Source organism: Nicotiana tabacum, chromosome 20 (genome assembly GCF_000715075.1).
Source record: "Nicotiana tabacum cultivar K326 chromosome 20, ASM71507v2, whole genome shotgun sequence".
Lineage (NCBI taxonomy): Eukaryota > Viridiplantae > Streptophyta > Magnoliopsida > Solanales > Solanaceae > Nicotiana > Nicotiana tabacum.
In genome coordinates this window covers 155,263,053-155,335,141 of record NC_134099.1, presented here as the reverse complement: position 1 = coordinate 155,335,141, position 72,089 = coordinate 155,263,053, and the positions used below count along the sequence as shown (strand labels likewise).

The window sequence follows — 72,089 nt, the reverse complement described above, 5'->3', positions numbered from 1 at the left end:
ATTAAAAGACAATTACAAGAAAAAAAACAAGGAGACAAGTCAATTTTGGGAAATAAAAGAAATTATAAATGCTGGAAAATAAGCAATTAAACCCAAGTAAGGGGGAGGGGTGTATATGTGTTAACAGAAATAAGCATGCTTAAGACTAATTCACAAAAATAAGTTCTTTGTGGTAAGAGCCTAAAAATATCCCCAGTGGAGTCGCCATGCTGTCGTGCTCCCATTTTCCTTTTAGAATTCGGGTTTCGACATTCATTGGGAACAACTCATTTCCTTTTAGGAATTGGGTATGGAATTTGAAGAGTCACCACCTAATGGATTTAAGGTGTGTTAGGGAACCTAAAACAAGTAACTCATAAAAACCGGTTTGCATTACCAGAGATTCGGTAAGGACTCGAAATAACCTTGAGGGGAAGGTGTTAGGCACCCCTCTCCGTCCACAACGGTGGGTCTCGGCCAAACTCAAATTATGTGAATTAGTCATTTAACAGATAGGTAGTCTAAGCACACATATAAGATAAAGGAAATTTAACAGATAAGCGGTTTAAGCACACATATGTAAGATGAGGGAAGTCTTGGGTTTGTTAGCCTATTGGATCACATCTATACAATACCCGGTAAGCTCTTCCTCAACTAGAGGGGTTACACATGGCATTAGTGCATAGGTCATCATATCCTTTACTATCCAATTACCCTCCCCTTGGTCATAGCCTAAAGCGTTCTAGCAACCTTAAGATGTATCCTATGTGTGCACTACTCCTCCCTTTACTAATATAGTCCCGGAGGTATTTAAGACTTCTAGTTAAGGTGGATCTAGACTCTCCTACAGTAATTAAAAAGAGAAAACTCTAGGCGACAAACAAAACACGTTGGACTGGACCAATGATAGAACAGTTAAAAGGCTCACATTTTACCTCCACAAATAGAGCAAGCAAGTGCACGTCTCAAACAGCAGATTTCAGATACTTCAGAGAGGTCCTAGAACAGAATATCTAGGTGAGCAAATAGAACATTTCAGCACTATTAAAGTGAGGCAAAAATGACCTAATCAGTTTGCCTACTGATTTTAGGGCTCACTGAATCTGGGCAGTCACAAATAAGCAAAGCATAGTTCCACAGTTTTATTAGACCTTGATTACCTATAGGCTTTCCTAGGCGTAGTTTTGTAATACCCTATAAACATGTTGTCTAAATGCAATCAGAATTCTGGGAATCAGTTTAAAACGGTTTGAGTTTATTAAGTCCTATAGGCATGTTGCCTGGATGTAATAACTGATTTTAAACTTATAGATACTGGCAGCTAAATGAAGAAATTGGTTTTAAAAATCCTATAGGCATGGCGTCTAAATGCAGCAATTAGTTTTAAAACATGCATTTAAACCTTGTTAGTATGCAAAAGCTGATTCTTTTCAAACTTATAGGCAGGACAGATTAAATTTAAAACCCCATATAGGCATGGTATCTAAATAAACAATATTGTAACAACCTATAGGCATGGTATCTAAGCAAACATCGCAGCAAACTTACAGGCATGTTATCTAGAATACAGGGTCGATTTTTGAATCCTATTGGCATGATGTCTAAATGAACAAACATTGTAACAACTTATAGGCATGGTATCTGAATAAACAAATATTGTAGCAACCTATAGGGATGGTATCTACCCTTTCCCAACAGGATATGTATAAGAATCCCTCCCTTTTACTAATGTCTCCAATATCTGTTTACAAGGAATTATTATTACAGACCAACATTAATAATGAATTATAGAAGTGAAATTGCTACAACTATAAGGAGCCTGAATATAGGCCCAAAGGATAAACCTGGCTGACCAGGCCTTCAACCAGTCCAAAAATGCCATAACCTCATAGTGCATCCAATAGTATCCTGGTGTGTCAAAGTTCCCAAGAGCCTCAGGAACCCCGGGCAATGCTCACACCAGAAAACTTTCAAAGAGAAGTAGTTATTTGTGCAATGTGGAGAGGTCAGCCCCAGTGTGCTAGAGTTCGGAGGAATATCATGGATTCCTAGGTAGTACACACATTGGAGGGGCATGATCCTAAGTATTCTAAGAATAAGAGTGAGAGATAGTGCTTGAAAGAGTAGAAGACACTTTTGAGAAACAGTTCAGAAGTAAAACAATTCAGAGGTGAGCATAGTTTAACAAGGGAAAACATTTAGGAGTGAAAATAATTTTGAAAGTGAAGGAAATGTTAGAAGTGTGAAACAATTTAGAGTTAAGGACATATCAGGAGTGAAACATAGTTTAGGAAACATTCTAAACAAAGGTTCAGCAAACCAAAAAAAACACACAGAACATAGTCATAAAACATCAAAGCAAAGACTCTCATTCATCTTAGTTTATTAACTGTTACTTGATGAGCCTACAGTCACATGCAAAGGGATAGAAGGGCTTAGGAGCAGTGCTGGTCAGAGGTGAACATAATATAGAAGGGACATGCTAGTGAAGAAGATATAAGCATGTGTCTGATTCATATGTAAACACAGAAGTCTAGCTAAAGTAGGAATCAACCTATTGAGAGCAGGACACACATGGGTTCAATCAGACAGAAGTAAACATATTATTGCAATCAACATAGAAGTAAACATGTTATTGAAGTAGACACATAGGTTCGACTAAGACAGAAATAGGCATGCTAACTATAATGAAGCTTATAGTTTAAGTTGAATAGCATGAAGCATGTAGTCTAATTGAATGACAGTACATATGCTGACTAGGAATAATGAGCATGAATCACATAGGTCTAGTAAAATATAGGCAGGCTAATATAGAGATACTACTGGTTTAATGACAGGAAAGTGAAAATGCTGATGACAGGGCACATAGTTGAATTAAAATAGTATTAGACATGCTGAGCAGGAAAACATACAAGTTCAGAAGAAGGCATAATGATTGTAAGATAAACACATATGTTTAATTGAATGGAAATAGTGAGAGCATACTAGTTAAGGACGCAGAAGTAGAAAGCAAAGTAGGAAGGATTCAACAGTCTAGTCTTGGTTTTCAGCCGACTAGACAAGCAATGAACACAAGTAGCAGAGAGATATGAGAGCAGAGTTTGTGTGTGAGTGTGTTTGTGAACTGTTATTTGTCTTTGAGAGGTAAAACAAGAGTGTATATGTAGCACTTAGGGAGTATAGCAAATAAGGTAAAGAGAATCAGAAGTCAGCCAATAAGGGGGCAATCAAATAATCATAGAATCAATTCATGTAAGGGGGTCTGGAATAGACCTCTTAATTAGAGGTAATCACTTAACGGTCACAGCGCAAATTGGGGGTTGATTAGGGTAAGGAATCCAAATCATACCAAATAGGAAATTAGTAATAATCCTAAAACCATACGGATAACTTATTAAGGCAAGTGTGATCACAAATAAGGTAACAAATAAGATCTGTGCACACAGATTTTAACAAGGCAAAATAATAGGAAATAGTCAGTAAAATCTTCAAAAGAATATTGATTTTTGGGAAAGAACTCCTCAGATTCCATAAATAGAAATTAAATAAGTAAAGCTTCACAGAATTACAGAATTCAACAAGAAAGCAGGTTTGAACCACAAATAGAGATTAATTAGGGAAAAATCCCAAAGAAATACTGAATTTTAACAAGGAAAAAGTTTAAGCCCAAAAACGGAGTAAACTAATACGATTGGTATCACAGAAATAACAAAGTATTGAAACAAAATCGAAGAAACCAGTATATCGCATAGAATCAACTAGGGTTTGAATATTCATGCGGAAATCAATTAAGATGATGAATTAACAATTAACTAAACACTGAGAACTTAGAAAAATCGTTAAAGAATAGTTTGAGATGAACCTTAGTTTAGAAAGAGTAACTAAAAATCAAAATAATCAATTAAAACAAGAGATTTTTTTAGGGAAAACGCTTAATAATACTCGAATCATCTCAGTTCTATAAAGATCTGAGAAGAATCGATAGTAATAACTAGTGTTTTTTCAGAAAATAATAGAGATTGAGAGATTTTGTCAAAAGACCCATGGATTCGTAATAGAAACAAGTGGAAATCCTCACTTACAAACGAAAATGGCCTGAGACAGGCAAGTTTCAAACCATAACCCATTGGGTTTCCTTGAGATCTAAGGACCCATGAAATCAAAGAGCCATGGAGTGTAGGAGACCAAGGGTGGTCGAAGAATACACATGAGCAACATAGGAGGGAGGCTTACGTCGGTGACGTCGACTAGGGTTAGGGTTAGGTTGTGAGAGCGTTGAGAGATGAGGGAACGAAGGATGGCGAAGTGAAAGAAATGAAAAGGTTTAGGGGTCGTTTGGGATTAATATAGTAAGTTTAATTATGGACCGTTGATCTAAAAGATCAACGGCCACGACTAAACAGGGTTACTGGGTGGGGTAGGTTTAATTGGGATAGGGTTATTTTAAATTAGGCTTGGGTTTAATAAATTGGAATGGGGGGAGGTCCGATTTTGGGTGTAAATTAGAGGTTGTTATTTAAATACCCATTTTACTAATTAAAATCATTTTAAAAATAGCTAAAAAAATGATTAAAAAATGGTTTTCAAGCATGAAGGTGATTTAAAATAATTATTCAATATTATAAAAATTTAAAAAGTCAATTTCTGTATAGATAATGTAGTTATGCCTATGTAGGGGTTATATTTGCAAAATATGCAATTATAGTCTTAACCATGCAAATGTAATTATAAAAAATACAATTAAAATATTTGAACACTCATACGAACATAAATGATGAATTTAGATGATTAAATCATCATAAATAATATAAGGGATAGTTTTGAACATTTATGTAATTAAAAATGCAGAAATAAATGAATTTATGGCCTTTAAAAATTGTAAAAAAATTATAAAATACTTGTGCATGTTTGCAAATGCAGTACAATATATTTAAAGTGTGTTTGCATATTTTAAAAATATATGAGGGAAAAATTGGGTATCAACACACATGTTGCCCGTATGGAGACGATTCGTTTGCTGATCTCGTTGGCGGCGCAAATGAAGTGGAAGATCCATCAACTAGATGTCAAGTCAGCCTTCTTGAATGGCTATCTTGAAGAAGAAGTCTATGTTGAACAACCATTGGGCTTCGTGGTCAAAAACCTTGAAGATAAAGTGTTGAAGTTGAACAAAGCTTTATATAGATTGAAGCAAGCCCCGCGAGCATGGAATAGTTGCATCGACAAGTATTTTCAAGAAAATGGGTTTACTCGTTGTCTCCATGAATATGCTCTTTACCTTAAAGTTCATACTAATGGAGATATCTTGTTTATTTGTCTTTATGTTGATGATCTTATTTCACGGGTAATAACCCAAGTTTGTTTGAAGTTTTAAGAAAGATATGTCTCGTCAGTTTGAGATGATGGACGTAGGACTCATGTCATACTACTTGGGCCTAGAAGTGAAGCAGATGGAAGATGGAATTTTCATCTCTCAAGAAAGCTATACAAAAGAGATATTGAAGAAGTTCAACATGTTCGATTGCAACCCCGTGAACACATTGATGGAGAGTGGGACAAAATTGTCCAAGTTTGATGGAGAAAAAGTGGATCCCACATTTTTCAAAAGTCTTGTGGGAAGTTTGAGGTACTTGAATTGTACCAGGCCAGATATACTCTTTGCGGTTGGAGTAATAAGCCGCTTCATGGAAGCTCCTACCTCCACTCATTTGAAAGTCGCTAGAAGAATTCTTCGGTACCTAAAAGGTATGATTGACTTTAGGCTATTTTATTCTTCTTCTAGTGATTTCAACCTTATGGGATTTTGTGATAGTGATTATGCGGGAGATATTGATGATAAAAAGCACAACTGGTTTGTGTTTTTCTTGGGTGATTCTGTTATTTCTTGGAGTTCAAAGAAACAATCCATTATTACTCTCTCGACTTATGAAGCCGAATATGTAGCAGCAACATCATGTATCTGTCATGCTATTTGGCTAAGAAGATTATTGAAGGAGCTCAATTTTTCACAAATTGAAGCTATAGAGATTTGTATTGACAACAAATTCGCACAAGCACTCGCGAAGAATCTCGTGTATCATGATCGAAGCAAGCATATAGACACAAGGTATCACTTCATCAGAGAATGAATTGCCAAGAAGGAAGTCGAGCTCAAGTATGTGAAGTCTCATGATCAAGTTGCATATATCTTTACAAAGCCTCTCAAGTTTGAAGATTTTCATAAATTGAGATCAAGACTTGGAATGAAAAAAGATAAATCAAAATTAAGGGAGAGATTTGTGGGGTCCTTATTAAAATAAACAAATAACTAAAATAAGAAAAACAAAAGGATAAGGAAAAGAGAAATAAACAAAGTAAGAAGTTTGGTTATAACAAGTTACAAAAAGTAACTTGGGCGGTGGAACAACTTATTAACCAATTTGCAATCTAAGTAGGCGGCAGAATCAATTTTGATTGGTTTTGTTAAGCATCCATTCAGCTATAAATGGGGACGATGTATCCACATTTTATGTACACCAAAAACGAGAGAGAAGCAGAAAGCGGAGAGTAGCCCACCGATTATAGTCCGTAAGATAAATAGTGAATGTAAATAATATTATACTCCCTTTGTTCCATGAACCTATTTCCTTTTTGGTCTGTTTCAAAAAAAATGACATATTTTTAAATTTGGTAATAATTTAGTTTAAACTTACAATTCTACCTTTAATGAGAAGCTTTTATAATCACACAAATACTCTGGTTCCCTTTTTGACTTGTTTAGGACCACAAATTTCAAAAGTTTTTATTTTTTCTTAAACTCCGTGCCCAGTCAAACAGGTTCACATAAATTGGAACAGAGGGAGTAGTGAGTAATCTAAAATAAAGAGTGTAATTTCTTTTGAAGATGTAGTAGTCTCTTGACACTACTAAATTGTAATATTATAGTGGTAATATTGATCCACTCGGGTATTGTATTTTACCTTGTTACAAAATTTGGTATCGTTGTTACTCTCTTGTATTATTGTTATTTATCGTGGATATTATTCATGAGCGAGATATTATTTTATCCCAACACTTCCGAGTATTAGGAGAAGATATGATAAATGCAATTTTTTGGTAAGTTAATTTTAGTTTGACGAAATGGAAGTAACTTCTGTATAGAACTTCAATTTCCCATTGTTTTGAAGGAAGTATATTACATCCTTGTTGCCTACACTTTTAAATCTAGGAGGATGCCCCCCTCCTCATTCATGTATTTTGGTGTTTTTTTTTTTTGCTGGAATGGAAAGGGTTTAGCCTGACCCAACACTGAAGGCACTACGCCTGAAGTGAAGGCAAGCTAATTAGAAAAATCGGATTGGTATAAACATTCGATATGGGCAAGTTTTTAACCTCATATATTATCAACTAATAAACGATAAAGGATCTTTCCTGTCCCTCTACTACTAACAATTATTTAAAAATGTTCTCGTTATATTATTTGGCCATTAAAGTCTCTACCATTATACTATTACACAAATATACACATAATTTTAATGGAGTGCTACGTGGCAACTCAGGAACAAAAGGACCCACCCTCTGTTTTAATAGCAGGATCCAATTAAAATCAACCCCTAATTTTTTACCCATGCATTACCCGACCCAATCTGCTCAACTTTGGGTTTCTTTTTAAAAAAAAATCAAAAGAACAAATCCATACATAGCCTTAACGATTTGGCTTCTAAATTTATCATGCAACAACAATAGATTGAAATCAGTTCTTTAATTGATTTGCAGCTTCACGACTCAAACAACACCAAATTTCCAACAAATAAATCAGATAAAAATTTCAGATTTAATGATTCAATATCCAAAAGAGCTTCAATGGTGTGTTTAATTTTTGCTCTTCAAATTTAATAGCGATCTTCCATTTTAAGCTCAACAAATATTGCCCTTCAGATTTGAATTTGTCAACTATCACTTCTTCAAAATCGCAAAGTTAATTTTCATACCCATCTCACATGTACTGGTGCTCCAAATCGTCCGATACACTCGGTTTCCTCACCAACTTTCCTTGAATCCCTAGTCCGTTAGATGGATTATCAACAATAATAAATGGATGAGATTTGGAACAGCAACCAAAGCAGCCTCCGTTTTGTTCAAATTCAGGTTTATTTGCAAATCGAAAGCTTTGAAGCTTGTTCTTTCATGGTGGGCTTCAATTATTTTTTTTATCACCAATAACTTCTTTTGCTCAAATCAGATTTATGCCTCACGTCTCCCTTAAAAAAACACTATCACAAATTTATATTTCCAAAGCAAATGGGTTTTTAATATTTTTTTTTTTTAACAATTATACCCGACCATTGTGAAGAACCGATTGTAGTTATGCTTTCTGATCTTTCTTTCTTCTCTTGATGACATTTGTCGAAAACCTTGATTGAAAAAATATGGAATCTCACAAACCTAATTTCTAACCATGAGATATTATTTTTCCATTTTGATTGGAGTGAGAAATATTGAAGAAATTTCCTTTTCTTTGAAAAACAAGGAAAATAAAGATGGTCTAGAGCATGGAATTACTTCTTTTTCCTGATTGTTGAATCGATCAAGTGGTGAAACATAAAGTTTAATGGTAAAAGCACCATGAAGAAGATGAAAATGGTAGTATTAAGCCAATTTGTCGTGAATTGTGGACTGAATTTGATGCACATGGGTCGGGTGATAGGCAAAAATTTAGGGGTGGATTTTAATTGAATTTGGCTATTGAAACAGAAGGTGAATCCTTTTGTTCCTGAGCTGCCACATGACACTCTGTTAAAATTTGGGGTATATTTGTGTGATAGTATAACGATGAGGACTTAAACAGCCAAATAATATAAAGGACATTTTTAAACAATAGTTAATAGTAGAGAGACATGTCATACTCTTTACCGATTAATAAATATGTTTCAAGTTCTACTTTCTCATTTATTTATTCTTGGTTTCAATATACAGATTGGTTCTCAACTAATGAAAGCCAGCTGGTAAAACTTATGAATATATAATATAACAACTAAGTTGAACCTTGCTAAATACTATAATCTTGTCGTAGTTTAGCAAAAATTTTTGCTAGAAATATTCAAATAAAACTTGATAAAATATTGAATGTTGACACGTTCCATTAACAAGTATGCACATATCTTTTCTTGTTCTCTCCTACTGATTGTTTATCATCTATTAAAACTCCTATCCTTCATCATGGCAGTCACCTTTCACACTCCATCCCATATCTTCTCTCTTATAAATCTAAGTATACCACACATATATAGTGATGTAATACTAGCTTTCGTTCCTCGATCGTACCTGTATTGGGAAAAATTGAATTTACATATTAAAGTGGAATAAAGATGACGTGTCAAGACACGTAGACTAGTCAAAGAGTTACAGCTGACAAAGAGACACGAGTTGCAACAGATACGAGCAAAGGCAAAGGAATAGGCACGGGCAGATATTCAAAGGACTCGGCGCCCGTACCTATTTAAGTCATTTAGGCCCAGGAATCAAGGAGAATGAATCTGACAATATATGAGAGTACAGATAAAGTATTTAATGAGCATTAAATACTGAATATGTTAGAGAATCTGTATTAAATACAATGATTGTGTAACGTAGCATTCAATGTCTTTAATTACTCATAATAGCCTAATTATGACAAGGGCAAAACGCATATCTCCCAAATAGCTATAAAAGGGAGATAACTGACCAATTGTAGAGACACAAAATACTATCTGAATACATTGATTTACTTGTTTTTCTTCTGATTATATTTTTGCTAGTAAAATTACTTTCTTTCATATATTCTTTGATTATCAGTAACCCGAGTTCTTCTAAATTAAAGCTTTGACCGAAATCTCATTTTTTGGTTAAACAAATTGGTTCCGTTACCGGGAATCTGATAATCTATTCTCTTTTGACTTAACTTTCCTTGTTGCATCAATCATGTCGAACAATAATGACAACATCCAAGGAAATCAAGGAAACCAACAACTTCAGGGAGATCCACAGGGTACTCACACACCGGTCCCTTCTCCACGAGGCTCTCCTCGGCGGTCTCGTGAAGTCACTCCTGACGGATCTCATACAAATGGAAACGCTCAATTTGAAAATGTTGAAGCTATCGATGAAGCTTTGCAAAAAACTAATTGTTGCTCAGGTCAATAAAGCTCTTGAAGCTTTTGCTAGCCAGTTACCTACTGCACCAACCATCCCCACTCCAAATAACAACACTTTGGAGAACCATCCGTCCGGGCTTGTTAATTCAGGTAGTGGTGGAACCCCCAGCGAATCACAGGAGGGAGAACCAGGTAACTTAGTCAATTCTAATTTACAAAATTTAGTACTAACATTGTAGAAACAATTCAAGGAGCAAAGTGATCGCATAGAACAAATACCCGGGGTGCCTCCCGTAATCAAAGGGATAGACATGGATAAATATTCACGGCAACCCAGGAAGCCAAGTGTTGCTCCTCTCCCGATTCCAAAGAAATTCAAAATGCCTGATATTCCAAATTATGATGGAACAACAGACCCACGAGACCACGTGACTGCATTCACAACAGGCGTAAAAGGCAACGATTTGACTAAGCAGGAGATTAAATCAGTATTAGTCAAAAAATTCGGTGAAACACTCACCAAGGGAGCATTAACATGGTATTCTCTTTTATCAGAAAATTCTATAAATTCTTTTGCTGAGCTTGCAGATTCTTTTATCAAAGCACACTCGGGAGCTCAAAAAGTCGAAAAAAGAATGGAAGATATTTTCAAGATCAAGCAAGGGGACTCAAAATTGCTTAGAGAATTTGTGGATAGATTCCAACGTGAAAGAATGATATTACCACGTGTACCAGATAATTGGGCAGCTATAGCTTTTACAAGCAATTTGAATGAAAAAAGCTCAGAAGCTACGAGGCGACTCAAAGAAAGCCTTTGTGAATTCTCAGCTATAACGTGGAATGACGTTTACAACAGGTATATCACGAAGCTGAGGATACAAGAAGATACTGTTCCACGACTTCAAAAAGAAGAAAAGGTAAGTTTGAGATGTGCGGAGACCAAAAAAAAATCCAGTAAAAATAGGTACGAGCCATACATGGGACCTGCGGGAAAAGACTCACGATCAAAGCAGGACAATCAAAGGTATGATCACAGATCAAGGAATAGAGAGTCGGGTTCTTCATCAAGATTTAGAAATGATCGAAATATCTATGAGTCACAAGATGATGAGAGAAATTTGAAGGCGAGATTTGGCGGTTATAGTTTCAACGTGAGCACTTACGAGCTCGTAGCTATTTTGAGAAGCATGGGAGATAAGGTACGATGGCCAAAAGAGATGAGATCGAATCCAAACAGGCGCAACCCTGATCATTGGTGCGAGTTTCCTAATGACCATGGGCATAAAACGGCAGATTGTAGGTTTTTACAAAGTGAAGTTGATCATTTATTAAAACAAGGATATCTCACTAAGTTGTTCAGTGAGAAAGGTAAGCAAGCTTACATGAAGAATAGGCAGGAGCCTCTGAAGCCACCTTCTCCCAAAAGAACCATCAACGTTATAAGCGGAGGTGAAGACATCAATGGCATATCATACACTGCAGCTAACAAAATTTCCAAAGTTAGAATTACCCAAGGGAAACGGGTGCGGCATGTCATAGAGGAAGAAAGCATTACATTTGATGATGCAGATGCAGATGGTGTATTAACCCTTCATAACGATGCACTGGTAATATCTCTAATTGTACATGATACTAATGTAAAACGAGTTGTGATTGATCCAGGTAGTTCTATGAACATAATTTTGCTAAAAGTATTACGTGAGATGTAGCAGAAGATAGAATAGTACCAAAGGCGCATACTCTATCTGGATCTGACAATTCTAGTGTTGTGACGAAAGGAGAGGTAACACTCGCCACATTCACAGAAGGAGCCGTCAAAGATACAAAGTTTCAAGTAGCAGATATAGAAATGGCTTACAATATGATCCTTGGGAGACCATGGATCCATGAAATGGATGTTGTTCCTTCAACCTTGCATCAAGTCATTAAATTTCCATCACCCTGGGGAGTATGTCAAATTCGTGGAGATCAACATACATCTAGGAGCATCAATTTTGTAGCAAATTCAAGTACGAAAAATGAAAGAAAATAGCAATTACAGAAGACAGTTGAGGGCACCACAACACAAGCCTCAACTGAACAGGGACAAATAGATGTGGATTCAAGGCCTGACACCATTCAAAAACCATAAGAAAACGAAAATATCAAAACAACAATTGAGAAATTGGAGCCTGTTGTGTTATTCGCTCAATGGCCTGATAAGAAAGTCTATGTAGGGGCCAATCTTAGCCAAGGCATGAGAGGTAAGTTAATTGAATTTTTAAAAACTAATGTAGACTGTTTTGCTTAGTCCTACTCTGACATGACAAGGATACCACCGGAGGTGATGACTCACAAATTAAATGAAGACCCATCATACCCTCCTGTTAAGCAAAAGAAAAGAAAACAAGGAACTTTCAAGAATCAGGTGATTCAAGAAGAGATTCAAAAATTGCTAAAGACTGGATCCATCCGCGAGGTAAAGTATCCTAACTGGTTAGTCAGTACTGTCGTAGTTCTAAAGAAAAATGGTAAGTGGCGAGTTTGTGTAGAATACACAGACCTTAATAAAGCTTTCCCTAAAGATTCATTCCCCTACCACATATAGATCAGCTGATTGATGCAACTGCAGGGCATGAACTATTAAGCTTTTTAGATGCATATTCAGGTTATAATCAGATCAAAATGGATCCGAGAGATGAAGAAAAAACTTCATTTATAACATACAGAAGGACTTACTGCTATAAAGTAATGCCTTTTGGTCTCAAAAATGTTGGTGCAACATATCAGAGGCTGGTTACTAAAATGTTTCAAGAACATTTGGGAAAAGGTTTATATAGATGATATGCTCGTTAAAACTCAGCATTCGAGAGATCACATATCACACTTGTCTGATACTTTTCAAATTCTGTGCAAAGTTAATATGAAGTTAAATCTCGAGAAATGTGCATTTGGTGTTGCATTAGGTAAGTTTGTAGGTTTTCTTGTTTCTAACCGTGGTATTGAAGTGAATCCCACACAGATTAAGGCCATTGAATAAATCCCTGATATGCTTTCAAGTAAAAAAGAAGTTCAGAGATTAACTAGAAGAATTGCAGCCTTGGGAAGATTCATTTCCAAATCATCAGAAAAGTGCTTTAAATTCTTTTCAGCTCTTAAAAAGCATGATCATTTTGAATGGAATGAGGAATGTCGTCAAGCACTCAAAAATTTGAAAATGTACTTATCAAATCCACCATTGCTGGCAAAACCAAAGGCTGAGGAAAAACTTCTCATTTACCTTGTTGTTTCTGAAGTAGCGGTAAGTGATGTTTTAGTCCGAGAAGACCAAGGTAAACAATCTCTGATCTATTATGTTAGTAAATCTTTATTAGATGCAGAGACACGATATCCTCAATTAGAAAAGCTTGCACTTGCATTAATCATGACATCTAGGAAATTAAGACCTTACTTTCAATGTCACCCTATTGATGTAGTAACTGCTTATCCCTTACGTAATATATTGCATAAGTATGAGTTATCAGGTAGATTGGCTAAGTGGGCTATAGAATTGAGTGAATACGAAATCACATGCCAACCTAGAACTGCTATAAAATCTCAAGTGTTAGCTGATTTCGTGGCTGATTTTAGCCAAGGGATGCAATTAGAAGCAGAAAAAGAATTAAAGGTGTTCAATGGAGCTAACCCAGGAACTTGGACGTTATTCACTAATGGTTCATCTAATGTAAAAGGTGCAGGTTTAGGGATCGTATTGGTACCACCTACAGGTGAAACCATTCAACAAGCTATCAAATGTCATTCTATAACTAACAATGAGGCAGAATATGAGGCTATGATTGCAAGTTTAGAACTGGCACGACAACTTGGCATAAATCAGATTATAATCAAGAGTGATTCACAACTCGTAGTTAATCAAATGCTGGGGACTTATACAGCCAGAGAAGCAAGGATGCAACAGTACTTGGAAAAGGTACGGGATTTGATAAAACAATTTCAAAATTGGAAAGTTACACAAATACCAAGGGACGAAAATGTTGAAGCAGACGCCCTAGCTAATCTCGCATCTGTGGCTGACGTGGCAAGTGATGCAAACGCTTCAGTTATTTATTTGTTTCATTCAGTTCTCGACCCCGACAAGAATGAGGTAAATTTTAATAACTTAACGTGGGATTGAAGGAATGAGATTGTTGCTTTTTTGCAGTATGGTACCGTCCCTGATGATAAGAATAAAGCTCATGCACTTCGAAAAAAGGCTGCTCAGTATTGCTTAAAGCAAGACAATCTTTATCGAAAAATGTTCGGTGGTCCCTTAGCAAGATGCCTCGGACCATCTCAAATGGAGTACGTAATGAGGGAAATACACGAGGGGCATTGTGGGAATCACGCAGGAGGAAGATCATTAGTAAGAACCCTAATTAGGGCAGGGTATTATTGGCCTAAAATGGAAGAAGAAGCAGAGAGTTTCGTGGCTAAATGCGATAAATGTCAAAGGTACGGTAACAATATGCATAGACCTACGAAGTTACTACATCCGGTCATTGTACCGTGGCCATTTATGAAATGGGGAATGGATATCGTGGGTCCATTACTATAAGCAAAAGGACATGTAAAATTTTTGCTTGTATTCACTGATTATTTTACTAAATAGGTAAAAGCAGGAGCATTCAAACAGGTGCGAGAAAAGGAAGTGAAAGATTTCATTTGGCGGAATATCATATGCCGATTCAGTGTACCAAAGGAGATCGTGTGCGATAATGGCCCTTAGTTTATAGGTGCTCAAATCACGGAATTCTTTCAAAGTTGGCAGATTAAAAGGATTACGTCTACGCCTTATCATCCGGTGGGTAATGGGAAAACAGAATCAACAAATAAAGTCATTATCAACAATTTGAAGAAGCGTTTAGAGGAATCAAAAGGTAATTGGCTAGAAGTGTTACCTGGTGTTTTATGGGCATATCGCACAACCGTAAAAATAAGTACAGGAGAAACACCAGTTTTGTTAGTTTATGGAGCAGAAACTTTAATTCCCGTTGAGATAGGAGAGCAAAGTACGAGGTTTACACAGACAACAGAAGAGTCTAATGACGAAGAAGTGTGTGTAAATCTTGATTCACTTGAAGGAAGACGGGAAGCTGCATTAATAAGAATGGCAGCACAAAAGCAAGTCATAGAACGGTACTACAACCGAAGAGCACGCCTCAGATTCTTCAAAATTGGGGACTTCGAGCTCAAAAAGGCTTTCCAATCTACGAAGGCAGATAATGCAGGTAAATTAAGTCCAACATGGGAGGGACCCTATAGAATTCACGATATTGCAGGTAAAGGAGCATACGAACTGGAAACAATGGATGGCAAAATACTACCTTCACATTGGAATGTTGTTCATCTGAAGAGATACTACTTCTAAGGAATAACCACGGTCAGGTATCTATGTTTTAAAATTCTATTTTCGAATTGCTCAAATTTTACTAACAATTTTAGATGATAGGCAAAAAGCTATCCCGTACTAAATGATGAGCCACGACCTGCAAGGCACGTGAAATACATTAAACTTCCCGGCCCATGATTACAAATATTCTGATAGAAATTCAAAACGGATTAAGCAGTCTTCATTTATAATCGTACCTCCGAGTCCCGTATATTTTTCATTTTTCAAAGAAAGGATCAAATGAGAGGAATAATCAAGTGCTCGAGGCTTCATACTTCAACACTCAAACACTTGGGGGACTACATAATATACACAGGAATGTGTATAAAGAAGGCAAAGAAGATTGAGAAAAATCAAAGTTCAAGCCTGAAAAAGTCAAGTGCAGAGTAAAAGTCACGAAGTCATGAACTAAGGCCAAAGAAAACCTTACTATAGTTAGGGTAAAGGCTATGTACTGAAACGGGTTATAAATAAAAACCTCGTATTTATTATTTTTACTTTTTTAAATCTGTTACAAGAAAAACAGTTACGAGAAAGTTATAGATGTAATTCAAATACATGTAAAGAGTTATTCAAAACTAGACAAGGTTCAAATAAAGACTTGTCAAAGTTATTTCAAAGAAACATGTGTGTTCCTATTTCTTTTATCGTATGTTAAACACCATTATGAAGTTGAGACGTCTTTTTCATTAAGTGTCGAATATAAAAGGGCCCTCTTTTATAAAACTCATGTTTAAATTAATTAGTCATGAGGTTAACAGAAGCATTTTTGAAGAATAAAAATGCAAATTATTTTGTAAGTCCTTAGAAATAAAGGCAAGAATAAAGTAAACAGAAGTTCAAGATAATAACACGAAAACGTCTTAATATTTTAAAAAAACTTAAGACTAAGTACGAAATTAGTTGTAAAGCTACGAATTATTTATACAAATTGCCCCATGAAAAGGTCTGGGGACTTGCGTTTCCAAAATAAACCCTCAAATGAAACCAAGGGTTTGATCACAATTTTCCGAATAAAACAAAAACAAAGATATTCAAACAACTAAAGCTGGTCACTGAGAAGTTGAAGGTACTGAAGCAGGAGCATCAACAGCAACGGGCTCAACTTGGGCAGGAGTATCAACAGTTGCGGGCTCAACTTGACTTGCAGCAACAGGCTCGACTGGGCTTGAAGTAGTTGGGATACCCATATCGACTTCAACATTCACGGAAGCTTCGGCCACGGGAGAAGGAAAATCTTTAGTTTGCTGAGCTTTCTCAATAGTTTCATTGATTTTAGCCAACTCAGATTTCAAGTTGAAATTTTCTTGGCTAGCTTCATTTAGGGTATCACGACGTGAATTCAAAAACGCCCAACTTACTTCAATAGTAGATTTATCTTCAAGGATCTCATAATCCTTTCCCAGTCAGCAATCTCGTTCGTTAACTTCTCATTTTTAGCCAAGGCAGATGTGTAAAAAGTCTAGAGAGAGGCATGGGAGCTTTCTAAAGCACGCACCTTATTAGAAGAAGCTTGAAGGTTTTCTTGTGCCTGAGTCAAATTCTGTACGAGCTCCCCAGCGTAAGCTTCTTTTTTACTCAAAAGAGCTTTCAACTCTCTGATTTCTTCACTAGCCTTGGACAGCTGCTCTGAGAAGGAAGTTTCAAGGCGAGTTTTTTCTTTATCTGCTTGGCTTGAGGAAGCCTTTTCAACTGCCAACTTCGAAGTCAAAGCTCGTACCTGCTACTCCAAGGTATTCTTACTTTCTTCTAAGTACTCCATATCAATCTAAAGGCTTTCATACTGTTCCTTCCAATCACACGCCTCTAATTGAGAATCACGCGCTAATTGCTCTGATAGGGCAACCCTTTTCATCATCTCCGTGCCGATAAGATTGGCCTATAAAAAAAGGGAAGAAAAATAAGAATCTCAAAGATAGGAAAATTTTAAAGCACATCAAAGGAGAAAAGAAAAGGAGAATACTTTTAAAGAAGCGTGCACAATATCATTCATCATAGTCAAAGAGCTATGACTCTCTAGCTTGGCTCTTTCAATTGGTCCAATTAAAGGCTTCAACCACACATCTGCTTGACCCGATTTCCTTAAGAGATTGCCCTCAGCGGGGACTTCAATGATCACTTGCTTCATAACACCACTCCTACTTGAGGAGCCAACTTCAGCATGGTGAATGATTAGGGGAGGAATTGTTGAAGGAGGAACAGTAGAAGTAGTAAAGACAGTCTGGGGAGGAACGGAAACAGCCAAGATCGTCAAAGAAGGAGTCACAGACACGGGTGTATAAAAAGAAGCTAGAGGTGCTTCATCCAAAACTGGGCCTAAGCCTTCACCACCAAACCTGCTGATAAAAGGCTGCTCAACAGAGTCATGAGCAGCAGCGGGAGCAACATCATCATCAAGAATCACTACCGGGGCTTCAATAGACTCGGTAAGAAGAATAGAATGGCGGGGGGATGCTTCTTCTTCATCATCAAAAATGATGCATCTCCGAGCCCATGGCCTTGTTATCAAAGAGCCCCCGTCTTCCTCTTCTTCAGAGCCTTGGTCATTAACAACTTTTCTTTTCGATGAAGAACCCAAGATTATTTCTTGGGCCCTTTCCAAAGAGATACAAGAAGTTGTGACCGCCTCAGCAGTAACTCCTCGAATAGCAAATCCTTATAAAAAGAAGGATTGAAATTAGTTTAGAAAAATAAAAAATATATATGTAAGGTAAAAGCTCTTACCATGAGTTTTTACTTTCCAACCAAATCATTGGGAAATAGTCTTCCAAGATCTACCATCCATTGGCGCAATCTTCAATAGCTTGTCTACCCAATTATGGAAATTGGGAACATCTTCTACAACTCCTATGGTTGCTGAAAAAACAAGGCAAAATTAGAAGAATCAACAAAATTGAAGAAAAAGGTATGAGAAAGTTAGAAGACTCACGTGTAAAATTCCACTTCTCAGGGAAGGGAACATTATCATCACCCACTAAACCAACAGTGGGGGCAGCAACAAACCTGGCATACCAGCCACGGTCTTTGTCATCCTCAGGGCTCACCAAAACTCTCTTACTCCTGGCTACTAGTGTGAAAACACCATTGCGAAAGAGTCTAGGGGAGTAAAGGTGAATCAAATGAGGCAAAGTAAAGGGAACACTGGTTGTGTTGGTCAAATACCTCAAACAGGCAACAGCCCTCCATATGATTGGGCCAATTTGACCCAAACAAACATCCAAAAAATGACAGAACTCAAGAATAACAGGGTCAATAGATGGTCTAAACCCTAAGGTGAAAGGGTATGTATAAACAAAAGAAACCCCTATCATGTAAGAGGTGATTCTTTGATTTGGATTAGGGATAATAATAGGGAAATCATTACCCAATGATAGTCTCTACGAACTACAGAAATCAAACCTCATATGATTTGAGTGGGATAAATATCAGCACGATCTAAACCAGAGACTTGGTTCCTAAGAGATTCTCTGTCATGATAAAAAGATAGTTCCGTAGGAACTATCTCCTCTACTGTAGGCTCACGAAGAGGTTCAAAAGGTTCTTTACCTCTTGAAGATATTTGTGAAAGTGAACCCCTAGTTCTAGAAAAAGGGCCAGAACTAGGTAAAGGAGTGGAAGAACCGCGAACAGATCCTAAATTACGAAGCCTACCTCCTCTTCTGCTTCTAATGGAGGCATTAGGGAAGGTATCAACTATGGGAACCCTTCTAGGGTTAGAATTTGAAGAAGACATGATGAAGGAGGATGATACGATGAAGAAGCAAACAGGGATTTGAGAGATTGAATATTCAGTAAACTTTATGTGGAAAAAACAAAGAAAGAAATTATATTTATACTGATAAGCAACCACCGAAGGAAAAAGTGTAACGATGAAAGTACCACAATAATGATACCTGACACTTCGTGAATAGTGGAGCCGTGAAAAAGCCTTAAAAGGGGCTGCAAAACTGCAGAACTAATGAAAAGGTGACATGTGTGAAGAGCATTAAATGGAAGTGACAATTAAAGTGCCAATTTTGTCATAGCATTTATGGTGACAAAAATTCTCGTTTTAATGAAATTCACTTCCCAAATATTCAAATAAAACTTGATAAAATATTGAATGTTGACACGTTCCATTAACAAGTATGCACATGTCTTTTCTTGTTCTCTCCTACTGATTGTTTATCATCTATTAAAACTCCTATCCTTCATCATGGCAGTCACCTTTCACACTCCATCCCATATCTTCTCTCTTATAAATCTAAGTATACCACACATATATAGTGATGTAATACTAGCTTTCGTTCCTCGATCGTACCTGTATTGGGAAAAAATTGAATTTACATATTAAAGTGGAATAAAAATGACGTGTCAAGACACGTAGACTAGTCAAAGAGTTACAGCTGGCAAAGAGACACGAATTGCAACAGATACGAGCAAAGGCAAAGGAAGAGGCACGAACAGATATTCAAAGGACTCAGCGCCCGTACCTATTTAAGTCATTTAGGTCCAGGAATCAAGAGGAATGAATCTGACAATATATAAGAGTACAGATACAGTATTTATGCTCATTAAATTCATTCCTCTTGATTCTAGGACTTGAGATGTGGACTTTCTCCGGATCGTATGTAAACGCGAAATATTTTATAGACGGTTCTTTTTTTATTTAAATTTTGGAACTTCAAATATACTTTTTAAGACAGAGGAAATAGTCAAAATACAGCCTCATTAATACAACGCGCAATGCACACAAACACATGCAAGAAGTACAATGATATAGCTTGGATGAGACGATTGGTACCTTAAAAAAAAGGAAATTTTTGCAAATTATTAAGATCACGTGGGAAAATTTTATTTTGTGTCTCATACAACTGACACTAATTGTATGAGGCAACTTTTTTGTCTCACAGTTTTGTGGACCCAGATTTCTCCAGAAATGTAAGATTGTGGTCCACAAATTTGTAAGACAAAAAGAAGCCTCATACAACTAGTGTCAGTTGTATGAGACACAAAATAAAACTTCTCATATCACTTGTACTGTCAAGCAAGTTTTTTAGACTTGGGTGCATTTTGTATAACGAAAATCATTTTTTAAGAAAAACATTTATTGGAAAAGTCATTCTTTAGTGTTTAGTTACAAGAAATAATATTAAAATTTGAATATTTATTAAAATTTAAAAGTAGGAAAATGACGTTTCACTTATGGACGAAAAATATAATTTTTACAACTATCTTAATTTTTAACTTCATGTTACTTATGCCAACTAATACTTCAAAACTAGTCATATCTTTTATTAGTACTCAAAATCTAATAAAAGTGTTCTCTAATTTGCTACTATATATCATTATTAATTTTTAAATATATTTCTTTGCGAAACTCACCAATCAAAACATATTTTCCATCACACTAAACACACACTATTAGATGTTTATCCTTTTATTCCTTCCATTTTTTGTACAAAAATTCAATGTTAGACTGATGGTTGTGTCCCACCACAGGAAAACAAGACCGAAGTTGACACCGTTTACAATTTTTCTAATTTTCTTGTGTTCTATTTTCGGGTAAGCAATCAGCAATTCACTTAATTTCCACCCTATTTTCCCTTTGTTTCACATGGTTAATATTTTTTTAATCAAATTACAGTAAAGAAAAACTCTGATAAGTTCTATATATAATTTGTATATGCAATACTTGCAGGGTAACAGCAATGCAAATGACGTTACTTATCGGATTAAAGAATTCCGCTGCAACTATTGCAACAGCCATGTCTAACTTAGTCCCAGCAAATACATTCCTTCTAGCCGTCCTTCGCGGGTAATATTTTTGATTTTATATTTTTATGCACTACGAATGTAAAAATAGTTAAAAGTACAATAATAACTACGTACGTCTTAATCATAAAAAAGTCGAGGTTGGCTCTATAACTCCCCGCTAATATATTATTATGAGCTTCATCATAAATTGATAATATTTTATGTTGGCTGTCAATCTACCATAACTGTATTCCTGTATTTGGGTTTTGGACTTACGATGAGAGCAACTCACACAGGATTATACTAGTTAAAAATAATTGTTTATAATAAGTATTGATTGATAATTTGAGAAAGCTTGTAAGTGATATTCTAATATATAACATGTCAAGTTACAGATGCTGCCAATATTTATTTATTTATTTTATTTTATTGCGATAAATGTATATAATTTAAATTCATTCTTTCTAATCCTTTGAGAAAATATGTAAATTTATCAAAATATATATGTCTAATTTAGAAGGCTTATTTTTATAATACGAATTAAGGCTTGAAAAAGTAGGGCTGAGAAGTAAAGCAGGGCAAGCCAAAGTGTTGGGACAATAATATGCATTGGTGGAGCTATGTTGCTCTCATTATATCAAGGGAAAGTGGTAATTGGCAAATTGGGTATTCATTGGAAATTTTCAGAACGTACAACCAAAAATAATGAAGCTAACAGACATGGCGATTTCTTCACTGGGCCATTTCTAGTCATAATCAGCACTATCGTTTATTCTATATGGTTAATCATACAAGTAATATTACCGTTTCAATCTTTCTCTCCTAATAAAGTATTCATATTCCTATTTTAGTTCAGAATTTAAGTTATATGCACCGTCAGTATAAAATTCTTTTTATTTTATTTTATACTATCAAGCAGGGGCGGCTCAACATAATATGGGGCCTAAGGCGAAAATAATAAGTGAGGCTTTAATTTTATTTTTTTTTCTCTTATAATTCATCGAAATCTAAAAAAATTATAATCGGTTTTAGTTATTGCCAATATCTAACCAATTTGTTTAATCTCTCTTGTGTTATCATGTTGAGCTTTGTTGATTTAGTATTGAAAAAGTTTTCAATTGAGGAAACTGATATAGAAATTGTTAACGGTAATTGAATTAACACTTTTTACGTGATTGAGTTTGCCAATTAGAGTATTCTTCTACTTATAATATTTCTCTTAGCACTTTTAATTCTAAATATAAGTTGAAACAAATAATACTGTAGTAACTACAATGTTTCAAGAGTCATGCAGTATTAATGACGTATTAAGTTTAAGAAGATCGATTTAAGTTGGGACAAATTAAAGCCAGGAAACAACTAGTAAATACAATTTAAGATGTGTAAATTTTTTAGTTATAAATATTTTAACCAAATGATTTAAAAATTCTATCAATAGTGCATAATTATTAAAGATTATATATATTATTTATAAATTTTGGAGGCTTAAGGCCATTGCCTTAGTGGGCTTAGGCTGCCGCCGGCCCTGCTATCAAGTTATCGAGATGATTTCTATAGTAAAAAGTGAGATTTCTAATCTTTAAAATTATATTAGATAGTTACCTACTACAATAGATAATAGGTATAAGTGATATACAAAATTTTTACATTGATGGTGTATGTAATTTAAACTCATTAAAATAATTTTCTGATATCAGCCCCTTTATTTATTTTTATGTATTAGCCGAGAGTGAATGAGAGATATGCAGCTCCATATTCAAGCACAATTTTGATGTTCTTAATGGCAGGCTTGGAATGTGTAATTATTGCCATTTGTGTTAATCATGACAATTCTGCCTGGTCTTTGAACCCCATCAGAGCTATTTCAGGTCTTTACAATGTAAGTACATATAAGTTTTCACTTTTTTATATTCATAACATTTCAAGAAAAGAAAAAATAAAAGATTTTATACCGCTGAAAGTCTAGAATTGTCACGACCCTAAACCCGAATCCCATCGTGATGACGTCTCTCATGAAGATAAGGCCAACCGACACTTTCCCATTTTAATTTTTAAGCAATTAAACAATAATAATTTAAGTCTAAAACATAATAAATAATCCCAAAGTAAGCAGTGTACATTACAGTTTACGGAAATAAAACTCAACACAGCCCGATATCGGGATGTCACCAGTCATGAGCATCTATCAATATACTACAAGTCTGAAATGTCTACCAAGCTATTACAGAATAACTGAAAAGGAGAAAGAAATGAGATAAAGGGGGAGAGGCACGGGGCTGCGAACGCCGAGCAGCTACCTCGTGAACTCCGAAACTATCGAGAGCTCTCAACTCTTGCGAGCAGGATCAGCATCGCCTGAATCTGCACACGGAGTGCAAGGAGTAAAGTGAGTACTCCAACTTAGTGAGTAATAATCATAAATAAAGACTAAGAAGTAAGAAATCACGTAAGGCACATTACATGCTATAATGAAGCAATAAAAGCCAGTAAAAGTAAGGAAACAATGAAAATGTGCAAAATTCACTTTAGTTCAGTTTAAGCTTCATAAAATGCCCTTTTCAACAATTAAGCAAGTAAATGACAGGCAATTAGGAAAGATAAACCATAAAGGATCGCCCCTAGGGCACAGTGTCACAAATCCGCCCCTCGGGCAATATCTCAGAAATAATACGAGCCCCTCAGGCTATATCTCACATCACAATGGGTAATCGCACTCAGTGGGGGTGTGCAGACTCCTAGAGGGGCCCCTTACAGCCCAAGCGCAATATCAAGCCATCTCATGGCATCATCACTAGGCTCTCGGTCTCATATCAACAAACCACCTCATGGCGTACAAATCTTAGGCCCTCGGCCTCATAATCATAATCAGTGTTTCCTCACAACATAGTCCTTCGGCCTTACTCAGTCAGAATCTCACAGCCACTCGGGCAACAGTAAAACATGATGATCAACCCAAAATATCATTTAAAAATATCATTGAAGTGTTAAAGCAGAGTAAGCATGACTGAGTATGAAAACAGTAGAATATAGCATGGCTGAGTTCAAGTATAAAGTCAAAATAATGAGGAAATATCAGCAAAAATCCCCTAAGGGTTCAAATAGTTGGCAAGAGGCCCAAATATGGCATTCAACCCCAAATCATGATGATAACAAATAGTTTTCAGTCAAATACGCAGTAAAACAGTCATTCGGGATGGACTAAGTCACAATCCCCAACAGTGCACGACCTCACGCTCGTCATCTAGCGTGTGTGTCACCTCAATATAGCACAACAATGTGCAGTCCGGGGTTTCATACACTCAGGACATCCATTACTATCATTACTCACCTCAATCTGGTCCAAACTCTAGCTCGTGACGCCTTTGCCCCTCGAATCGGCCTCCACTCACGTCGAATCTATCCAAAATCAGAATCATAACGTCAAAATATGCTAAGGGAACGAAGCCCAAGCGAAAATAACCAATTTGCAAAATAAATTCTGAAATTAGCAAAACCCGACCCCGAGCCCATGTCTCAGAATTCGATAAAATTCACATCAATAGATTCCTCATCTCCCCATGAGTTCATACATATCAAAAGTAATAAAACACGACCACAAATGGTCCCTCAAATCCTCAAGTCTAGGTCTCCAATACCAAGCCATAGTTTCCCCAATTTTAACCCTTAAATTCCATTAATTATAGCTCTAATCCGTAAAATAATACCATAGGAACGAGTTTTAGGTCCAAAATCCTTACCTCAATGAAGTCCCCTAATCCTTTTTTAAAATCGTCCAAAAAGCTCCAAAGCCGACTTAGAAATGGTGGAATAGCTCAAAAATTACGAGGGAAAGAATTTATACCTTTTGGCCCAGGGATTTTACATCTGCGGCCAAAATCCCGCTTCTGCGATACCGCATTTGTGGTCCTTGAACCGCTTCTGCGGTTTTCACTTAAGTCACCCAAAATCGCATCTGCGATGCAATATCCGCACTTGCGCCATCGTAGGTGCGACTCCTTGACTGCTACTGCGGTTTCTGCTCTCCTAGCCCTTTTCTGCTTCTTCGATCACCATATCGCTTCTACGAGACCGCACCTGCGGTCCCCTAGCTGCATGTGCGATTATGACAGCAATTGGAAACTTCAACTGTCACAACCAACTCCAAATCTTTCCGCCAACCATCCTAAATCACTCCGAGGCCCCCGGGACCTCAACCAAAAGCACAAACATATCCCATAACCTTAGTCAAACTTATACCAATCTTCAAAACAACTCAAACAACATCGGATCAACCAAAACACATCGGATTCAAGCCTAAGTTTTCAAAATCTTCCAAATTACGCTTTTGATCAAAACCCAACCAAATCACGTCCGAATAACCTAACATTTTGCACACACATCCCAAAGGACACAAGGAACTACTGCAACTCTCAGAATTCTATTCCGACCCCTATATCAAAATCTCACCTATCAATCGGAATTGCCAAAATACCAACTTCGCCAATTGAAGACCAAATCTACTCCGAACCTCCAAAACGCATTCCGATAACGCTTCTAAGTCCCAAATCACCTCCCGAAGCTATCTGAATCATCAGAACTCACATTCGAGCCCTCTAACACATAAGTCAATATCCGGTTGACTTTTCCAACTTAAGCTTCCTCAAAAGAGACTACGTGTCTCAAACCTTCTCAAAACCTTTCCGAACCCGAGCCAACCAACCCAATCACATATAGAACCGATAGACAAATCAATAAGATGCAGAAATGCGCGGTAACTCATGAGACGCCCGACCGGGTCATCATATCCTCCCCCTCTTAAACAAACGTTCATCCTCGAACGAGTCAAGAAACTTACCTGAACCTCAAACATGTGAGGATATCTGCTCCGCATCTCCCGCTAGGTCTCCCAGGTAGATTGCTCCACGAGCCTACTTCTCCACTGCACTTTCACTGAAGCTATATCCTTTGACCTCAACTTTCGAACCTGACGACCTAAAATAGCTACTGGCTCTACATAATAGGGCAAATCATTATCTACTGAACCGTGCTAAAATCCAAAACATAAGATGAAACCCCAATATACTTCCGGAGCATAGAAACATGAAATATCGGATGCACATTTGACGAGCTGGGTGGCAAAGCAAGCTCATAAGCCACCTCCCCAAATCCTCCAATGCACCTCAAAAGGTCCAAGGAACCGAGGACTCAATTTACCCCTCTTCCCAAATCTCATAACACCCTTCATGGGTGAAATCTTCAACAAAACCTTTTTGCCAACCATGTAGGACACATCCCGAACCTTCTTGTCAGCATAACTCTTTTGCCTCGACTGCGCTATATGAAGCCTCTCTTGAATTACCTTCACCTTTTCTAAAGCATCCTGTACCATGTCTGTCCCCAATAGCCTAGCCTCACCCGGCTCGAACCAACCAACTGGAGATCTGCACCACCTTCCATACAAAGCCTCATATGGAGCCTTCTGAATACTCGACTGGTAGCTGTTGTTATAAGAAAACTCTGCAAGCAGTAGAAACTGATCCCATGACCCCCCGAAATCAATGACACAAGCATGCAACATGTCCTCCAATATCTGAATAGTGTGCTCGGACTGCTATCCATCTGAGGGTGAAAATCTGTGCTCAACTCAACCTGAGTACCCAACTCTCACTGCACGGACCTCCAAAACTACGAAGTAAACTGAGTGCCCCTATCTAAAATGATAGAAACTGGGACACCATGCACACTAACAATCTCCTGGATATATATCTCTGCCAACCGCTCTGAAGAATAGGTAGTACACACAAGAATGAAGTGTGCGAATTTGGTCAGCCGATCTACAATCACCCAAATAGCATCGAACTTCTTCAAAGTCTGTGGAAATACAACTACAAAGTCCATAGTGATCCTCTCCCACTTCTACTCTAGAATATCTATCTACTGAAGCAAACTACCCGGTCTCTGATGCTCATATTTCACCTGCTGACAATTGAGACACCGAGCTACAAATCCCACAATATCCTTCTTCATTCTTTTCCACCAATAATGTTGTCTCAAATCCTAATACATCTTCGCAGCACCCAGATGAATGGAATACCGCGAGCTATGAGACTCCTCCAGAATAAACTCCCGAAGCCAATCCACATTGGGCGCACAAATTCGGCCCTACATCATCAACACCCCATCATTACCAATAGTCACATCTCTGGCATCATCGTGCTGAACTCTGTCCTTAAGGACAAGCAAATGTGAATCTTTATACTGGTGCTCTGTGATGCGATCATATAAGAAAGATCGAGAAACTACACAAGCCAATACCCGATTGGGCTCCGAAATATTTAACCTCACGAACCGATTGGCCAAGGCCTGAACATCAACTGCAAGAGGTCTCTCCCCAACTGGAATATATGCCAAACTCTCTATACTCACCGCCTTTCAGCTCAAAGCATCGGCCACCATATTAGCCTTCCCCAGATGGTACAATATAGTGATATTATAATCCTTTAGCAACTACAACCATCTCCGTTGTGTCAAATTAAGATCCTTCTTCTTGAACAAGTGTTGGAGGCTACGATGATCAGTAAACACCTCACAAAACACACCATATAGATAGTGCCTCCAAATCTTCAATGCGTGAACTATGGCAGCCAACTCCAAATCATGAATGAGGTAGTTCTTCTCATGGGGCTTCAACTGACGATAAGCATATGCAATAACTCTACCCTCTTGCATCGAAACACAACCAATACCCACTCTCGAAGCATCATAATACACGATATATGAACCTGAAGGTGATGGCAAAACTAACACTGGAGTTGTGGTCAAGGCTGTCTTGAGCTTATGAAAGCTCTCCTCACACTTGCCCGACCATAAAAATGAAGCACCCTTTTGAGTCAATTTGCTCAAGGGCGATGTGATAGATGAGAATCCCTGAACAAACCAGTGATAATAACTCGCCAAACCAAGAAAGATGTGAATCTCTATTGTTGAGGATGGTCTGGGCCAACTTTGAACCGCCTCTATCTTCTTCGGATCAACCTGAATACCCTCGCTGGACACCACGTGCCCCAAGAAAGCTATTGAACTGAGCCAAAACTTGCACTTGGAGAATTTTTCATAAAGCTTCTCCTCCCTCAATCTTTGTAACACAACTCTCAAATGCTCCACATGCTCCTCCTGACTACGTGAATACACCAGTATGTCATCAATGAAGACTATGACAAACGAGTCGAGATAAGGCCAAAACACACTGTTCATCAAATGCATGAACATTGCTAGGGCATTGGTCAGCCCAAAAGACATCACCAAGAACTCATAATGACCACATTGGGTATTGAAAGTTGTCTTAAGAATATTCGAGTCCCTGATCATCAACTGGTGATAACCTGAACGGAGATCAATCTTGGAGAACACTCTCGCTCACTGAAGCTGGTCGAATAAATCATCAATGCGAGGCAAAGGATACTTGTTCTTAACTGTTACTTTGTTCAATTACCTATAATCAATGCACATTCTCATAGTGCTATACTTCTTCTTCACAAATAGAACTATGGCACCTCAAGGTGACACACTAGGCCAAATGAACCCCTTATCAAGGAGTTCCTGAAGCTGCTCCTTTAACTCCTTCAACTCCGCTGGTGCCATACGATACGACGAAATAGAAATAGGTTGAGTTCCCGACGCTAGGTCAATACCAAAATTAATATCCCTATCTAGTGGCATGCCCGACAGGTTTGCAAGAAACACATCAGGAAAATACCTCACAATTGGAACAAAGTCAATACTGGGAGTCTCTGCACCGACATACCTCATAAAGGCTAGATACAAAAGACAACCCTTCCCAACCATACGCTGGGCCTTCAAGAATGATATCACTCTACTGGGAACATAATCAGTCAAACCTCGCCACTCAATTCGTGGCACACCCGGTATAGCCAATGTGACTATCTTAGCATGACAATCCAGAATAGCACGATACAGAGATAACCAATCCATGCCCAAAATGACATCGAAATCCACCATACACAATAATAAAAGATCCACTTGGGTCTCTATACCCCCAATAGTCACCATACACGATTAGTACACACGGTCTACAACAACAGTATCGCCCACCAGGGCAAATACATGAACATATGAAGCAAGAGACTCATGGGGCGTACCCAAATAACGAGCAAAGTATGATGATACATAAGAAAAGGTGGAACCGGGATCAAATAATATAGAGGCATCTTTATGGAAGACTTAAACAATACCTGTGATAACAGCATCGGAAGCAATATCATCAGGTCTAGCTAGAAGTGCATAGAAACGGGTCTGGCCTCCACCTGATCGACCTCCCCCTCTAGGGCGACCCTACTTGACTGACCTCCACCCCTAGTTGGGTGGGTGGGTAGTTGTGAAGTAACTAGTGCTGAAATCGATGGCTGGCTCCTCTACTGAGATGAACTCGCAAGAAGACAAGGACACTGCCTCCACGTATGACCTATCTCTCCACACTCATAACAACTCCCCGGTGCTAGAGCATGGGACTTAAGGGAACCCCTCGCACCGGAATGACTAGCAGATGCACCTGGTATAGAAGAGCCCTAAACTGATGGAGCACGAGGCAAACTCTGAGTTGGAAGGGCACTAAGTGATGACTGTCCCTAATGAGAACTGTGAGAACCATGACCCGATGATGCCCCACGATAACTTGGGCGAGCTAGATGAGCATGCCTAAATGGACGGCCTCTGCCGTGCTGAAACTGACCTCTCAAAGGAGCACCACTATAACTACCAGATCTTCGATGCCTGTTGGCCTCCCTCTCCCCTCGCTCCTGGCGATAAACAGACTCAATCTCCCGAGCAATGTCTACAACCACCTCAAAGGTAGCACCAGTCACCCTCTTCCTGGTCATGAGAATACGAAGATGATAAGTGAGGCTATCAACAAACCTTCTAATCCTCTCTCTATCTATCGGAACCAACCAAATAGGATGACGAGCTAACTCGGAGAACCTCATCTCATATTGCGTCACAATTGTAAGCACGTGATTTTTGCTTCACGAACAATCACTCTAAAAGGAATCAAAATAATTGCAAATGGCCTCGCCGTACAAATTTTCAATTTTTATGTGACATGTGCTGGTAGTCCTTAGTGTTTATATCCATTTTTTCATTGAATGTTATCAAACAAAAATACAATAAGTATGCCGTGTGTAATCGGGCCGTAATTCGGTTTTTAAAAGGAAATTCACAAAAATATGCAGCTTTTACTCCAGGCTGTGATTTAACCATTTTTTAAATTCTAATATGTGTGTGTTAATTGTTGTAGGTGTCACCCAATATGTGTGTAAGTTTATTTTAATTTTTGCATTGTTTTAGGAATTTTTATTTAATTTGTTGAATTAAAAAAGGAAAAGAAAATATGATTGGGCCCCAAAACGAGGCCCAAAACCAAAACACTGATCCAGTCCAAGACGAGCCTGCCCAAGCACGGACTCAAACGACGCCGTATCGGCGTCCCTATTGAAGTCGTTGATCTGATTCAAACGAACGGTCCAGATCAGGCTGTTCAACTCACCTCAACGACGCCGTTTCAGGCAAGTTGATCTGAGCCGTCCAACCCCATTGATCCAACGGTCCCTAGCTTCCCTCATGACCCGACCTATTTAGCCGGTTCAACCCAATCCATCACTTAAACCCAAACGACACCGTTTTAATACCAAACGGCTCCGTCTCACCCCTCACCATCAGATCCAAGCCGTTGAGATCATCTGATCCAACGGCTCAGATCTAAACCCCTAGACCATATATAAGCCTTCCCTCACACCCCACGCCCCTATCTAAACCCCCCTTCACTCGTCTCCTTCCCCTAGCTTGAACCCCCAAACCCTAGCAAGCCGCCCTGATATCCCTTTCACCAGAACCCGGCGGCATGAACGCCGATGACCACCCCCTTCACACCCCTGAAGCATCCAACCACCCTGAACACGAATCCACTAACCATGTACCTCGAATCACCTCCTATCGTCTCGAATCTGGATTTGAAGATTCGAGACAAAACTCGATCTATACCAAACCTCACCATCTTTGTATCAGACACTCCCCTGACCCTCCTCGTGACCAAACCGAGTTTGGTTTGGTCCGAATCTACCCACAACTCCCAAAAACTCAAAATCTGAGAATCTGAACCTTAGAACACAAGAGCCTGAGGAATCTGACCTGCTTCATAGAGGGTTTGAGGTCTAATAGACCTTAACCAAGGTGTTCTCGGCTGAGAACACCCTGGTTAGAGTTTGTTTGGCCTCAAATGGTCAAATCTAATTCGGACTGGGGTCGGCCTGCTTTGAACATTTTCTAGTAAGTTTTCCTTTTCTGTTTTTGTGTGGATGAGTCTGTTAGCATGTTCTGTTGTGTTTGTTCGGTATTTTCTGATACTTTTCTTAATTTCTTCCGTCCTTGTAAAGACCTTTTATTTGGTCGATTGTCTTCTGTGTATGTTTTGAACGTATCCTATGATAAGCATGTCTGATTAGGATAGTCGTCGCATGAATAATTTGTATAGGTTCCCAGTGATTGACCAAAGTTGTCCGAAGCCCTTTAGGTCCATGTACGTATTGTTTATATGAGCGACTGATTGTTACCTGTTATAATTAGTATAGTCGACTTGATGAATGTCGTCGATTAACTTCCTACGACTAAATGTTCAAATACTCTAATACGTACAACCTCACTTGACTGAATGGACCTGTATTGTGATTTGAATGTTGGACATTATCTATGAATGCTAGTTTGTAACTGCATTGTAAACAATTAAAAGGACCAGGCTAGGGCAGTTCTGAAATGGAACTTTCAGAAGTTCAAAATGTCCTGAGGCTGCAGTGATGCAGGACAGTAATAATCAAGGGCTAACAGGGGTAGTCTGGGGTTTGAAAAGAACAAAAATGATTAGTTTAAATGAGCTGACAAATATGGTACTAATTTGGGATTAAACTAATACCAATGGGGAACAAGACACAAGAGTATGGGGTTTAAAATGAATACTTAAATGAACCCATAACTCTTGATTAAAGAAAAGCCAGGCGTGGGGAACAAAAAGGGCAGGCATCAAAAGATGCTTAAGCATGGGTTTAAAGGGTATGGGCAGTCTGCAAGTAAGGGGATCCAGGCAGCTTAGCTGCACTGGGTCGTTTGGCTTATAAATAGGCCATTTCATAACTTAAAGAGGGGCTGGAATTTTAGTCTTGAGAAAAAAAATAGAAAGAGATTTCAGAATACTGTGAATGAGTATCATTTGAAAATAGTGTAAGAGTTCAAGTTGTTCAAGCTGTCTTTGCTGATTGTTGTTGGCTGTTGGCTCAGCTTTTGTGGTTATTGATTTTCTGCTGTTACTGCATTGAACATTCTGGGTTTTCTTGGCTGTATCTCATTACTCTTTTCTGGGATCACTTGTTTGGTGCTCGACCATCTGTTGGTTTTTCTTTGTTCTGGAAATTGTTGCTGGTTGTCTGTGGACTGTGGAAAACACTTGTGGTTGTTGGTTTGTTGCTGTGTGGTTGCTGTGTATCTGCTGTTGCCGTGTATATTGCATACTGCCCAGCTGATCATTCCTTTCTTCTTTGTCCTCTATACCAGGTACACAACCAATGCACTGTCAAATGTAATTGAAAAATTGAGCATGAATACAAATGAAAAGACCTGAAGAATGTCTTTTATACATAGATTGTTACATTAAATATTCATGTAATGTATAATGGTTTACATTCTTGTTTTGGATGCTGGAGATAGTCTTCATGCCTAATAAATGTCAATGTATGGTAGTTGAATGTTAGACTGTGTATATAGGTTGGTGATAAGAGTATGCCCAAGGCAGTAGGTTGTATCTCAGATTTAGTTCAATGGTGTAGTATAAGTCTGTAATGTATGCCAAGCATGAAAATCGTACACTACCAGTTAAGTTCTTTCCTTTCCGATAAACTGCCATATATAACTGTTAAACCATGTTTTAAGACAAAGAACACAGGGCTTGCAATCTCAACCCCACGAAGGTTGAGCCCAGGTCAAAACAGACCAAGCAGGCCTGCACCGGACAAACAATGGCCCAGGTCTGGCCCATCAAGCACGGGCTGGATTTGGGCCTTTAATTTTTGCTCGGCTGACTGTGTACGTGGCCGTGCTTCTGATTTTGCGCAAGCACTCGGAATTCTGTTATAGATAACTTGCAAGCATGTAATTAATTAGGACTATCTATTGTTTTCAATTAGTAGAGACAAACGTGACAAGAAACGTAGTTGCTATAGGATATCCCTTTAAAATAAGAACGAGATGAGCCTCGACAAAATATAAACAAAAACGCGCAGGCTGCGGGGCCCTCGTTAAATGTATATTATCGAAGCATTCAGTTTCCAGGATGGGTCGTTTAGCAAATCTCACGGCCCTCCCAGAATAATAACGCGATAGTCTCTTTAAGCGCGTACTTAATAATGTTATCTCCTTAAACTCGGGTGCACATTTATGTGACCCGAATCCAAATCTCAACGGAATCGAAATGTGTCTCTAACCACGGGCACATTGATTGTGGCGTGATCTGAGATGCATTTCCATGACGTTGCAAATTCTTTTCATAAGGAATGAGACGAGCCTCGACAAACAAAGATGTACAAAGTGCGGGGCCCTCTAAATGTATATGTATAAAAATACTTAGAATTCGGGACATGCCGTTTAGCGAATTTCATGGCTTTTCCCAAAATAACAATACGCTAGTTGCTTTAAGCGCGCCTTTAATAATTTATTTTCCGTAACTCGGGTGCACATTTATGTGACCCAAATCCAAATCTCAACCGAGTCGAGATATGTCAACAATCACGTGTGCATTGATGTAACGTGGTTCGAGATATATTTTCACGACGTTGCAATTCTCGTAAAATATAATAATGAAAGCAATAAAAATTTAAAATTTGCACATAAGTTCATATTTGTATAAAATCAGATAATCAAGCCGAATATAACAGTTGAGCGACCGTGCTAGAACCACGGAACTCGGGAATGCCTAACACCTTCTCCCGGGTTAATAGAATTCCTTACCCGGATTTCTGGTACGCAGACTGTAACATGGGGTCATTCTTTTCCTCGATTCGGGATCAAAATTGGTGACTTGGGACACCCTAAACCTCCCAAGTGGCGACTCTGAAATAAATAAACAAATCCCGTTTCGGTTGTCCTTTAATTGGAAAAAACTCCCTTGCGCCCTAGCGGGTGCGTAAAATGGAGGTGTGACAGCACGTCCTCTGCCGTGCTAAAACTGACCTCTCAAAGGAGCACCACTATAACTACCAGATCTTCGATGCATGTTGGCCTCCCTCTCCCCTCGCTCCTGGCGATAAACAGACTCAATCTCCCGAGCAATGTCTACAACCACCTCAAAGGTAGCACCAGTCACCCTCTTCCTGGTCATGAGAAAACGAAGATGATAAGTGAGGCTATCAACAAACCTTCTAATCCTCTCTCTATCTATCGGAACCAACCAAATAGGATGACGAGCTAACTCGGAGAACCTCATCTCATATTGCGTCACAATCATCTCTCCCTGACGCAACCACTCAAACTGCCTGTGCAGCTCCTCTCTGCGAGACTGTGACATATACTTCTCCAAGAAGAGAATAGAGAACTGATGCCAGGTAAAGGGTGCTGCACCAACAGGCCTACGCCTCTCAAATGCCTCCCACCAAGTGAAGACAGCTCTAGAAAACTGATAAGTAGTGAAAGCGACCCCGCTAGTCTCTAGAATACCTGTTGTACGAAGCATCCTCTGACACTTATCCAAGAAACCCTAAGCATCCTCTCCCTCTGCACCACTGAAGGTCGGAGGCTGAAGTCTACTAAACCTCTCCAACCTACTCTACTTGTCTTCTGGCATGGCAGGAACTACATAGTCCTGAGCAGCTACAACAGGCTGGGCTGGACGCGCCCCCGGTGTCTGAAGTCCCTGCACGACCTACTCAGGTGTGCGACCGGCGGGAGTCTGAGTGCCTCCCCCGGCCTGAGAAGTAGCTGCAGCTGTAGTGACTGAAACTGCTTGACCTAGGCCAGTGCAAACTGATAGAATCTGAGCCAAGGCCTCCTGAAGACCCGAAATCACAATGGGCACAACTGGTGCCTGAGCTGGTGCTGTTGGAGAGTCCACAACTGGGACATGATCCTAAACTGGGGCGGCTGGTGGATCTGCAGGTGCTGCCCATACCCCTGCCCCTACCGCGACCACGACTATGTCCTCGACCTCTAGTGGCCACAGCTGGTGGCACTGGTGATCGTCCATCCTGACTGGTAGTGCGTGTCCTCACCATCTGTGAGAGAATAGAATAACAGAAGTTTAGTACTCGGATCAACAAATTCGCACGACAAGAATTTCAAGAATATGAAGTTTTCCTAAAGGTTCTGCAGCCTCTCGAGGATAAATATAGACGTCTCCGTACCGATCCGCGAGACTCTACTAAACCTGCTCATGACTCGTGAGACCTATGCAACCTAGGCTCTGATACCAACTTGTCACGACCTTAAACCCGGACCCGGTTGTAATGACGCCTCTCATGAAGACAAGCCCAACCGACACTTTCCCATTTCAATTTTTAAGCAATTAAACAATAAGAATTTAAGTCTAAATCGTAATAAATAATCCCAAAGTAAGCAGTGTACCTTACATTTTGCAGAAATAAAACCCAACATAGCCCGATACCGGGATGTCACCAGTCATGAGCATTTATCAATACACTACAAGTCTAAAATGTCTACCAAGTTATTACAGAATAACTAAAAAACAGAAAGAAATGAGATAAAGGGGGAGAGGCACGGGGCTGCGAATGCCAAACAACTACCTCGTGGACTCCGAAATCTGCCGGGAGCTCTCAACTCTCGCGAGCAGGATCAGCAGTGCCTGAATCTGCACACGGGGTGCAGGGAGTAAAGTGAGTACTCCAACTTAGTGAGTAATAATCATAAATAAAGACTAAGAAGTAAGAAATCTCGTAAGGCACATTACAGGCTATAATGAAGTAGTATAAGCCAGTAAAAGTAAGGAAACAATAAAAATATGCAAAATTCACGTTAGTTCAGTTTAAGCTTCATAAAATGCTCGTTTCAACAATTAAGCAAGTAAATGGCAGGCAATTAGGAAAGATAAACACATAAAGGATCGCCCCTCGGGCACAATGTCACAAATCCGCCCCTCGAGCAATATCTTAGAAACAATACCATCCCCTCGGGCTATATCTCACATCATAATGGGTACCCACGCTCACTGGTGGTGTGCAGACTTCTGGAGGGGCCCCTTACGGCTCAAGCACAATATCAATCCATCTCGTGGCATCATCACTAGGATCTCAGTTTCATATCAACAAGTCACCTCGTGGCGTACAAATCTCAGTACCTCGGCCTCATAATCATAATCAGTGTTTCCTCTCAACATAGGCCCTCGGCCTTACTCAGTCAGAACCTCACAGCCACTCGAGCAACAGTAAAACATGATGATCAACCTAAAATATCATTTAAGTGTTAAACCAGAGTAAGCATGGTTGAGTTATGAAAACAATAGAATATAGCATGACTGAGTTCAAGTATAAAATCAAAACAGTGAGGAAATATTAGTAAAAATACCCTATGGGTTGAAATAGTTGGCACGAGGCCCAAATATGGCATTCAGCCCCAAATCATGATGACAACAAATAGTTTTTAGTCAAATACACAGTAAAACAGTCATTCAGGATGGACTAGGTCACAATCCCCAACAGTGCACGACCCCATGCTCGTCATTTAGCGTGTGTGTCACCTCAATATAGCACAACAATGTGCAATCTGGGGTTTCATACCCTCAAGACATCCTTTACAATCATTACTCACCTCAATCTGGGGTTTCATACGCTACCTTTGGTGCTCAAAATAGAATGTTAAAAAGTTGAGCACCAGGGTCAGCGCCCCACGCTGCCCTGGACGCTCAAAATGTGAACATGTTCTATTTCGATCAGGACCTGATTATTTCGACCCAAGATGCCCCCAACTCATATAGAAGCCAACCTAAACCTAATTTGAGGGGAGAACATTTTTGAGAGTAACTTTTGCAAAAGGGAGAGCACAGAGCCGACGTGGAGGTCGCATTTCATCTTTTCTTCCACCAAACATAGTAATTTTTTATGTTTCTTTGTATGATTTGTCATTTTGCTACCATGTCTATGTGGAGCTAAACTTCACATTCTAGGGTTGTGGTTCTTTCATGACTATTGTTATTCGAATATTGATTTTGATTTCTTGATTTATCATATTGGTTTATTTATTCAATATTGCGCTTAATTATTTAATTGCTTGATCACCAATTGAATACTATCTACAAATCTAGAATTGAACTCGAAAGTGGGAATTCTAGATTGCACATAGGATTGAGTAGAGCAAGTTCTTGAATCTAGGCATCAAAGAACGGATTCGTAGTTAGGATAGACATATACCTAATTGCCTTCTTGGTTGATGTAGGGGAATTAAATGTATTCTTGTTAGTTCTAATTCCATAGACATATAGGCGTTAGATTACCTTGAATAGACGAGTAAGAACTCGACAGATTCTTATGATCAATATTAACCATGTCAACCAATAAACTAGATAAATTAGTTAGTCAATTCAATTGAAGAATACAATAGGATTGTTAGATAACCCATAACCTTAGATCGTTTTTATCGCATTGATAACATAAAAATCTGTTATTCCTTTGTTCATAGTTCATTATTTGTTTCCTTTTATTTTAATTATATTAGAGTCAAATACTTATAGGTTTAATTATTGTTTAAATAAGTAGGATAATCTAATTTAGTTAATAGTTAATCACAAGTCCTTGTGGGTTCGACATCCAACTTTTAGTCACTTTATTACTTGATGATCGCATATACTTGCATGTGTGTTTGCTGATAACTAGGAATTATGACGCATTTTAGACTCCTTCATGCTCAAGTTTTGATTAGAAATGTGTACAAAATAGTCCCAAAGTCTCACAAGTTGTGCTTGATTGCAGGTTTGATCAACAAGGTGACAAGATGTCAAAGATCAGCTCAAAAATGAGTGAAACTTGCACAAGTACCAAGACAAGGCAAAGCTCAGTCAAATAGGGCCAGTGCGGCCACACACCATTCTGTGCGGTCCGCACAAGTGAAGTTCAGAGATTGTGCATCTCAGGCCAAAAGGCAATGCAACCGCAAAGGATTTTCTGCGGTCCGCATTGGATTCACTACGGCCGCACTCGATTTAGTGCGATCCGCAGAGCCAAGGTTCAGAGAATTGCCAGTTTGAAGATTGAAGCCCAATGTGATACGCGCTCCATTTCATACAGACCGCACTAAAAGCCACCACGGCCGTACTAGATTCTGTGCAATCCGCATTGCCAAAGTTCAGAGAGCTGGATATTCAAGTCAAGAGCCTTAGTGTAGCCGCACTTAATTTTGTGCGGTCCGTACTAACCCCCGCAAGGATATTTTTATCCAGAATAGTCGGATTAGTATAAATAGCTTATTTTCCCATTTTTAGGTCATCAGATAGTTTTTCCTCAGAGCTGCGCTTGTAACTTAGCTTCTTTTATCTGTTTTGAGTAATTTTAGCTTCATTACAACATTGAATCTTCAAGTTTAATTTAGCAATTAATTAATATGAGTTTTTTTTCATCTATTTCTTTATTTTCTTCTCTAATTATGAGTAGCTAGACCCATAAGCTAGGGTTGTGGTTCAACCCTAGTGTGGGTAATTGATGGGTCTTGTGTTTTGATGCTTGATTGTCTATGTGTGTTTGATATTTGGACTAATTTCATGTTTAATTGCTGAATTAGTGGTTGCAAACACTAGTTTGTGTTTAGTTGACTTTGGCTCTTCTTGAGAAAGAGAACCTAAGTCTTTGAAATTGGTCCAACAAGGAATTGGGGTGTACTCAAGAGATTAATAGCCCCAATTAAAGGGTTAAACCTAGAGATAGTAATACCCGACTTGAACCTTGATTGCTTGTGCAAATTTGCATACCCAATTGGTCTTGAGAAAGTCAATTCGGGCAAAATCATTCGAACTACCGAGAGGTATATAGTGAGTAGAATCGTGCAATGGTTATATCATACTCCCTAAATATGACAATCTAGCTTTAGACTCAAGAATCCGTCAATTGACCACCTAGGCGAAAGTCACTACCCTAGTGCCTTTTTAATCATTTGAACAACTCGCAATAGTTTAACCTTAGCTTATTTTAGTTTAATTAAGCATTGTAATTTTCTAGAATTAGAATCATAATAAAAACCAAAAATGTGTAGAAGTGCAATTTGGAGCAAATACTCAACTTCACTTTAGATAGACACCCGACTCCAATATCTAACTCTCTGTGGAAATCGATCCCGACCTTAATCGGGTAAAAGTTGCTTTGACCTCTATCGCTACTCAATAGTAGTGCAGGGTTGGCCTCGATCACCTTTTTGGCGCCATTGCCAGGGAGTTAACAGTTTTGTCTATCTATCTAAATAGTTTTGTGTATTGTTCTTCTTTCCTTTTGTGTTATTAATTTGTTTGCTTCACAACTTCAGGTACAAAATGGCAGCAAACTTAAACAATGCACCTCTTAGAGACCTTCCGCCGGGGGAGGAAGTAGATGATAATGTTGAAGATGAGGTCCCTAATGTGCCTCGAGGACAAATTAGGGCCGCTAGGCCAATGATAATATTCCAGACCCTCCCCCGCCACTTCCAAGAGTGGCTCCTCGAGTACTTCCAAACCAAGGCTATGCAAGTGCAATTATCCCACCCCAGATTCGGGCAGGCAATTTTCAAATAACCAATGTGATGTTGACTTTGCTGGAGCAGCATGGGTATTTTACGGGAGCTGCGAATCAAAATGCTTACAAACATCTCAAGGGGTTCGTGGATACCTGTTGGGAGAGCAAGTAAACTGATGTGTCCAAGGATGCATTGCGGTTGAGACTCTTCCCAATTTCACTTAGAGGGAAAGCACTTGATTGGCTTGAGTGACTTCCCAACCATTCCATCACAACCTGGGATGAGTTGGCAGATAAGTTCATTGCAAAAATTTTCTCACCGGGGCATATGGAAGCATTGAGAGATGAGATCTTGGCTCTCAAACAGGAGCCAACTGAACCTTTGCATGAGATTTGAGAGCGTTATAGAACAATGGTGAAGGAATGCCCCAACAATGATATGACCGAGGCAATGATCCAACAGAATTTTTACCGGGGCATTAACACAACAAACCAATGCATATTGAACCAACTTGCTGGGGGCAACTTTATGAAGCTGTCTTACAATGAGGCTTGTGACATACTTGACGAGATGGCTGACGCTTCTTCTGCGTGGCAAAGTAGAGCCAATGTGCCACAGGGTGACCCCACAATCACTTATTTGCACAAGGATTTACATGATCATGGGCAGGCTATAGCTGAGTTGACAACTACTATGAACCAATTAGCAAAGGCACAGTTGCAAGAAGTTCAAAATCCTTGCCAAGTGAATGCCATGAAGGGTGTTAACATGCTTGTCAACAAAAGAAGACAAAGAGGTCAATAGAACCAAGGGAATTCGGAGCAATTTGACAATGATTGTGATGGATTCCAAAATGATGGTTATGATAAACAAAATGAAGAGGTGCAATATGTGAATAATTATCAAGGCCAAAGGTGCAATTCTTCCAATCAAAAACAATGGAGACCTCAAGGCAATTTGGTCAATCAACAACAACAAGGCAATGGTAATAGGGGAACAACAACCAAAACTTCAACTGGGGCAATCAGAACAACAACCAAAACTCCAACTGGGGCAATCAGAACAACAATCAAAACAATCAAGGAAATTTGAATGGTAACAACAATTGGGGTGGTAACAACAATCAAGGTGGATGGAACAATGAAAACCAAGGAAATTGGGGTCAAGGCTTTCAAAGGCCCCCAATGTACTAACAACCGACAAATCCACCCCCATTTCCATATCAAGGTCCCATTTCTTCTAGCAATGATATGAGGAGAATTGAAATGATGTTCGAACAGATGATGAAAAAGAGTGTGGATTCTGATGCTCAGTTGTCTTCCCACAATACCTCGATTCAGAATTTGGAGGTTCAGTTGGGCCAAATCTCATAGTCCTTGAATACTCGCACTAAGGGTGCTCTACCAAGTGATACGGTAGTGAACCCGAAAGGTGGGAACAATCATGTTATGGCGGTAACTACAAGGAGTGGACGAGGCGGTGATGTGAATGCCTCCAAGCAAAAGCAAATTTTGAGTGATGATGTTGAGTTGCAAGAAGATGAAGTTCCTTTGGTGGTTGAAAATGTGATTGATCACAGGTGAATGAAGAAGTGAAGATTGATATTCCAGATGCCGAGGTGGAAACTCAAGATGATGTGAACCTGTCTAGGGAACACATAATAGACATACCAGAGTCGGTTGTGCCTAAAGCCAAGGCTCCTTTGCCAAGGCCACCTGCACCGTATCCTCAAAGACTCGCGAAGCAGAAAATGAGAATCAGTTTAAAAAGTTCATTGACATGATGAATAGCTTATCCATTAATGTGCCTTTGGTGGAGGCTATTGAACAAATGTCGGGCTATGCTAAATTCATAAATGACTTGGTGACAAAGAAGCGGTCTATGGATTGTGAAACTATAAAGATGAATCACCAAGTTAGTGCAATAGTGCATTCAATGGCCCCGGAGCTTGAAGATTCTGGTGCTTTCACCATTCCTTGCACCATTAGGAGTGCGGATTTTGCTAAGGCTCTATGTGATTTGGGGGATAATATCAATTTGATGCCCTACTCAGTTTTTAAGACTTTGGGTATTAGGCAATCGAGACCGACTTCCATGACATTATAAATGGCGGATAGAATGATGAAGAGACCATTGGGTATTATTGATGATGTGCTTGTCCGGGTGGACAAATTTATCTTGCCAGCTGACTTTGTGATCTTGTACTGTGAGGTGGATTATGAAGTTTCTATCATATTGGGGAGACCTTTCCTTGCTACGGGGAAGGCCTTATTTGATGTGAAAGCAGGGGAACTCACCTTCCGGGTAGGTGATGAAAAAGTGGTCTTTCATGTGTGCAAGTCAATGAAGCAGCCCAATAGTACTGAGGTGTGCTCTTTTGTGGACCTTGTCACCACAGTGATAGTTGATGACACCAGTGCAATGATCAATGTGGAGGACCCCTTGGAGGTCGTATTGCTGAATCTTGATCTCAATGATGATGAGGGCCGAGTGGAGTGTGTGAATGCTTTACATGGAATGGGCTCGTACTATTATGAGCCTAGAAAACTCTCTTTGGATCTTGAGAATAGGAAGACTCTACCAACAAAACCTTTAATTGAGGAGCCTCCGGTGTTGGAGTTGAAACCACTACCTTCACACCGCAGGTATGGGTTCTTAGGCCTTAGTTATACTTTTCCAGTTATTCTTTCCTCTTGTCTTACTAACATACAGGTTGATGCCATATTGGCGGTGCTTCAAAAGTGGAAAAAGGCAATTGAATGGACTCTAGCTGATATTTGGGGGGATAATCCACGCATTCTGCATGCACAAGATTATTCTGGAAGATGATGCAAAGCCCTCTTTGGAACATCAAAAGAGGTTGAACGAGGCAATGCAAGAAGTTGTGAAAAAGGAGGTGATCAAGTGGTTGGATGCCGGGGTTGTTTACCCCATCTCTGATAGCTTTTGGACTTCACTGGTGTAATATATACCGAAGAAGGGTGGTATGACCGTGGTTGCAAATTCACAAAATGAGTTGATTTCTACCAGAATCGTCACCGGTTGGAGGGTATGCATGGACTACCGCAAGTTGAATAAAGTGACCCGCAAGGATCACTTTCCTTTGCCTTTTCTTGATCAGATGTTAGACCGACTTGCTGGGCGTGCCTTCTACTATTTCTTGGATGGGTATTCTGGGTACAACCAAATCTTGATTGCTCCGGAAGATCAGGAGAAGACCACATTCACTTGTCCATATGGCACCTTTGCCTTTTCTAGGATGCCTTTTGGGTTGTGTAACGCACCGGCTACATTTCAGCGGTGTATGATGGTCATTTTCACTGATATGATGGAAAACATTTTGGAGGTGTTCATGGACGACTTTAGTGTTGTGGGAGATTCAATTGATGAGTGCTTGAAGAATCTTGATAGAGTTTTGGCCCGTTGTGAAGAAACCAATCTTGTTTTCAATTGGGAGAAATACCACTTTATGGTGGAAGAGGGCATAGTTCTTAGGCATAAAATTTCGAAACATGGTATTGAGGTAGATAAAAAAATTGATGTTATTTCAAGGCTCCCTCCCCCCTACATCCGTCAAGGGAGTTCGAAATTTTCTTGGGCATGCGGGGTTCTACCGGAGATTTATCAAAGACTTTTTGAAGGTAGTGAATCCTTTGTGCAAGTTGTTGGAAAAAGATGCCAAGTTCATGTTTGATGACAAATGTATGAATGACTTTGAACTTCTCAAGCATAAGTTAACAACCACTCCTATCATCATCGCACCTAATTGGAGCTTACCCTTTAAGCTCATATGTGATGCGAGTGATGTTGCGGTTGGGGCGGTTTTGGGTCAAAGAGTGAATAAAATTTTTTATCCGGTGTACTATGCGAGCAGGACGATGAATGATGCTCAAGTGAATTACATGGTGACCGAGAAAAAACTTTTGGCTATTGTGTTCGCAATGGAAAATTTTCGGCCGTATCTCATGGGTGCCAAGGTAATAATCCATACTGACCATGCCGCACTCCGTTACTTGATGACGAAGAAGGATTCCAAAGCTAGACTGATGCGATGGGTCTTGTTACTTCAAGAGTTTGATTTAGAGATTGTGGATCGGAAGGGTAGTGAGAACCAAGTGGCGGACCACTTGTCCCGCTTGGAGGAGAAGGTGAGGCCTCGTGATGTCCTAGAGATCAATGATTCATTTCCCGACAAACAACTCCTTTTGGTGTCGATGAATAGTATGACATGGTTTGCGGATGTTGCTAATTTCCTTGTGACTGGTATAATCTCGTGTGAGCTCTCTTCTAATCAAAGGAAGAAGCTCAAGCGGGATAGTTTGGATTTCTATTAGGATGAGCCATACTTGTTCAAGATTTGCGCGGATGGTGTTATCCGAAGGTGTGTCCCATAGGAAGAGCAGTTGAGTATCTTGGAGGCTTGTCATTCCTCTCCCTATGGTGGCTATCATGGAAGGGAGAGGACGGCTTCCAAAGCTCTTAGTTGTGGGTTTTATTAGCCAACTTTGTACAAAGATGCAAGTGAACTTGTAAAGAGGTGTGACGAATGTCAAATAACGGTTGGAATTTTGAAGAAAGATGAGATGCCTCTCAATACCATCCTCGAGGTTGATACTTTTGATGTATGGGGCATTGATTTTATGGGCCCGTTTGTTAGCTCATGTGGGAACACATATATTCTTGTGGAGGTGGACTATGTTTCAAAGTGGGTTGAAGCCATGGCTTTGCCCAACAATGGGCCCGGAGTGTTGTTGCATTTATCAAGAAGAGCATTTTTACAAGGTTTGGTACTCATCGTGCAATCATAAGTGATGAGGGTCTCATTGTTGTTATAGAGCTTTTGACACTTTGCTTGCAAAGTATGGTGTCAATCACAAAGTTTCTACTCTCTATCATCCTCAAGCGAGTGGCCAAGTTGAAGTCTTCAATAGTAAAATCAAGAGCATATTGTCAAAGACGGTCAATGCAAATAGGACCGATTGGTCAAAGAAGTTGGATGATGCTCTATGGGCTTATAGCACTACTTACAAGACTCTGATTGGTATGTCTCCGTATCGGTTGGTGTTTGGGAAATCTTGCCATCTACCGGTTGAGTTAGAGCACAAGGCCATGTGGGATTTGAGGAAGCTAAATCTTGAATGGGATGTGACAACAAATCTTCGTGTAGAGTAGCTTAATGAACTTGATGAATTCAGATTCCATGCCTACTCCAGTTCGTCCTTGTACAAGGACAAGATGAAGTACCTTCATGATAAATATGCTTGTAGCAAGGAGTTCAAAGTGGGTGATTTGGTTCTCTTGTTCAACTCTCGGTTACGTCTGTTTCCGAGAAAGCTTAAGTCAAAATGGAGTGGACCCTTTGAAGTGGTGTGTGTGACCCCGTTTGGTGCACTTGATTTAAAGAACAAAAATAGGGAAGTTTCAGAGTAAATGAGCATAGGGTCAAACACTACTTGGGAAAAATTGATGACAGCCACGTGGTGACACTTCTTCATCTCAAATGATTTGATGGTAACCTGCGTCGTGCCACGACGTTAAATCAGGCACTCTTTGGGAGGCAACCCATGTGTTCTTCTTCCTATTTTTTTCTTTAATTTTCATTGTAGTATAGTATTTATTTTTGAACTAACTAGTTGTGAGATGTTACAGGTTTGTGTTGATGCAATGCAGGACAAAGTGAAAAAAAATTGTTAAGTCTCTGAAGTTTGCAATGCGGACCACACTACATTTTGTGCGGCCGCAAGGAACTTAGTTCTAGGGCACAAAAATCAATGTGGACCGCACTGATGAGGGATGAAGCAACCAGCTCTCTGTAGTTTTCCACTGCGGCCGCATTACATTTTGTGCAGTCCGCGGTGGACCACTGCGGCCGCAATGGTATTTTGTGCGGACCGCAGTGGTTGCCTTCTCAAACTTGCATAACACTGTGTAGTGCGGACCACACTACATTGTGCGGTACGCATTGGGTTGGTAAGCTGGGCCCCAGGACCTTTTCTATAAATAGGGCCTGAGGCCCTCCTTTTACACTTTTCGAACTTTTCACTCTCAGAACTCTAAATTTCACTGTTCGCCTTCCTTCTTGCTCGTAATTCATCTGCCTAGGCTCGATTAATCTTCAGTACTTCTCACATATGGTAACTTTAACTTCTTTTTAATTGTTTGATTTAGTTATTTTCTTCTAATTTTGGTTTTTCTTGTTTCTTCTTCTTGCCCTACCCGTATATCTTTCAGTAAAAGACAAAAAGAATGTTCAATGTAGAAATGAATAAAAGGGATTCAAGAAAAGCAAAGAATGAAAGGTGTGAAAAATTGAGAAAGGAGAAAAGATTTGAAATAAACAAGAAAGAGCGACAGTATGTCTCTCTAACCCCTTAGAAAGAAGTGAAATGACTTAAAAAGTCAAGTAAATGTGTGACAAAATGAAACAAAAGAAGTGCTTAAGGGAAGATAGAACCTACTTAGACCAAACATTTCCTACCCTGAACCAAAAGTCTTCCCTATGTCTCCACAAAAGCCCTATATGATCTTGAGTTGAATGAAGCTTACATTAGTGGTGACTCACATAAGGGGCAAGTATATAGTACTTAGAGCCAAACTTGTGACTTTTCCTTAAGAGAGATGAGTGTGTTTCCATTAACCTCGTTCTGAGTGCCACTATCTTAAAGGTGAGGTTGGCTTAGGGAGAGTTGAGGATATGTGAGTTTGGGTTCCACAATGGCCGAAGTAATAGAAAGAGTTTCTTTGATGTGTTGAGTCAACTTTTGATGCTCTTGTGTCGCACTTAATCAATGGTGTTTAAAAGGGTAAATGTTGTTAATGATTTATTTGTATTGAGGGCAATTGTTAGTCCCAATTGATGCTAGATGAGGTCACTTTAGGACAACTGAATCTTCTTGGATGTTCTCTTAAGGGGTGGGTCTTATTTTGTTTGCTTGAGGACAAACAAAAGATTAAGTTTGGGGGAGTTAATAACTAAGAATTATGACGCATTTTACACTCTCATGCTCAAGTTTTGATTAGAAATGTGTACAAAATAGTTCCAAAGGCTCACAAGTTGTGTTTGATGGCAGGTTTGATCAACAAGGTGACAAGATGTCAAAGATCAGCTCAAAAAGGAGTGAAACTTGCACAAGTACTAAGACAAAGCAAAGCTCAGTCAAATAGGGCCAGTGCGGCCGCACACCATTTTGTGCGGTCTGCACAAGTGAAGTTCAGAGAGTGTACATCTCAGGCCAAAAGGCAATGTGGCCGCAAAGGATTTTTTGCGGTCCGCATTGGATTCACTGTGGCCACACTCGATTTAGTGCGGTCCGCAGAGCCAAGGTTCAGAGAATTGCCAGTTTGAAGATCTAAGCCCAATGCGGTCCGCGCTCCATTTCATGCGGACCGCACTAGAAGCCACCGCTCGGCCGCACTCGATTCTGTGCGGTCCGCATTGTCCAAGTTCAGAGAGCTGGATATTCAAGTTAAGAGCCTTACTGCGGCCGCACTTGATTTTGTGCGGTCCGCACTAGCCCCGCAGGGGTATTTTTGTCCAGAATTGTCAGCTTAGTATAAATAGCTTCTTTTCCCATTTTTAGGTCATCAGATAGTTTTTCCTCAGAGCTGCGCGCGTGACTTAGCTTCTTTTATCTGTTTTGAGTAATTTTAGCTTCATTTCAATGTTAATCTTCAAGTTTAATTTAGAAATTAATTAATATGAGTTTTTCTTCATCTATTTCTTTGTTTTCTTCTCTAATTATGAGTAGCTAGACCCATACGCTAAGGTTCTGGCTCAACCCTAGTGTGGGTAATTGACGGGTCTTGTATTTTTATGCTTGATTGTCTATGGGTGTTTGATATTTGGACTAATTTCATGTTTAATTGCTGAATTAGTGGTTGCAAACACTAGTTTGTGTTTAGTTGACTTTGTCTCTTCTTAAGAAAGAGAGCCTAAGTCTCTGAAATTGGTCCAACAAGGAATTGGGGCGTACTCAAGAGATTGATAGCCCCAATTAAAGGGTTAAACCTAGAGATAGTAATACCCGACTTGAACCTTGATTGTTTGTGCAAATTTGCATACCCAATTGGTTTTGAGAAAGTCAATTTGAGCAAAATCACTCGAACTACCGAGAGGTATAGAGTGAGTAGAATCGTGCAATGGTTATATCATACTCCCCAAATGTGACAATCTAGCTTTAGACTCAAGAATCCGTCAATTGACCACCTAGGCAAAAGTCACTACCCTAGTGCCTTTTTAATCATTTGAACAAGTCGCAATAGTTTAACCTTAGCTTATTTTAGTTTAATTGAACATTGTAGTTTTCTAAAATTAGAATCATAATCAAAACTAAAAATGTGTAGAAGTGCAATTTGGAGCAAATACACAACTCCACTTTAGATAGACACCCGACTCTAATATCTAGCTCCCTGTGGAAATCGATCCCGACCTTAATCGGGTAAAAGCTGTTTTGACCTCTCTCGCTTCTCAATAGTAATGTAGGGTTGGCCTCGATCATCTGCTGCAACACATATTTGGCGCCGTTGTCGGGGACTTAGAATTAGCTACTTCTCTAGATTAGACTTTTATGTCTATCTTTATAAGTTTTTTTTTTGTAAATATTTTTTTTTTATTTATAATAATTTGATTTTTCTCTTAGCATGTTTCTAGTTCTGTCAACATGAAATCTGGGGATGAAATATTCGGATATAAGGTTATTGATGAAGACGCTTAGTTGACGGAACACTTTCACGACCCGTCTTTTTGGGCTTGTCATGACCTGGACTCTAGGATGTTTGAATTTGAATATGGAAGTAAGGGTTGGTATTGGAACGGATATTCTCGATTAGGCGAATATGCGAAACAGCGTTATCTTCTAACAACATTGGTGAATGATTGGTCTAATGAGATAGTTGAGCTTGCACATAAAATTGACAATTTTAGCTTGGCTATGCATAACTTGGATGCAAATTTGAGTGCAAAGATTGATGCGTGCAATGCCCAACAATCTAATAATGAGTTGTGTGAAGCTTAAAAAAATCTTCTAGATCAAATTGAGAAGCTAAAACGAGAATTCCAATCATTAGACCATGTTTTTCTTGATGATGCCAATATTGAGAAGGGTGCTCTAGAATCATATGAGAGAGTAGATAACATAACTTTGGGATACTCGAGTGTGCGTATATATGAGGATATAAATAGTAATACAATTTCAGAGTTGGGGCGTGTTGGTCCTTATTCTAAATGTTTTTCGACATTGTGTTTGGATGATGACATGGAAATCGAGTCATCTGAGCCTTTGGAGGAGTCAATAGAAGAGGAACAAACTGCTTACATTCTTGGATTTGTCGTGATAAAGAGAAAAAATACATTTCTCATTTAAAGGCAGAGAAGTACAGAGTGAAAAATTTATTACTTGGTCTGGTTATCTTTGTAGCCCTACCAAAAGAGCATAGCAGAATAATTGAAGCCAAATTAGGGGTTCAATTCATAAGTTCAAGGTGGCAGAAAAAGTAGTTCACGCCGTGCCGCGACGTTAAATTAGGCGCTTGTTGGGAGGCAGCCTAGCTTTACTGCTTTCTTTAAGTTTTGATTAATTTTTTTTCTTACTGTATTATTTTTGTAGTGTTATTTTATTTTGTAGGTTTTTGAGCATATGGAGAAAAACCATAGGAAGTGTGCAAAAGTGAGCCAGATTGTTGGAACTAAGTGTGGGGTGCCGCCACAAATGATCAATGCCTTGGAGAAGTCTGAGTACCCCGTGAGCTGCTATTGCTTCGGCCTTTGGCCTCTCAGGGAGTTTCATGTCCGCCCTTGTTGTTTTTGCTTTATTTGTGCATTGGGGACACTACACTCTTTTAAGTGTGGGGTGAAAGATTCTTTGTGATTTGTATAGTATAATATTAGTATATTGTTAGTTTTTATCTTTTTATTGTTAGCTAGTTTATTTTTTTATTTTTTTTATTTTCTTTTTGCATAGTTAGGAAATTAATGGTGTAGTATCATAGTAGTAGCTTTAGTAGCTTAATTTAAAAAAAAAATAAGAAAAAATAGAAATTTTAATTTTTTTTATAAAAAAAATTGGACGTTTCCCGACGACGGACCTCCTAGGCAGTTTTCTTGAGGGATTAAAGTATAAAAAAATTCCAAAAATATGTCTTTTAGCTTTCTTTAGGTAGTAATAATCCCCTGTGGGGGTTTTTGTGCCTCGGTTCTTTTCTATGGGATGTAGTTTGAACCGGGTAGTATTTTTTGAATTTTAGAGTAGATTAGACTTTAGGAAATAAATGGAGGAAGAATGATGAAAATTTGTAGGTGCCTTTGACTTGATTGATTCTAGCATATTTAGGCTTTGACATGTGTAGAATCTACCCTATGTGTTGAAATCGTTCATGTTGCCTTGTTTATTTGGATTGCATGTCTTGTGACGCCTATGTTTCACTTTCTTGACTTGTGTTCACTTTGTGCTTAATGCTTAATATCTTATGGCTTCGTGAATACTTGCATTGTTTGAGAGTCGGAATGAGACTGTCCTTAGTTAGTCATGTGCCATGTGTGATGAGGTTTTTGTGTAGTCCATGTTTTTGTGATTGTATCAAGAACTTGCCCGGTATGTGATTTGAAGAGAAAATTTGAGGTGACGCTCGATTTGAAAAATAATTTTAGGCTCTCTTTGATCTTTTTGAGCTTAATTGCTTATCATAAATAAAATTATCCGTAGTTATCTCTTTTGAGCCTATAGACTTTTATTTGGCACCCACATTACAAGCCTATACCCTTTTTGTTCTTAATGATATTTTTTATTCTTTTACCTCTTAAACACTTTAATTGTGAAATGAGCACTAAAAGAAGTAAGAAGGGACTAAGTGTAGGGTGGCTTTGGAGTGGAACCAATGAAAGAAAGAAGGGTACATTTGTTTTGTAAAATAATACACCACTACCGGAAATTGAAAAGGAAAAAAATGGTTGAAGAAAAAAGAAAATAAAAATATAGATTAATAAATTGTTGTCTTGTTCTTGCTAGTGGGTATAAATTAAAGTAGTGCTTAGAGAAGAAGGGAACATTTTTTGGGTAATATTATTTTTGAAATTGAAGTGGTGTTGAAGAAAATACGCTTAAAGTAATTTTGTGATGTGTTAAAGTGCTTAGAAAGGTGAGTCACTATTCCTAAAAATATATCCTACCCATCCTTTAGCCCACAATACAACCATGAAAAGTCCTAATTGATTTTAGATCAAGCGATCCTACAGTAGTAGAAATTTACATTAAGGGAAAGTATATGGTAGCTTTTGCATGCATGTGACTTCTTTGTGGGAGTGAGCGACTTTCTTTGATATATGTGAGTCTTTAAAATATATGTGAGCATGAGATTCGAATGTGTGGATTATTTTTACTCTCCTTGCTTTTGTTGTGAGGGCACATAGTTTCACGACGGATAGGTAACATTATTAGACTTCTCTAGGATGTTGGGTGTTCAAGTCATGAGTGCATTGTGACATTGAGTCGGTTTTTGAGGCTAGGATTATTATGCGCATATTTTCTTTGTTTGAATATTTTTGATGACACAAGTTAAAGAGAAATGTGTGGTGATTGCATATGCTAGAGTTTAATTGTTGTTATCAACCATGGTCATCGGAATAGAGTGCTCAAAGATAGAGTTATTTATTGGTTGACTCGAGGACGAACAATGTTTAAGAGTGGGGTGTTGATGTTTGGCTTAAAGTATGTATATTTTTACATATATTGCCTCACATTGTGCTCAAGTCTTGTAGATTTCGGATGTATAATATAATGATTTGTGCTAATTTATGGTATTTCTATGTGTAGGAATTATTTGGATGTAATTTGGAACGAAAGCGAGTGAATTGGAGCAAAAATGGGAAGAAAAGGCAAAAGTGCACATTTGAGGGCCACAGGCAGTGTGGGCCAGGGCCAGCGCTGAAAACATAATGCCAAAAAGTTGTGCGCCAGCGCCCCACATTGCCCTGAATGCTCAAAATATGAACATGTCCTATTTCGATCGGGACTCGGTTATTTCGATCCCAAGACGTCCCCAACTCATATAAAAGCCAACCTAAACCTAATTTGAGAGGGGAGAATGTTTTTGAGAGTAACTTTTGCGAAAAGGAGAGCACAAAGTCGTCGCGGAGGTCGAGTTTCATCTTTTCTTCCACCAAACTTCGTAATTTTTATGTTTCTTCGTATGATTTGTTGTTTGGCTACCATGTCTATGTGGAGCTAAACTTCACGTTCTAGGGTTGTGGTTCTTTCATGACTATTATTATACGAATATTGATTTTAATTTCTTGATTTATCATATTAGTTTATTTATTCAATCTTGCACTTAGTTATTTGATTTCTTGATTACCAATTGAATACTATCTACGAATCTAGAATTGAACTCGAAAGGGGGAATTCTAGATTGCAAATAGGATTGAGTAGAGAAAGTTCTTGAACCTGGGCATGGGGGAACAATTCACAGTTAGGATAGACATATACTTAATTTCCTTGCTTGGTTGATGTACGGGAATTATAAATGCATTCTTATTATTTCTAATTCCACAGACATATAGGCGTTAGATTAGCTTGAATAGGCAAGTAAGAACTCGATTCGTATGAGCAATATTAACCCTGTCAACCAGATAAATTAGTTAGTCAAAGAAGAATACAATAGGATTTTTAGATAGCCCATAACCCTAGATCGTTTTCATCGTATTGATAACATACAAATCTGGTATTCCTTTGTTCAGGATTCTTTATTTGTTTTTCTTTTATTTTAATTATATTAGAATCAAATATTTATAGGTTTAAATCTTGTTTAAATAAGTAGGATAGTCTAATTTAGTTAATAGTTAATCACAAGTCCTTGTGGGTTCGACATCCGACTTTTAGTCACTTTATTACTTGACGATCGCGTATACTTGTATTGGAAAAAATCGAGTTTACATATTGAAAGCCCAAGTGTGGCAATGAGATCAAGAGTGAACTTCCTTTGACAAACCAAAATGCCATGCATGCTCCTTGGAATTTCAAGACCAAGGAAGTATCTTATCTCCCCTAGGTCCTTGATCTTAAAGTGATATTGGAGCACAGTTTTAGCTTCCTAAATCAACTAAGGAGAGGAACCAGTGATTAAGAGGTCATCCACATAGATTAGGATAATAACCAAGTGAGAACCAGACTGCTTACTAAAGAGGGAATAGTCATGGTGACTCTAGACAAAGCTTGGGGATGAGAGGGCCTCACTGAGCTTCAAGTTCCATTGTCTAGAGGCCTTCTTGAACCCATACAATGATTTATGAAGCTTGCAAACTCTAGGAGGCTCGACCTTACCTAGAATATCAGGGTGTGGAGTCATGTATACTCAGTAAATCACCTTGAAAAAATGTATTGAAGACATCCATTTGGTGTAGCTTCCATCCTTTCATAGCATCTAAGGACAAAACAGTCCTTACTGTGACCATCTTCACCACAAGGAGAAGGTGAAGGTCTCTTGATAGTCAAGACCTTCTTGTTGTATGTAACCTTTGGCCACTAAGCGAGATTTATACCTTTATACCTCCCCTTTGATAATGTACTTCACCTTAAACACTCATTTATACCCTATAGCTCTCTGTCAGCTGGCAAGGGAACTAAACTCCAGGTGTGGTTATTCTGTAAAGCTTGCAATTCTGCATCCATGGCAGCAATCCATTTGGGATCTTGAAGAGCATCATCATAGGAAGCTGGTTCTGTAACAGCTGAAAAAGAAAAAAGTACCTTGAAGTAAGGTGGAGACAAAGAGGCATAAGACATGTAGGAAGGCATGGGATAGCTTGATCCCAAAGAAGTAGAAGGACCAGCTTTTGACATTCCAAGAACAAAATCATTAAGCCAGCTAGGTGGTTTGGAGGTCCTAGTAGACTTCCTTAGACCCTCTTCTGGCATGTCATGTAAGGGAGCTAGAGTTGGGTGTGGCATCACTGCTACTGGAGCTGATGTGAGGTAAGGCTTTTATATGACCTCAGGAACTAAAACATCATGGTTAAGAGTTGAGGAAACCTCAGGAGAAGGTTGGGGTGCAAGTGCTGAATCAAGATCTATCTCTGAGACTTCTGGGGTTGGATCTATGATGAATGCATCATCAACATCAACAAAGTGCTCAACATTAGGCCTCTTGTCTGTGAATGTTGTTGTCTTGAAAGGAAAAATGGACTCCTTAAAGGATACATCCCTGCTTACAAAGAAATATTTATTAGTAAGACTGTATAGCCTATAACCCATTTGAGTACATGAGTATCCCATATGCACTGCTGGGTCTGCTCTAACTCCAAATTTGTCAATTCTATTAGTGACAGTGCCATAACATAGGCTTAGTAGAACCCTGAGATGTTGAAATTTAGGTGGTTGACCATAGAACATTTCAAATAATGTAGTGCTGTTGATTAGATATACTGCATTTTGCACACAAAACCCCCAGAACCTCAATGGAATGCTTCCCTGAAACCTGATGGCTCTAGCAACCTGAAGAATTTGTCTGTGCTTCCTCCTACCACCTCATTCTGCTGGATTTTGTAAAACGTGAGCTTTGATGAACCTCACCCGCAGACTTAAACAAATCTATAAAATGAGAATTAAAGAACTCTATTCCATTGTCTGATCTTAACACCTTTATTGCATTGTTAATTTGAGTCCTTACAAGAGTCATGAAGTCCTTTATTATAGTAGGTACATCACTTTTAAGTTTGAGCAGAAATATCCAAACCATTCTACTATAGTCATCTACTAAAGTGAGAATGTATCTATTCCCATCATAGGTAGAGGCTCTATAAGGACCCCAAACATCACATTTAGAAGCTCTGCTAGTACTTTGTGGAAAAGGAAGTCTTGTCTGCTTTGCTAAAGGACAAATAGGACATATATTATTACTATACAACCTATTATGCTTTATTATGTGCATTTGCTGTAAAACCTTATGTGGAATGTGCCCAAGTCTTTTATGCCATAACTCTTCTTCATTAGTCATACACAGTGATGAAACCCTATCTTTTTCATTGTGAGGCCAATAGTATAGATCTCCTTTCAACCTACCAGTCCCCTTCACCTTCCTAGTGTGAAGGTCCCGCATTAGGCAAAATTAGGAAAGAACAACTTACATCAATTTAATTCTTTAGTCCGTTTCGACACTAACAGTAGATTGTATTTAAAACCTAGGATTCAAAGAACATTGGACATAATTTCTTGATCTAACTCAGAACTTCCTACACAAGAGATGCCCAAGCTATCTCCATTTGTTAAATGAACTTTTCCACCAACACATTTAGACTGCTCTTTGGGCTTAGAAATCATTTCACTATTTGAAACCATATGATTTGTTGCACTTGTATCTACTATCCACTTATCATCCTTTGCTTTACTATCAGTAGAATTAATTACACTGACTGTATTTGCAAGCATTAGATGACAAGTTATACCTGTTGCATTAGCTGTGGACTCAGGTGTATTATCCTTCTATAGCATCTTCAGAATTTGATCATTCTAGAATGAACGACATTAGCATGCTCAATCCTGCATCTCTATTTGCCCATGCATAACTTGTTGTTTATCATGTGTACCCTGCATTGTTATGATGATCAACATTTGGTCCCAATGGTCGTGTAGCTCCATAACATGTGTGTCACTTTCCTGGATTGTTTCTCATTCCTTGACGTTGTGCATGATTCCCGAATTGTGTAGAGTTACCAAAGTGTGGTGAAGCCACTTACTTTCTTCTGCCTTTGAAATCTGCTGGAAATCCAATCAACTGTTAACAATTCTCCTTACTATGTCCTTTCATTTTACAGAATTCACACTGTATATTGAAATTCTTTCTAGGTTTCTGCATCTGAGGTACTTTAGCACTCCAAAGTGTAGTAATATTATTTCCTTCCACTAACGAGTTGCGACATGCAGAGTTATGCCATGAAGATCCTCTTTGAGTCTTATCCTCAATAACCATGGCATATGCCTGATTTAAACTAGGTTCAGCGGATTTCATAAGGATTTGATGTCTTGCCTGGCTATATGAGTCATTTAGACCTCCTAAAAATTGAAGTAGCCTCTGTTGACTTAGTTGCTCAACATAGTCCTTCACAGAGCTAGGAGGTGGCACTATTGCAACAAATTCACCCCACAATTCCTTCAATCTTGTGATGTAGAAATAAAATCGGTACCTTGAGATATTGTTGCAATTTTCCTATGTAGCTGATAGATCCTCATTCGATTGACTTTGTCAAACCTTTCATGAAGATCCTCCCACAGAGCTTGGGCATTCGATGCATACTCTATCCCACTGAGTAGATCTGGTGATACAATATTCATAATCGATGAAAGGACATGGCGTTACAAGTTTCCCAATCCTCATGCAACACCACCGAAAATGAAGCCTTGGTGTGTTTACCATCAACGAAGCGTAGCTTTCACTTGTATTGAAGTACAATCTTCTTCGATCTCCACCACAAGTCATAGTTCTCGAATCCTTTGAGCTGAACCGGAATTAGCACTACTCTCGGAGTATCTGATGGATGCACGAACGATGGATGCGTATGATCAATTCTGTTTTCCCCCATTTCTGAGTCGAACAAAACCTAATTGTAGAAGAAAGGTTACAAATGCCAATTTTGAGAAATCAACTATCTTCTAACTGGGATTTTAGCTTCTGTAACAAAACGATAGAGAGGCGTATTCAAATCTTCTCTGATGGCTCTAATACCATGTCGAAGGCAGCCATGGAAGCATCTAAGCTAGAGCTTAGTCATAGTTAGAAGAGAGAAGAGAAACTGAAAAATGTGAACTGTTTCATCGAAGAATAAAGCTACAGTATTAATAACAGATGCTAACCGACTAAACTAACTCATGTACAAATTACATAATTATCCTTAACTCATTAACTACTTAACTACCCTCGAGTCTATGTCCTCAATACATGAAAGCCATTCTCCTCTCTCTCTCTCTCTCTCACTCTCTCTCTATCTCGCGCGCGCAAAAACCATGTGGGCTTAATTAGAGAAGGCAATTGTATCCTGAGGCGGATCTAGAATTTTAATTTTATGAGTTCAATATTTAAAGTTTTTAGCATTGAACCCATTATATTTTAAAGTTATGGGTTCATATCTACTATTTATTGCATTTTAGCGATTTTTACGTATAAATTTATACTTCACATCAAAAATATTGGGTTCAGTTGAATCCGGTAATTCTATGCTGCATCCGCCCCCGATTATTTCGCTTCAACATAGATAAAATTAGCCAGCTGAAGCATCTTTAGAAAATAAGGGCATAAATAATACGTTTTGATCACTAAAAAACTTTTATTTTTTTGTTGTCAACTTCTAACGGATACACGAATGGTATAGTTAAGCAAAAGTCGAAAGTTAGATGGAAAAAAATTGAAAGTTTTCGACTATAGATTAAAACAACTTAGGTTAGTTTAGAGTAAGAATTACTAATAATTTTTGTAAGCAGTACTTCTTTTGTTATTGCCTATCAATTATAGTTTCAGAATATTAAATTTCACAATAAAAAAATCTTCATAAATCGACATTTATTTCTATTTCTCAAATTAAGGCACATTCTTATAAACTCAAATTTGCTTCAGGTACTTGGCCAATGAAAAAGGCTTCAATAATATCACTAGTTTTTATTTGTTGAAAGAGAAATTATTGGCGTCTGATTATATGGTGGCAGCTAGCGTTGCTGCCTTGTGAACCACAAACACAATGTGTCAATGTTTTCAACGTACCTACCAATTCCTATTAGTTTGGAGTAGTATTGGATTTTGCTTACCTACTACTTCTATGGAGGCGAGGCGGAACCAGAATTTCAAACTTATAAATTTTAGATTTTAGTTGCGTTAAGTTACTAGATTCTAAATTAATAATTTATATATATTCAATAACTTTTTTAAAATAAATATAGAGTTCGAACCAAAGCTACTAGATTCGACCGAACACGCGCTCCGCACTCTAGCTCCGCCGTTGTTTCTGCATAGGCTTGCATTCTTTCTAATTTTAAATGGCATAATACATTGGGGTCCTCTTGATTTTGACACTTCATATTTATTGTATATTTGAATTAATATTTATCCTAATTACCTTCACAAATTTGACAGCTTAATAGTCTTTGTCCCCCTAAATGACCTCAGCCCGAGAAAGTGTGATGTACTCGTTGTCAAACTAATATTTTTTGTTCACGTGGAATTTTTAATAATTTGATATATATGTTACCTTTTTAAATTTTGTTAAATTTTCAAATTATTTTTTCGGCAAAATATGTTTAAAGAAAATCATGTTTGTAACTTTATTATTTAGGCTATTATTTATATGGCTATATAAAGTGAATTTTCATCCAAGTCTTTTAACATATTGATCTGAAAAAGAAGAAATATACAATTGAAATAAATCGTCATCATATCTAAAGATTAAAAAAAATATGCAGTTGAAAATGCATTATTTTGACAAAACCGTTTATTTGGCTGAAAATAATGTAATTCTAGATTTTTCATATAAAATTTGCTAAAAATTGCATCTAAATAAGAAATAAAAAGAAAGTTCATCGTTTGAGCTCCATTATTTTGGCTCAGCCTTTTTCTTGGGCTAAATATTATGTAGCTCCAGCCACTTTATTTTTAATAATTGACACAACAAAGAAAGAATTACACAGTTAATTAAAATATATATCTTATATTTGAAGAAGAAATAAAATAAAATATATACTTGGAACTCCACTTTTTTGGCTAACATTTTTTATCTAACTAAAAATAATTAGTTCCAACTATGTCGTATTTACATATTTGGCCTGAAAAAGAAGAAATATACATAGGAACAAATAGCCATTTCACTTAGAGAAGAAAATTAAAATTATAAAGCTGAGGTAAAATATCTATGGGACATCATTAAGAAGTAAGAAGAGATATACAGATGAAATATAAACCAGTATATATGATTATGTAACAATCAACAATTGAAAAATACATCGCTTCAAGTTGATTTTTTAATGTTTCATTACTCATATTCGCCTAAAATATACCATTTTAGTGTATTCACTCTCTTTGCCATGTCAGTATTCAGGGGTATGAAGATGATCGAAATGCCAAATTTAAAGGGGTAATTAAAACAAAAAATAGTTTGTACATACACCGAATAAAAAGTATCAAGTTCATAGAAGTTCTAATATATTATATCAATTTTAAATTCGTATTCCATTAGTACTTAAATTCGTTTTTGCACATATTTATTATGATGGAAGTAAAGAGTTCAAATTTCATCGGCAGTGTAACATGTCCTTTTCCTTTGTCTTCCCACTCACCCTCTACTAAAGTAATATAAAAAATAGAAAGAAAAAAGAAAAGCACTTAAGAAAACGGAACTATTCATCTTAAATAGTAGCAGCAGCAAAGACTATTGAGCACAGGGGCGGATTTAGGGGAGCGGACGGGATTTACCCGAACCCTCTTCACCGAAAAATTATATTGTATATATAAGATAAAATTTATTTTTTTACCTCTATATATTAAATTTTGAAACCCTTAACACAACCCAAAAGTGTAGTATAGTGGTCAAGAGGATTCAAAACCTTAATAAGGTTATAGGTTCAATTCTCACTAACTACAAAAAAAAATTTTTGAACCCCCTTCGTGGAGATCTTGCCTCCGCCACTGATTGTGTAGTGCAGTATATCTGTGTATGTGAATGATTATCTAGAGCAGAGGCGGAACTAAGATTTTAATTTTATATATGGGTTCTGAATTTTAGAACGGCGATTTCAAATACATATAACTGAGTCATAAATTTAATATGTGCATATATTTAATAAATTTCTTAACATGAATACATTATCTAAGTAAAAACTTAGGCTCCGCCGGACTCATAGCTGGACTTCTATCTCCGAAGTGAGAGGATGATTCTTTCACACGCGTAATTGAGAGTTCTTTTAAACAGTTAGAAATAATGATGCTCAAATTTAGCAAATTTAAAAGAATGAATCTGAGAATGGGAGCTTTGGCATAACTGGTAAAGTTGACGCTATTTAACCAGGGAGTCACATGTTCAAGTCGTGGAAACAACTTCTAGCAGAAATGTAAAGGTAAAACTGTATACAATAAACAATTATGGTCCGACATTTCCTCGGACCCCACTTATATTGATAGCTTATATTTGATCAAAATTTAGATCTAGGTTTAAACATTGAGATTTTCTTAACAAGATAGGGTTAATCTTAGCCAACGATAATATCCACTAGATTATTTAACTAGCGCCAAGACAAAATGTTACATGATCTGCGATAACAGAGACGCATGTATAATACGGAACCACACTTAATGACACAAATACGAAGTAAATAGCATTAAGAGCCCGTTTGGACATAAGAAATTTTTCCTTTTTTCCCAAAAAAATTTCATTTTTTTTCGAAATCAGCGTTTGTTCATAAAATTTTCAAATTTCACCTGAAGATTCATTTTTAAAAAATTTGAAAAATTTGAAAAACTTCAAAAAGTTATTTTTCAAAATTTTCACTCAAATTACTCACAAAATTTCAAAAACAATCCAAAATTACATTCATATACAAACACAACTCTAAATTTCAAATAATATTTTTACAAGAAAATTTTTTCACTTCTTTTTAGAATTTTACCAATCTTATGTCCCGCTAAATAGGTGTGAATATACGGGTTGAGTAACACGAGTTTCATTTTTACCTTCTAGCTTATCATTATTCACCTCTACGGCTCTACCTACGGCCCTAATCATGTCTGAGATTCGTACCAAACAAAGCTAGCTGATTTTACAGTACTTGACCGAGTGGTCCAAATTTTTGTGTGGTTAAACCTCATTTGTCCACTTCCCACTGTGGACATCCTTGCTCACATGTGAATTAATAAGGACAAAAGTTTTATTTTGTGTCTAATATAACTACACTAGTTGTACGAGGTTCCTTTTTTGTCTCAGAAATTTCTGAACTCCAATCTTACACTTCTGGGTCTATAGAAATCTGGGTCCACAAAACTGTGAGACAAAAAAGTTGTCTCATACAACTCGTGTCAGTTGTATGAGATACAAAATAAAATTTTCCGTATACACTCTTTCGTTCAATTTATGTGACTTAATTTAACTCGGTAGGAAATTAAGACCAAAATAAATATTTTAAAACTTATGATACTAAATACGTTAAGATATTCGTGTAGTTATAACAAAAAAATTAAGATTAAATTCAGAAGTTTAAAGTTAAGTTATTTGAGATATAAAAATTGTCTCTTACGATGCTGATATTATTTTTTTTGCTTCTGTGAATGTCACGGATTCTATTATCTATTTTCGTTTTCTTGAGCCGAGAGTCTTTCGAAAACAACATCTCTACTCCTTAGGGGTAAGAGACACCACTTGCGGGATTTTATTGGGTTGTTGCTGTTATTTCAGATATAAAAAAAAAGTTATTCTTTTATTAACGGACTAAGAAAGCAAATAGTGTCACTGATTTAATAATATTACGACATGAAAATAACATGTGTATCACGTGTAAGTTGTACCCAACGTTTAATATAAAGTTGATCTAAGATGCTTACTAATTCACTATCTTGAACAAAACACCGTGAAAATGGAAGAAATCACCAGCCAAAAGACTCATGTTTTAGTTCTTCCTTCCCCTGCACAAGGCCACATAAATCCAATTGTTCAATTTTCCAAAATTTTGGCATCAAAAGAAGTTAAGGTGACAATTCTCACTATAGATTTCGTATGCAAAGCCATGCTATTAGATTGTGGCCCATTAATAAACATTGAGTCTATTCCACACGAGGCAATACCAGTAGAAGGAGTTGATAATTTTCTTGAATGGTTCCAAACACTAATGTTGGAAAAATTCAGTGGTATTGTTGAGAAATTTGGTGATTCTGAATATCCTGTGAAAGTTGTCGTAATTGATTCACTTATCACTTGGATAATTGACTTAGCACATGAGCTAGGCTTAAAAGTGGCTGCATTTCACACACAACCTGTTGCTCTCTCTGCGTTGTACTATCATATCGATCGGGAAGACTCTACTAATAAAATTCCTTTTGATAGTTCTGCTCCTTTTTCGTTGCCTTCGCTTCCGTTACTGGAAAAGGATGATTTGCCTTCTTTTATCTGTGAGACTGATGCATATCCTACCGTTAAAAGACTTGTCTTTGGCCAGAACTTCAATTTCAAGAAAGCAGATTGGCTTTTGTTCAACACATTTGACGCGTTGGAGGAGGAGGTGTTGTATCTCTCACCATGTTAAGATTAGACACATTTTAAATAAATACAATTTTTCCCTCCATTTTATTTAATATGGCAGTGTTCGATTAGTCACGTATGGAATTTAATAAAGAAAACAGACTTTTGGCAAGTACTAAAAGTACTCTTAGAATTTATGATTTTAATTATCACTATAGGTAAAATGAGAAGTTTAAAGTTAAAATTTTCATATATATAAAGGAATATTTTTTTTTCTAAATAGAAGAGGAACTTTGGCGTAACTGGTAAAGTTGATGTTATATGACCAAGAGGTCACAGACTCAATTGACCACCCTTTACCGAAAAATTATACTGTAGATATAAGTAAAATATTAGGTTTTAAAAGGTATATAACACATATTGAATACCCTTTGTGGAGTAAATTTTTTCTCTTCTTTCAACTTTGAACACTCTTGGAGAAATTTCTGGCTACAGGTTCGAGCCGTGGAAACAGTCTCTTGCACAAATGCAGGGTACTGCCTATAATAGATCCTTATGATCCGACCCTTCCCTGTACTCATAGCGGGAGCGTCGTGCACCAGACTGCCCTTTTTATTTTTTATTTTCTAAACAGACTAAAGTAACCACCCAGAATACTACAACAACATAATTATTTCTTTAGAATGCAGATATACTGATATACACACATCTCTACAAATTTCTATATGAATAATCTTAAGTTTTTGGTGCTGAATTTGCACAGGTGGTTAACTGGTTAAGGACCCAATATTCAATCAAAACGATTGGACCAGTTGTTCTATCAATGTATCTTGACAAAGAATATGACTCAAGTCTAACCAAGCCACATTATGAAACATGTAAGAAGTGGCTAGACTCCAGGGAAATTGGCTCAGTTATTTATGTATCATTTGGAAGTTTGGCTAGTCTTGGAGAAAAACAAATGGAGGAATTAGCATTGGGATTAATAATGAGCAACTCCTACTTCTTGTGGGTTGTTAGAGATACTGAAGAAAACAAACTTCCAAATGAATTCATATCAAAGGTATTAGAAAAAGGACTAATAGTGAATTGGAGTCCTCAACTTGACGTCTTAGCTCATAAATCAGTTGGTTGTTTCTTTACTCATTGTGGATGGAATTCGACACTCGAAGCGTTAAGTTTGGGAGTGCCAATGGTGTGTATGCCTCAATGGGCAGATCAACCAACTAATGCAAAATTTATTACTGATATATGGCAAGTTGGAATTCGAGTTAAGGTTGAAAAAAATGGTGTAATTACAAGAGAAGAAATAGCAACTTCAATAAACGAAGTTATGGTGGAAAAGAAAGGAGTAATGCTAAAAGAGAATGCAATTAAATGGAAAAATTTGGCTAAGGAAGCAGCAGATAAAGGAGGGAGTTCTGACAAGAATATTAAGGAATTTGTTCAAGCTTGTAATGCACTAAACTGAGTAAAAAATTCAGTGAGCATCTATTTTACAAGGGGTTTTGATTTTTAGAGCACGTTTAATTTGTGGTTTCCAATCGTATCATTATGTATTGTTTGTATTTGAGATTATATTGAACTCTATTATGTTATTAATATAAGTCTGAATATATATATATATTGTTATTTTTGTTGTTGTTTAATTTGATTGTGTCACACCTCTTCTTTCACCTCTTTAACCCCTTTTAAAATAAATAAAAAGATTTGTAAAGCTCAAAAGAAGTTTTAATTTGAAAAGTGACAAAAGTTGTATTTCAAAAGATTTTTCAAAGTCGCCACCTGACATTTGGTTTCTGTGTGCCAGGTCACCATTTAAAAATAATTTTTTTTCTTTCAAAACACGTTTGACTCTAAAACATACACTACTAGAAATTTGAAAATTAGCGACCAAAATTGGAAGGTCCAAAAAAGCGACCAAAGTTGGTCGTTAAAGGAGAGAAAAATATTTTATATTTATTTTAAATAAATTACCGATCAAAGTTGGTCGGTAAAGTTGTCAACAAGTTGACTGAGCTGGTCAGACTTGTTTAGTCAAAGATAATTTCTCATTACCGACCAACTTTGGTCGGTAATGTGGGACCCAGTTAAATTTTTTTAATAGTTATATTATTATTTAAAATATTTTATAAAATATAAAGAAATCTTATTTAAAATTACCGACCAAAGTTGGTCGGTTAATACTGGGGGAAACATTTACCGACAACTTTGGTTGCTATACTTTAATTTCTAGAAAATAACCGACCAAAGTTGGTCAGTTATTAGGTCAATATTGGTCAAAATTTAAAATCACTTTTATATTATCTAAATAATATAAATGTAATCCGTTAACACTTTCGTAGTAAAAGGGATGAATACACTAACATATACTATAACATGCATATATATATATATATATATATATATATATATATATATATATATATACTAATTATTAAGATCTTCACAAGTCTATCAATCCCTAAAAGAACCCGACCCTTATCTATATAGATATAGATATAGGTCAGACATTTTGTTTTTAATATTCAACGATGCATCTAAGTAAGTTATAAGTCGATGAATCAATTTCCAAACAGATATATTTGATGATAAATTATATATACTAATTAGGATCATCACAAGTCTATCAATCCCTAAAAGAACCCGACCTTTATATATATAATTTATAAATAATTAGGGTTCTTTATATATATGAGAGAGAGAGAGAGAGAGAGAGAGAGGTCAGACGTTTTGTTTTTAATATTCAACGATGCATCTAAGTAAGTTATAAGTCGATGAATCAATTTCCAAACAAATATATTTGATGATAAATTATATATACTAATTAGGATCATCACAAGTCTATCAATCCCTAAAAGAACCCGACCTTTATATATATAATTTATAAATAATTAGGGTTCTTTTATACCCGACCTTTATCTATCTTTTAGGGATTGATAGACTTGTGGAGATCCTAATTATTATATATAATTTATCATCAAATATATATGGTTGGATATTGATTCATCGACTTATAACTTACTCAGATGCATCGTTGAATATTAAAAACAAAACGTCTGACCTATATCTATTAATAGTATAAACAAAACGTCTTGGACTATATCGATTAATCTATGTCATGTATTATAACAGAGTTAATGAATCCATTAACTCTGTTATAATACAACTAATGAATACAATAACATATACTATAACATGCTACATATGTAGTTAAAGTATTACAATAAAGTGTGTGTGTGTGTGTGTGTGTGTGTATACTTTGATAGCCGTATATATAAAAAAACATGAAGCACTAGGAACACAGGGTCAGGTTCTTTTAGGGATTGATAGACTTGTAAATTGATTCATTGTACTTATATCTTATTTAGATGCATCGATGAATATTAAAAACAAAACGTTTTGACCTATATAGATTAATATAAGAAATAAAACGTCTCGACCTAAAATAAAATAATATTATATTGGTTTATCAATTGATTAATTATTCGTACGTACGTAGTAATGTATAAGATTGATCATCAATTACAATATAGTTTATTTATGTGTGTGAAATTACTCATATACTTAAATATAACTTAAAAATTTACTTACATAGATGCTATTATAATCTATTAAAAGTAACTATCTAGTTAATAGATTTTTTTTAAAGATTATGCTTATAGTTTATAATTATTTAAAATAATTGTAGTTAAATAAAATAAATGTTTATAGTACATATGAAATTTTTTATAGTTTGTAATAATTTTTTTATAGTTTATAATATGTTAAAAATTAAAAAAAAAAAAATTTACTTTTTTTAAAAAAAAAACGACCAAAGTTGGTCGGTATTTGGTCAAACGGTCAACACTTAATGTAGCGACCAAAATACCGACCAACGTTGGTCGGTAAGTTTGAAAACAAACCTAAAATATACGGGATTGCCCCATTTTTTCATATCTCTCTTCTCAAAATTCCTTAAACTCCCACTCAATACCTTCCCCACTCCCTCTTTATTTCCCTCACACAAATCCCATTCCCCACCCCCACGTCGCCAGCGCCCAGTTGCCACCGTGTCGTCGCCGCTGCCACTGCCACTACTGCGTCTCTCCTTCTCCACCTCCTAAAAATTTTAGGTTTGAATTACAATTTATATCTTTTGTGCATAATCTAATGTTTTGTTTATTAGATATGACTTAGTTTGAATTGATTAGTGTTTCAATTGATTATTTAACATTGTATTTTATAGAAATCTAGGGTTTAGGTCTTGTTTTAATTGAATTGATTACATATGGTATAAATTGAATGTTTGAATTTGTATTGTCATTAGAATTGAATTATTAACTTTGTATTGTCTTGAGTAGTTTAGTTAAAAATAAGGGTTTAGGATTTGTTCTTGTGAATCAAACTTTTAGGATATGAAGTGAACTTTTAGGATTTGTAGTTGAACTTTTAGTTTATGAAGTGAACTTTTATGATTTGTAGTTGAACTTTTAGTTAATGAATTGAACTTTTAGTTTATGAATTGAACTTTTAGTTTATGAATTGAATTTTTAGTTTATAAATTGGACCTTTTGGATATGAATTGAATTTTTAGTTTATGAATTGAAGTTTTTGGATATAAATTGAACTTTTAGTTTATGAATTGAACTTTTAGTTTATAAATTGAAATTTTAGGATATGAAGTGAACTTTTAGGATTTGTACTTGAACTTTTAGTTTATGAATTGAACTTTTAGTTTATGAATTGAACTTTTAGTTTATAAATTGAAATTTTAGGATATGAAGTGAACTTTTAGGATTGAATTTTTAGTTTATGAATTGGACCTTTTGGATATGAATTGAATTTTTTTGTTTATGAATTGAAGTTTTTGGATATGAATTGAACTTTTAGTCTGTAAATTGAAATTTTAGGATATGAAGTGAACTTTTAGGATTTGTAGTTAAACTTTTAGTTTATGAATTGGACCTTTTATGATATGAATTGGAACTTTTAGGATATGATTTAACTAAAAAAAGATTATGATATGAATTAACTAAATTAATTAGTTCTTGTTTTATTTGTATAGATGGAACATCGTACTTGGATGTACAATAGGAATTATCCTAATTGGCGGGGATTGCGAGAGGATTTTGTAGAAGGGGTTGATGACTTTATTAGACATGCAATGTCACTTCCACCATCCCAAAGTGAAGGAGTAATTAGGTTCCCTTGTGTCAGGTGTGACTGTATGAAGTTTGAAAAATCGGAGGTAGTTAAGTTTCATCTTTATAGGAAGGGGTTTATAGAGAATTATTTTGTGTGGACTAATCAGGAAGAGATTGATGGTATTTGTGAGATATTTCATAACATGGTTGTTGGTGAAAGTAGTAGGTCGGTGGAGAATACAAACCTTGATTCTAGAATTCATGATATGGTTACGGATTTTGGGATGCACTACGGGGGTGAGCCCAATGAAAATGTTGAAAACAACTCCTAATGATGATACAAAACATTTTTATAAATAGTTAGAGAAAGCTAGTCGTCCACTACGTAAAGGAAGTCCGCACTCCGAGCTGTCTGTTGCAGTTAGATTACTAAGTATAAAATCTGATTGGAATATTTCTCAAGCAGCCATGGACTCTTTCATTGACCTTATGAGTGAACTAGTTGACCCTAATATCAAGTTACCTGGTGATTTCTATAAGGCAAAGAGATTGGTTTCTAAGTTAAGACTTTCGTCAATGGGAATTGATTGTTGTGAAAATGGTTGCATGTTATATTATAAAGATGATGCAACTTTAAACAGTTGTAAATTTTGCAAAAAGCCTCCTTTCAAGAGGCTTTCCAGCGGGAATATGGTCGCTATCAAGGCGATGCATTATTTACCTCTTATACCTAGGTTAAAGAGGTTATATGCGTCGATGAGTTCTGCTCCTCATATGAGATGACACTTTGAAAATAGAAGACCACCTGGTGTTATGTGTCATCCTTCAGATGGAGAAGCTTGGAAGCACTTTGATAGGACATATCCAGATTTTGCTAGTGAACCAAGGAACATTCGGTTAGGTCTGTGTGCGGATGGCTTCACGCCTTTTTCTATATCTGCGACACCATATTCATGTTGGCCTATCTTTCTTACACCTTATAATCTACCACCTGAGTTGTGTATGACTAGTCCATATATATTCTTAAATTGTATTATCCCCGGTCCACGTAATCCGAAAAGTTTGATTGATGTATATTTGCAACCTTTGATTGATGAGCTAAAACAATTGTGGTGTGATGGTGTTGAAACAAATGACCTATCAACCAAACAGAATTTCAATTTGTGTGCTAATTTAATGTGGACTATTAACGATTTTCATGCGTATGGAATGTTGTCTGGGTGGATGACTGCTGGGAAGCTAGCTTGTCCTTACTGCATGGAAAATAGTAAAGCGTTCACTTTGAAACATGGCCAAAAGCAATCATGGTTTGATTGTCATCGTCAATTCTTGCCTCATGATCATGAGTTTAGAAGGATGAAAAATGCATTCAAAAAGAATAAAATGGAATATGATTCTCCACCTCCGATACTTTCAGGTGAGGAAATTTGGGAGACGGTACAGAACTTCAGTAAAGTTACTGAAGCTCCACCTTATAGATTTCCCGGATACGGTGTTACTCATAATTGGAAGAAACAGAGTATATTTTGGGAGTTGCCTTATTGGAAGGATAATCTTCTCTGTCACAACCTTTATGTCATGCATATTGAGAAGAATTATTTTGACAATTTTTTCAACACAGTGATGGATGTTAAAGGTAAGACAAAGGATAACCTGAAGGCTAGAATGGACTTACAAGAATATTGCAGGCGACTTGAATTATACTTGCAGACAACAAACAATGGTAAAGTGTTCAAAACCAAATCAAGTTACACATTCACTTTGGAGGAAAGACGGCAAATTCGTGATTGGGTTACGAAATCGAAGATGTCTGAGGGTTATGCGTCGAATCTTGGAAAAAAAAGTAGATATGGAGGTAGGGAAGTTGAGCCATTTGAAAAGTCATGACTGTCATGTTTTCATGGAAACCTTAGTGCCTATTGCATTTTGTAGTTTGCCTGAAAGAATCTGGACACCCATCACAAAGATTAGTTTGTATTTCAAAGACTTGTATTCTACCACATAAAGGGAAGAAAACCTACTCCGGATGGATAGGAACATTCGTGTAACTTCTAGTAAGATGGAAAAGATATTTCCATGTGGTTTTTTTGATATGATGGAATACCTTCCAATCCACCTTGTACACGAGACACGACTTGGGGGCCTGTTCAATTCAGATGGATGTATCCCTTTGAGAGATAATATTATAAGTTTGATGTAATTTTCTATTTTACTTGAATGTTCTTGTCTAACATGACATTGTGTAGGACAATTGGCAAATGCAAATAATTTGTTAAGCAGAGGAATAAGATTAAAGGATCTATATGCGAAGCTTATCTTGCAAAGGAAACTGCTCATTTTTGTTCTTATTATTTTGAGAGTAACGTGCCATGTTCTAGGAATAGGCCCAATAGGCACACGGTCAAATGTGTGAATGATCTATTATATCAGCCAATGCCCATATTCAATCAACTAGGCCGATGCTTGTCACGACCCAGATTTTCCACCCTCAGAAATCGTGATAGCGCCTACTAGTGAAAGTTAGGCAAGCCAATTATTCCAATTATTTAACCTTTTTCATTTTTTATCCCTTAGAAATTGTGAGTTAATATTTTTATAAACAGAGGAAATATAAAGGTAGAAATTTACAGTTAAAGATAGGAGGGGGAAAACATGCTGCGAGGAATATCAGGTAACAACAGAAAACCAATAGAAGAATGTAAAGAAAGCCATAATTCAATTATCAGCAAGAATAAAGAACTCAATAACACATGCACGGCATCACCCTTCGTGCTTTTACTCTCATCCTTACCATAAAAATCAATAGGATTGGCACGTCATCACCCTTCGTGCTTTTACCTCACATAATCATGGCACGGATTTATCCTTCATGCATTATCACTCATATCATGGCACATCATTGTACATCGTGCGACATGGCATCACCCTTCGTGCTTTTACCTCACAATATCGGCACGACATCACCCTTCGTGCTTTACACTCTTCCTCACCCAAGCAACAATCACAAAGCAAATTTGGGCAAGGGAATCAATAATATCACAATAACATCCCGGCAAGGGAACAATAGCATAACAACAATATTCCGGCAAGGGAAACAATATCATGAGTAATAACATCCCGACAAGGAAGATAATATCAAAAGCAATAACATCCCGGCAAGGGAGACAATATCATAAACCTCTTCTCTTTTCCACATTTACTTCACAACTCAATTCTCAACTTGAGCCAATGCTCTACAGTGTTCAATTACCAATAATACTTCCACAAGCCTTGTTCAACAATAGAAATCATCGTATAAAGCATGAACAATACGAAATGTAGTCACATTAATCATAGGATAAGACTCACGGGCATGCTTGACACCGACGTATAGATACTCGTCACCACGCCTATACATCGTACTCAACAATTAACACATATAAAATAAGACACAACTCCTAATCCCTCAAGCTAAGGTTAGACCAAACACTTACCTCGATGTCACGAACACAATTCAAGCCTCAAATACCGCTTTACCTCTTGTTTCCACCACCAACTCACTTGTATCTAGCCACAAGTTACTTAACGATATTAATAAATGCTAAATAAATCAATTATAATGCATGAAAATAGCTTATCTAAAGATTTCCCCAAAAAAAGTCAAAAATCGACCTCGGGTCCACATGGTCAAAACCCGAGGTTCAAACCAAAACCCGATTACCCATTCACCCACGAACTCAAATATATAATTTGTTTTGAAATCGGACCTCAAATCGAGGTCCACATCCCCAAAATTTGAAAATCCTAAGTTGTACCCAAAACACCCAATTTCCCCCATGAAAACCCTTGATTTTGAGTTGAAATCATGTGAAAAGATGTTATAGATTAAAGAAAATGAGTTAGAAATGACTTACAATCGATTTGGAGAAGAACTTTTCTTTGGAAAATCGCCCAAGAGAGCTTAGGTTTTGAAGGAGTTTGAAAAATGAAGAGTTTTTGGCTAAGTTATAATTTGCACAGGCGCAGATTTGCAATTGCGGTGCCTGCTAAGGTCGCATTTGCGACATAATCCTCGCAAATGTGAAGGTTCCCTGCCCCAGCCCATCATCACAATTGCGATGTCTCTTCGCAAATGCGAGCTAGGCTTCGCAATTGCAAAGCCTGTAGACCTGCAACACAATAGTAGTTTTCCTAAGTCCAATTTCACTCTGTGGCCTATTCAAAACTCACCCGAGCCCTCGAGGCTCCAAACCAAACATGCACGTAAGTCTAAAAACATCATACGGACTTGCTCGTGCGGTCAAATCATCAAAATAACATCAATAACTATGAATTAAACCTCAAATTCATGAAATCACTCAAGAACATCAAAATTTTAATTTCTCAAATAAAGGTCCAATTTATACAAAACGAACTCGGATTCTTACCAAACTTTACAAATTCAACTTAATTATTATATAAGACCTGTACCGGACTCCGGAACCAAAATACGGGCCCTATACCTTCGATTTCAAACCTCTTTTTATTTCCAAAAACTCTTTCAAAAATTTATTTCTCGGGGTTGGGACCTCGGAATTAGATTCCGGGCATATGCCCATGTCCCAAATTTTACTACGGACCCTACGAGACCGTCAGATGACGGGTCCGTGTCTGTTTACCAAGAATGTTGACCAAAGTCAACTTTATTCAATTTTAAAAACCTATTTCCTTATTTTTCTTAGTTTTCACTTAAACGCTTTTCGGAAACGCGCTCGGACTGTGCACACACATCGAGGTGAGACAAAAAAGGTTTTTAAGGCCTTGAAACACATAATTTACTT

General features: G+C 37.5%; 1 protein-coding gene and 1 pseudogene across 1 annotated transcript; both read left to right on the top strand.

Annotated features, from left to right (window-relative positions):
* The first annotated feature begins 20,959 nt into the window (after positions 1 to 20,959).
* LOC107796080 (WAT1-related protein At1g09380-like) lies at positions 20,960 to 48,686 on the top strand (annotated as a pseudogene).
* Positions 48,687 to 61,530: 12,844 nt separating this feature from the next.
* Positions 61,531 to 63,813, top strand: LOC107796079 (UDP-glycosyltransferase 74E2-like). The gene is made up of 2 exons (XM_016618800.2): positions 61,531 to 62,204; positions 62,928 to 63,813. Exons 1-2 carry the CDS (start codon positions 61,563 to 61,565, stop codon positions 63,633 to 63,635), a joined length of 1,350 nt encoding a protein of 449 aa, XP_016474286.1. The 5' UTR covers positions 61,531 to 61,562; the 3' UTR covers positions 63,636 to 63,813.
* The last annotated feature ends 8,276 nt before the right edge of the window (positions 63,814 to 72,089 follow it).

What these genes read in the sequence shown, in the direction of transcription:
- LOC107796079 (XM_016618800.2), top strand. Translation starts at nt 61,563, where the DNA reads ATGGAAGAAATCACCAGCCAAAAGACTCATGTTTTAGTTCTTCCTTCC. An exon ending in TTGACGCGTTGGAGGAGGAG is followed by an intron (nt 62,205 to 62,927) that starts GTGTTGTATCTC and finishes GAATTTGCACAG; the next exon opens with GTGGTTAACTGGTTAAGGAC.